This window comes from Rattus rattus, chromosome 7, assembly GCF_011064425.1.
Source record: "Rattus rattus isolate New Zealand chromosome 7, Rrattus_CSIRO_v1, whole genome shotgun sequence".
In the NCBI taxonomy this organism is placed as follows: Eukaryota; Metazoa; Chordata; class Mammalia; order Rodentia; family Muridae; genus Rattus; species Rattus rattus.
The window spans coordinates 104,923,155-104,995,243 of record NC_046160.1 but is presented as its reverse complement, the minus strand read 5'-3'; the positions used below and the strand labels follow the sequence as shown (position 1 = coordinate 104,995,243).

Genomic DNA, 72,089 nt, shown 5'->3' with positions numbered 1-72,089 from the left:
TTGGACATTGAACTGCCTGAGGATCCAGCTATCCCTCTCTTGGGCATATGCCCAAAAAGATGCCCCAACATATAAAAAAGACACGTGCTCCACTATGTTTCATAGCAGCCTTATTTATAATAGCCAGAAGCTGGAAAGAACCCAGATGCCCTTCAACAGAGGAATGGATACAGAAAATGTGGTACATCTACACAATGGAATATTACTCAGCTATCAAAAACAATGACTTTATGAAATTAAGTGAGGCAAATGGTCGAGCTGGAAAATATCATCCTGAGTGAGGTAACCCAATCACAGAAAAAAACACATGGTATGCACTCATTGATAAGTGGCTATTAGCCCAAATGCTTGAATTACCTAGATGCCTAGAACAAATGAAACTCAAGACGGATGATGAAAAATGTGAATGCTTCACTCCTTCTTTAAAAAGGGAACAAGAGTACCCTTGGGAGGGAATAGGGCGGCAAAGTTTAGAACAGAGGGTGAAGGAACGCCCATTCAGAGCCTGCCCCACATGTGGCCCATACATATACAGCCACCAAACTAGATAAGATGGGTGAAGCAAAGAAGGGCAGGCCGACAGGTGCCGGATGTAGATCTCTCCTGAGAGACACAGCCAGAATACAGCAAATACAGAGGCGAATGCCAGCAGCAAACCACTGAACTGAGAATAGGACCCCCGTTGAAGGAATCAGAGAAAGGACTGGAAGAGCTTGAAGGGGCTTGAGACCCCATATGAACAACAATGCCAACCACCCAGGGCTTCCAGGGACTAAGCCACTACCCAAAGACTATACATGGACTGACCCTGGGCTCCAACCTCATAGGTAGCAATGAATAGCCTAGTAAGAGCACAAGTGGAAGGGGAAGCCCTAGGTCCCTGCTAAGACTGAACCCCAGTGAACTAGACTGTTGGGGAGGGCGTGTGGGGGGAGGATGGGGAGGAACACCCATAAAAAAGGGGAGGGGGGAGGGATTAGGGATGTTTGCCGGAAACCGGGAAAAGGGAATAACACTTGAAATGTATATAAGAAATACTCAAGTTAATTAAAAAAAATCATTTCAAGCAACAATTATGAATGTGAAAGATAGAATAAAAGGAAGAATACTTATGGAGTATGATAGTACCCACTATGAACACATATTCATTATAAATATAGTAAAACCCAATACGCATTAGTTATTTTGTGTTGCTCAAGTACCTAAGAAAAGCAATTTTAAAACAGGAATTAAATATTTAGCCTCATCGTGATGATGTGAATGAAAATGACCTCCACAGGCTCATATATTTGAGTACGTGATGCTCAATTAGTAGAACTGTTTGGGAAGGATTAGGGGGCGTGGCTTTGCTCGAGGAGGTGTGTCACTGGGGTGGGACTTGAGGTTTTTGAAAGCCATTCTCAGTGTCTAACTCTGCCTCCTGCTTGGGATCAAGATGTGAGCTATTAATCTTCACTCTGCCATCATGGACTCTGAAACCATAAGCCCAATTAAACACTTTATCATTAATTAATTTTTTATCTCAAATTTTTCATACAATACGTTTTGACCATATTCTTTTATCTCTCCCGACTCCTCCCAGCCCCCACTCCCACCCCTTCATGTTCTCTCCCTCTCTCTCTCTTTCACAATAAAATGAATAAAACTAAAAATCAAAAAAAAATCAGCAAGACAAAAACAAAACAAAACGCACTCAAAAAAATTAAGTTTATTCTATGTTAATCAACTACTCCAAGATATGGAGGTCTGGCCCAGGTGTGGTTGATCTATCCACTGACACTCCACCGGGGAAAAAAACTGACTTTTCCCTTTCTTGGCAGGTAACAAATTGCAGAGAGCTTCTTGGTTAAGAGTGGGATTTTTTTGTCTTCCTCCCCTTCTCAGTGTTGAGATTTTTTTCTGTCTGGTTTAAACCAGACTCTGCGTACTGCCACAGTCTCTGTGAGTTCATAAATATGCCTGCCCTGTTATGTCTGGAAGACATTGTTTCCTTGGAGCCATATAGGGTCTCTGGCTCGTACAATCCTCCTACCTCCTCTTGTACATAAACTGTTGAGCCCTGAGTTGGAGATAGACATCCCACATAGGGATGAGTTCTCCAAAGTTTCTCACTCTGTATATGGTCTGGTTGTGGTTAATGTGTGTTAATTACCATCTACTGCAAGAAAAGGCATTTCTGATGATGGTTAAGTGAGTCATCGATCCACAGGTCTAGCAATGAGTCATTGGGACTTAATGTATTGCTATGTTCCTTTAGCAGAAAAATACTGGAAGGTTTGCCCCTAGGGCCTATGTAGCCTCAGATTCCTGGCTACTTTAGCACTCTCAGGTATGGATTTTATCTCATGAAATGGGCCTTAAATCCAATTGTTTAAAGGGTCACTGCCATAACTAACGTCTGTGCCACTGTTACACCAGTATATTTTGCAAGCAGGTTGCAGTTGTAGGTTGCAGGTTTTATAGCTGGGTGATATTGATGATTACTTTTCTCCCTCTCTGGTAGTATCAAGGTACCTTCCAGCATGGTGAACACTAGTCAGTAGGGGTGAAGCTTCTAGTCGGGCACCAGCTAGACGTCTCCAGGTTCGATGATATAAGAAAGTGGTGTCTTCAGCCAGAAGACCTTACTATCAGGTTTGTATGTAATAACCTTAGTGTTAACCTGTAATATTTGGGAAAGATCCATCGAAACCCTTTAGCCAACAAATCAACAAGATGCAACCCATTCCTGCACCGTTGACTTTATTTGGTGCCATAAATTGTCTCATGGGAGCATTGTTAAACAATTTTTTAAGTTTCCTTGATCATGATCATGATGTTTTATCATGGCAGTAGAAAAGTAATTGAGACCCTTGTGGTTCCAGAATTTCAGCCTATGATGGGCTGGCCACATCACTTTGATCTGCAGTAAGCCTGAACATCAAGATAGTAAGATCATGTAGAGTGAGAGACTCTCCAACTCATACCTCATAGGGAGCAGATAAACAGGAAGGGCCCAGTAATGGAGTGTAAATTTCAAAGCCATACCTCCAGCATCGAGTTTCCTCCAGACAGACCCTATCCCCTGAAGTTGGTACCACCATCTGGGGACCAACCATTCAATAGATGAGCACTGGAGGACAGTTCATATTAAAAGCATAGTACAGTACAAATGCTTCCTTAACCAAGTGATCGAAATTACCTTCGCCAGGACTAAAACTCACCAGCAACATCCCCCCACCATTTTGCTGCACTAAGAAAAATTCAGCTTCACTTCCATGGGTGTTCCTACCCAGCCTGCATAACCTAAATCTGGTGATATAAATTGAAATTAGAACACAGTTTACAAAGTAACTGGTTATGCCCTTCCTTAGAGGGCTCTACACTCATGTGCAATAGGCAGCATTATGTAGCCTCAGGGGGAGGGTCATGAAGTTGGGTGTTGGGGAAGTAATGGGAGGAATGGGGGAAGGATTGAAGGGGAGGATATAGCAGGTGGGTTTAACCAAAGCACATTATATGCATGTAAGAGATGACCAATTAAACTAATTTAAATAAATGAAGAAAATGTCAGTATTGTGAGACGAGGAAACACACGCATACCCTCCCTCCCTTCAAGATCTGCTTAGAGCGAAGGCAAATTCATAAGACAAAATAGACACACCTTATGATCTTGGATTTGCTACATTTAGAAAATAAATCATTGTATGAAACTGGTGCGATCTGGATAAAGGCTGTGGACTATATCATAGTATTAAGTCAGTATTGAGTATCTGCCTATGATAACAGTTCTCTGGTTATATAAGACCATTTCTTGTTTTCAGGGTATATATATTAACAGACTCATGGAAAAAAGCATCGTGTCTAAATTTTAGCTCTCGATTTTAAACTGTATAGTTTAGTTTTTATGTAATTGAAATATATATATACTTATTGCATAGTACATGCATTTCTTTCTGCTAATATAGCCCTTGTATTTGAGTTTACAGACAACTATGACAATGGTATGCATTTACAACACTATTATTTAACTTATTTGAAGATCTCTTTCTTAAAGACTAATTTACAACCATCCATGCATGAATGTCCCCTGAATCAAATTCTGAATAGAATCATTTTTAAGCATTCCCTTCAGCATTATGCACAAACAATAAACTAGCATAGGCAATAGAGTTGGTCATTCTCGTACAGAAGGGAAAAGATTCCTAGGACCAGCTACAGCTGATGATTGCTAGTCTCAAAGGTATCAGAAGTAGCATTCTGCCTGCTCCCTTAATATTGGATTAAAATCTCCAACACATCTAGCCCCAATCCCTTCCTTGACAGCATATCTTGCTATCCTCCATTATTTTCTGAAACCATAGGGGTGTTTTGATGATCTCAGAATGTCTCTCATTTTTCTGCAACCATAGGATGTCTTGATAACCACAGAACGCAGCAGACAGATTCTTGCCCGTTCACACATTATTCTCTGTATCTGGGAGACACCACACTCTCTTACATCTTTATGACTCATTCCTTCACCACCTCCACATCTTTTCTCAAACATGTGACCCTCATGGGTGTCCCTTGACCTCATCAATTCCATTCTAATGGTTTCTTTCTTTAGTATTCTTTTTCCTGAAGTGCTGGTTTTCCCACAGCATTCACCACCTTCTAACATGTTCTAACTTACTTATTTTCCTTATTTCTTGATTTCTCCCTCATTAGAATATAAAGCCCATGGATTCTGATCTATTTTATCCACTGCTGAATTCCCAGCAGATCTGTGTATACCATAAGGTAGGTGCCAAGGAAAAGGACAAAGATCAGTCCATAGCATTCAGAAGCTGGCCTGACAGTCACAAGAAGACTATGTCCTTCTTGAATTAGACATAAGCAATCTTACCAGACATAGACAGTTATTGTGAGGCAATTTCCTTGTAAATAAAATTTTCTATCAAGGAGGGAAGATCTTTAAGACCCAGGGTATTCTAAAGAGAGGTAAAACATTTCATTCTATCAAGAACTTCCTTAAAACAAAAAGTAAACAACTCAAGAAATCTCTAACCAGATTCACCAGGCCCCTTAATCCTCAAGTCTATGCATAAGCAGGAAGGGCTTGTGGGAGTCACTCCCAGACAAACATAGCAGCCTAGAAGAAGCTTAGACCAGCCAATCTGCCTGGAAGAAGCAAAAACCTGAGCTATCTGGAAGAGGTTCAGATCAGGTGAGTTACCTAGAAGAAATACTCTTCAACCCGTACAAGTGTCTGCAAGCTAAGCAGTTAGTTACAGATTAGTAGCTTCCATGAGCCAGGAGCCATGCTAGGGTAGGCTTTCATTGATGCACTTGTCTTTGTCACCTCTAATCTAACCCTAAAAGTAATCCAATAAATTAACTCATTAAGCTGGACTTTGTCCGTATCCTGACTTTGGTCAATTATTGATTCTTTATCTGGAGTGAGTAGATGTTTGTCAACATCTCCCCAGGAAAAGAGTCATATAACAACAGGTCACTCGGACACCAAAGGATGACTAGACAAAGCAAGACCATCTCATAATTCTAAGCTTAAACAAAGCAGACTGGTTGTCACCCACGATATACCAAATACCACCTCTTTTGAGCCAGAAAGATGGAGTGTTATCTTTTACAAATAACAGCTTTATCCCTTTATTCTGCTTCCCTGACTCATTTATACCAAACCATAGAAAGTAAAAGTACTTCTCACATTCAGCCTATAACAAGTCTGTCTCCCATAGACTTTCTACAAGTCACCAACCTTAACCCAAATTCGATAGCAGGATCCTAATGCCTTCTTATTGCGATACCTTATGTGATGATTTGAATGATAATGGGCTCCTGGGACCATATACTTAAATGTTCGGTCCAAAGTTGGAGGCACATTTTAGAAAGGATTAGGAGGTATAGTCTTGTTGAAAGATCTCTGTCACTGGGGGTTGGCTTTGAGATTTCAAAAGTCCATGACATTCCCCAATCTCTGTCTCTCTCTGTCTCTCTCTGTCTCTCTCTCTCTCTGTCTCTCTCTCTCTCTCTCTCTCTCTCTCTCTCTCTCTCTCTCTCTCTCTCTCTCTCTTTCTGCCTCATGCTTGTTGATCAGATGTAAGCTCACAGTTACTTCTCCAGCACCTTGCCTGTCTGTCAGCTGCCATGCTCCCATCATGACAGTCATGGAGTCAACCCCTGAAACTGTAAGAAATCCTCTAATTGTAAATGTTAATTTTAATATAAATGTATGCAGTAAAATAATACAGTGGCTGTTTTTCTTTATCCTAGCTAATGCCCAGTAATGGCACAGAGAGAACAAGATCTATGTAATCAAACTTTACAGCAATACCTAGGCAGCCATTTACTACATTTTAATCCTCTAAGCTCATCTGGCTACCTCCCAGCCAAAATCTCAATAATACTTGTATTTATGGCCTTCCATGTTCCAGCTGAACTCTCATGATGTCTGCGCTCCTCCTTCCTCATGGCTCAATCAGCTACTCTTCTCCCTCTCTTCCTCCCCTGGCTAGCGGAAGTCTCCTTCTATTCTCCCTTCTACCCAACCATTGAGTGATCAGTTTTTATTGCTGAGGATAATACAATGCCATTTTGGACTGAAACCAGATAATGATGGCAGAAAAATCAGCATTTGAATAGCACAAGGTTAAACTTTACACAGTGTACAATAACACTATTCCTACTACATCTAGTTAAATGCTTCTTTTGTAAGTTGCTTTAGTCACGATGTCTCTTCGCAACAATAGAAAAGTTTCAAAGATACCCTGAGTTGTATGTCATCCCACATTGCAATACATAATAAAGACTATTTGTTCAACTACAGGCATGTTCTTGGTGGCCTTTGGATAAAGAGCATTGACAAGGGGCATTATGGAAGTAAGAGGAGACCTTAGACTGAAAGACAGGACAGCTGTCTCCTAGGCACCATTTAGGACATATGACTACGAACATGCCTTTATTCTCTGATACAAGCAGCATGGTTGATAGTCAGTAGCTCCCTTTACATATCATATATGTAGTGGGTTGGCCTGATGGTGCTTATATTCTAATGCTAATATTGGGCTCCCAAGACCTGGTTGTACCAGAGTTGAGGGAATTTGCACATAGAACCAAGTGATACTGTGACTTTACCCCTAGGTTATTTCTTAGTGATAAATATAGATGCCAACAGCCAATAGTTGGGCAGAAGAGTCATAGGTGGGGTTTAGGTTTCCTGGGCTTGGGGTTGGAGGAGCACCACGAGGAGAAGGTTGCAAGAGGAGGAGGAAGAAGGTGCAGTGGATCCGAAGTCAAGAAAACACAGCCCTGAGAGCTAGCCAATATGAGTTATGAGCAGCCCAGATGAAATATAATAAGTAATTACATGGGGTTAATGATAAGAAAGCAGATTAGAATAGCCTAGAGGGTAGATATCTACCCAGTTTCTAATGCTGCTTAAGGCTTACTGTAAATATAAAAGTTGTGTGTATGTTTTTTATCCAGGAAATAAATGATCAAATGCAGGGTAGAAACCTTGTATTAGAATTAAAAAACTTGGGCTAGAGAGAGATGGCTCATGTTAAGAGCACCGACTGCTCTTCCAGAGGTCCTGAGTTCAAATCCCAGCAACCACATGGTGGCTCACAACTATCTGTAATGGGATCTTGTGCCCTCTTCTGGTGTGTCTGAAAACAGCTACAGTGTACTTATATATAATAAATAAATCTTAAAAAAAAAAAAAACTCCACAACAAATATAGTCCATAACACCGTTTTGGTGTAATTCAGACAAGATGAGGACCTCCTGCGTTGAGGCAGAAATCTTGTTATGTAACTTACAGAAAGCCACTCCATAGATGGAAGGTGAACTACAGTATACCTAAGGACAACATAAAGAAACAGGAGAAATAGATTTCCTCTTAATGAGAAATGCGTGTGCCTACATAAAATGGAAGCACCCACTCTGTGTTTGTGCACAGGCTGTCACTGCAGAGCCTGATGACTCTCTGGATTCCAGCTCAGAAAGCTTCTCTCTATCTCACTTCAACTGAAATCCCAAGTGCCCACTAGCCCCTAAGTCTAAGGTTCCCTTCTTCTTCTTCTTCTTCTTCTTCTTCTTCTTCTTCTTCTTCTTCTTCTTCTTCTTCTTCTTCTTCTTCTTCTTCTTCTTCTCTCTCTCTCTCTCTCTCTCTCCTCTCTCTCTCTCTCTCTCTCTCTCTCTCTCTCTCTCTCTCTCTCTCTCTCTCTCTCTCCTCTCTCTCCTTTCCTCCTTTTCTGAAACAAGCCCTACATGCCTGTTTGCATTACACATAGGGCAGCTGCTCACAGCTCTACTGTAAACCTGTCTATTCTGACTTCCAACTCAAAGAATCTCACTTTCCTTCTCACCCCTTTCCGTCTCCCATGACCCCACAGTTGCAGGCACTCTTAGCTTGCCTGCCCTGATGTTTTCTCTCCATAACTCCAATGTATCACCTTTGCACTCCCATCTGCACATATAGATGATTTCATCTACAAGTCCAAGAACCTGCAAAAATGAAGCCTGTGTATGACAGTGATGGAAGGGAAGCAAAGAGGGGAGGAGGGAGTAGAAAGGAAGCAGTTTTCATATGAATATAATGTTCCAGATGCAAAAATCAACTAATTAGACGTATTGCCATTTACTCCAACATTGTGAACTCTGAATTTAATGGGAACTCCAAGTGCTCTGTCTCCTCATAATATCAGCAGATCCATTCTTGCTGCAAGTTAGTTTTGACCCAAGCTCTCTCTTAAAACTAAGAGTTAACAAATCTACTCAAAGACTAAACCCAAAGATGCCTATCCAGTTATTCTGGATATAAAAGCATCCTGACTTCTCCTTTATCTGATATGATCGATAATGTCCAGTGAGAAAACATTCCACGAAGTAAATGCTACTTCAGGCCGGAGCTTGGTAAACAGTCTGAGGACTTGTCACCTTCTCACCTTCTGTCAGCTTCGAAGTCTGGTCAACCTACGTCTGCACAATGTATGATCTACACTTAGAACTGGTGATCTCAAATTGTAATGACAGAACTGGACAAGGACATCTGAAGGTGATTTATTTGGATTATTATGACGTACCTTCCAGATGCTGTCCCCACGCTATGAGGGATATGACAAGTTAAAAAAAAAAACCATTGTTCAAGTTAATAGCTCAGAATGTAAACGAAGACCATGGTATGCCCTCGGGTCTGCCTACCACTTATTGGATTTATACTTTATTTATGGATGGAAAACAAACATGTGAAAAATGACTTTAATTTGCCTCAGCTACATCAAAGAAAGTACTTTGTTTTCTAAGCTCTGAGAACATATCCTGTTTCTCTCTCCCTAATCCTTCCTTGGCAGATAGAGATGCTAGCAACCTGAGCACATTACCAGCTCAAATGGATCCCTTAGCATAGGCAAGGCTATAACCCTCTAAGAGCTGACGACAGCCACTCCACTCTCACGATAAATCTAGGAGCTGCTCCACCATACTTAAGGGAAAAGTAGGCTGGGTGGGTACACTGAAGCCCTTTCAGGAGATCACCCACAGGCTTATCGCCCTCTCTCGGGTTCTGTGTTGCATTGCCATAAAGAGCAAACAGGTTCTCTGTGACTTGGCAGTCTGCAACAGTGAGTTAGAACACCAGGAGGGGACAGACAGAATGGAGACAGCTGAGCAAATATGAAGGACTGACAGATAATAGCATTATCATCATGGGCAAGCACAGGAAGTACATAACATTAACTGGGGATGCTGGCTGGGAACCTGGAGGAACATGTGCTCAGACCAGATAAGGCCACTGAGAATTCACAGCCTTTCCCCTGCACCCCCTCGCAACTAAACATCATTCAAGGCAGCAGGCTGACCAAATAAATCTGATTTTCCCACAGTCCTGACCCTACTTTGAAAATGTCAAGTTAATCCAGGAAGTCAAGGTCCTGTAGCATTTTCAAAACAGGCCAGTTATTCATTGCTGGCTAATGATAAAAGCCCTACCAACTATAGATCTTTCCAAATCTAGAGGCTAAAGTGAATGTCCAACCCTTACAAACAATCTGCAAGAAATAGTAACATTAGTAAAACAGGACACAATATAGAAAGTGCTCTCTCTCTCTCTCTCTGATTTTGGGAACTGTACAACCAGACAAGTACATCTATTGGTCAACAATTATCTAGTGTTAGCTGAGAGCAATACCAATCCGAGGAGTCATACAAATGATGTCTGACCTTAGCAAGTTTAAATCCATTTAAAGGGCCAGACTGAAAACTTCTGAGGGATATTTAGAGAAATAACTAGGAACGAGGAAAGAGATAGTTGTAAAAGTCTCAGCAAAGAAGAGGTGTGTGTAAAACTGGAAGGATGCCAAGGTTGAGACAAAGAACAAGAAAAGGTCGTTGGGATGAAGCTAAAGGGACCAGAAAGCACAGAGGATTGTATTAACATAGAAACCTGAAAGGCAGATGAAAAGAAGCAGAACTCCATCTGTGTAGCAGCTAGCCAGGGCCCCAACAGCATAAAGCACTCCATAAAGCAGTAAGTGAGGGGCTGGAGAGATGGCTCAGTGGTTAAGAGTACTGGCTTCTCTTCCAGAGGTCCTGAGTTCAACTGCATCCAGGGAAGAGAAAATGAGGGCCAAAAGGGAGTTTCTAGAGGGCCAAAAATGGAGTTTCAGGGGAGAAAGAAAAACAATCCTGTGAGTAATACAATAATATGAAGTAATACCAAGTTGTAACACAACATAATATAAAAATAATTAAATGCAGAGGAAGCCTGCCGCTGGTAAATTAATTAAAAAGGAAGTACATCTTAAAAGTAATTACACGATTCAAAAGAACTAGACTTGATAATAGGCAAGATAAAAGGTAGGAAAATAAACAATATTTTATTCTCGGGTTTCAAAACAGTGGATGTTAGGGTTCCTATTGCTGCAGAGAATCACCATAACCAAAGGAAAGTTGAAGAGGAAAGGGTTTATTTGGCTTACACTTCCATATCACTGTTCAGCAGTGAAGGGGAGAAGTCTGGATAGGAACTCAAACAGGGCAGAAATCTGGAGGCAGGAACTGCTGCAGAGGAGTGCTGCTTACTGGCTTGCTCCTCCTGGCTTGCTTAGTCTGTTTCCCTATAGAACCAGTCCAAGGATAGCACTACCCACAATGGCCTGTCCTCTCCCCAATGAATTACTAATTAAGAAAATGCCTTACAGGCCTGCCTGCAGCCTTATTTTATGGAGACATTTTCTCTCCCCCCTTCATTAAACTTTTTACTGGTTCTTCAGGAATTTTACATCATGCACCCGAATCCCCTCATCTCCCACTACCCTCATACCTGCCCTCTACCCTTGCAACCTCCCCGCCCAACAGAGGAAAACAATTTTCATTGTGGTAGCTGTATTGTGTCTCAGTGTGTCCCACAGTATACCCTTCTGTCCACACTTCTTTGCTTGCAAATACTCACTGCAATGAGTCGTTGGACTGGTTTGAGGCCTCTGGCTTCTGTTACGCCATCATATTGGAACTTCACTGGGAATCCACTTGGACATAGTGTTGTTGCCCTGCTTCAGGGAGATCCTATAGTTTGGGATCAGCAAAACTGGCCCCTTCATGCACTCTAGCAGTTGACTGATAGGGTAGATATTGGGGTGGGCCAATTCAAAGCCCAAGATCTGGGCCTGAGAGAGTATCTAAGCTGGTCAGCCTGCCAGCCCTGCCCCACCCACACCACCCAGTTGAGCTCTCCTATCCTGCCCTGGCTGGTCCATCCAATGCTGTAGCCAGCAAAGGGCAAAACCAGGTCTCCTGCCCTCATGCCTTCGGGGCTGGTTCATCCACACCCATGTTGTCAGGGCCAGCTCTACTGTGCTGTCCATGTGAAGTGTGGAGCCTGCTTTTTGGAGTGTTGCAGCCTCAGGGACAGGGCCAGTTCTTTCACTCTTATGACTCCAGAGCCAGCTCTTCCAACTGCCCGAGGTATCAGTGAATGAGAGAGGGGAGGAGGGCATTTCTCCCTCATCCACATCACCACACAGCAGACAACAGCAAGAGACAAATCTCCCGCGTTCTCACCCTCACGCTGGCTCACCCGAAACCCCTGTCCAAGACCAGTTCTCCTATGCCGTCCAGGCAAAGTTCAGGGCCTGCTTAGAGATAATTAATTGAGGTTCATGTCTCTCAAATAATATGACTTTAGCTTATGTCAAATGGATATACACCTAACCAGGACAGTGGAAGTCTGGGGAAATATTGTTAATGGCAGAAATGAAGGTAAGAGTCAAGGAGGCAATAAAAATGACAACTTTATAGGATGAAATTTTAAATTAGCAGCTTTTTTTTTCCTAACCGGGCTAGCTCCTAAATAATTGAGTCTGGGGCCTACTGATTTATTCAACAAGCTTTTAAGCCTAATAACTGAGCAGATATTCCTAACCCTCTAACCTATCAAGCTACTTCCCAGCCACATGCCCCAAGTTACTTGCATTCAGTCTCTCCTTGGCTCGCTCTGCTGTAGCTGTCCTCATGCCCAACCTCATGGTGAGCTTCTTCTCCCTCCAACAGGATCATGGTTCTTCTCCTTCCCCTAGCTCTTCTCCCTGGGACCCCTGGCTGGGATAGGAAGTCCGGCCTTTCTATCTCCTTTCTTCTGCTCAGTCATTGGCTGTTCAGCTTTTCATTAACCAGCCAGAGATAATTGAGAGCCATTCTTTACACCACATTGGCGCAGGAGAGTCTTCGGTATTCGTGACGGCGCCTGCATCCAGACTGTAACTAGGTCTCAGGATGCAGAAATCAGCATCTGAATTGCACAGTGCAAGAGACCCTACTCTAAGAGACCTTGGAGCTAAACACGACAGGCAAAGCCTATATCACATGATCACAGCTTGGGAAGAGGACTGATACAAGTTCAAGGCCAGCCTAGGCTACATAGTGAATTCCTGTTTCCAGGAGAGTACAATCTAACAAGATGACTCAGACTGTGTCATACTTTGCTTTCCTTTAACTGTGATAAAAATCCATACCCCAAAGCACCTTGGGGGTAAAGAGTTCATTGGCTTGCTGGTAACAGTCTATCATGAGATAGGCAGGAACCTGGAGGCAGGAGCTGAAGTAGAGGCCGTGGAGGGTGCTGCTTACTGGCTTGCTCTCCATGCCTTTTCTTATACAAAGTGCCCAGGAGTGGCACTGCTCCCCAGTGGCTGGGGCCCTCTCATATCAGTCCTTAATCAAGAAAATGCCCCCAGAGACCCCTATGGGCCAATCTGAGAGTCATTTTTTCAACTGAAGTTCTCTCTTCCCAGATTACCTTGCTTGTATCAAGTTGAATATATGTATATGTATATATCAGGAGATATATATATATATATATATATATATATATATAATCCCTCTTGGTGGATAGAAATCAATTTCACAAGTTTCTGAAGAATGCGGGCTTTTTGCCAACCACCAGAAGTCCTCCTGTAGTCCAGCTTGCTCATTTCTGAATATCCGGACACTCTGAGATCTAATATGGAGGACCTTAGCTCCCTCGTTCAGAACCCAGCAAAAAAAAAGTAATCAGGGTAGCATTAACCTGGAATTCCATTGCTGTCGAAGAGCAGACAGGAGAATCCTTGGGACATCCTAGACAAACCAAACCACTCTAGGTTTGGCTAGATGAATCAACAAGGTTCATACTGAGACCCTGTCTCAAAAAATAAGGTGGATATCAATTGTGAAAGAACTCTGACATCAACCTCCATTCTATATACCTTTATGCGCGAGCCCACACACACACACACACACACACACACACACACACACACACACACGGTGGGGGTGGGGACATCCCCTCTGATGCAAACGTACAGCAGCTAATTTTTAACATCTTCCTAAAAATAAAGACTGCCAAAACAAATAATAATAAAATAGAAAACAAGTGTTCAGAGAAGTCAAGACATTGAGACAGGGAGGACTTACCCCCAAACCCCTGCAGAGTTAGCTTAGAACCATCTGTATGGCAGTGCTGGGAAGTAAATCTTAGCAGAAGGACACAGTTTGATTAAGAAGATTGAAAAGCATCAAGACGCTGCGCTACTACGGAAAGGGATTGTGTCAGCATCGGTACTTACTACATAACTATCACGATCCCTGAAATGCCTTGGCTCTCACCTCTACGGCCACACAAATGTTCTAATTCTCTTTCTGGTCAAGGAAAAAGAGAACATTGCAATATTTCACTAGAGAAGAATGAGGAAAGGTGTTTGAAGGGTTTGGGAGAGCTGTTGAAACATTTACTGGGCGGATAGTAGATGTGGAAGCCTTAGTGAAAATGATCACAGGAACTGAACATTTTAATCTTCCCTGGGAGAAATTCCTTTCCTTTTGTTTTATTAAGGAAATGACAAGTGGGCATTTTCTTGTACTCCAAGCTCTGCAAACTTCAGGTCTTGCTTTCCCTAAGCTTTTTTTAAAGACTTAAGTGTTTTTAACTAAATCTTTAAACTATTTAAAATTTTAGATTCAGCTATTGCTTATTTCTCAGTGTTCATGTCCAATTCAAATTCCCAAAAATAATTACAAAGACATACTTAGCAACCTTACAAGTTCTTAACCGTTTGATATCTGTTCCTTGATATTTGTTCTGGTTCAAACGCAAGAGTTCCATGAATCCATTCCCTTGAATATCTAGCCCAACTCCTGAAGTCCTCAGCCACCTGCGGCTTCTACTCTTACTCTAGCTAAACTGCAACTCCCAAGAGCATCGGCCCAGAAAAATCTAGTGCGGTGCATTGTGGGCGTTGCAGTCCTGGATGAGGGTTCCCCGCCTTCCAGCCCTTGACTCACGCGCTGATTCAGGCGCTACCAATTAGCTGGGGCCATGTCGGTGAGGCCGTGGTCCAACCGGGAAAGCTGGTATGAGAACTGTACACAATGATTGGCTAAAAGATGACATAGGGGGCGTGGCTATTTGTGGGGTGGGGCTATCACGGCCATTGGCCAAGGAGGCCGGAGCGGCGGGCGCGGATTGGCTGCGCTCTGGGCCAGGGAGGCCTGGGAAGGGGCGAAGAAGGAACCTGAGCAGGAAGAGCGGCTGCGAGGCGGCGGCGCAGAGGCAGCGGCTGAGTTGGTCGCGGCGACGGCGACGGCGAGGGCTCTCGACCTTCGAGAGCAGGATGCAGGTCCGCGTCAGACTGTTGTTGCTGCTCTGCGCGGTGCTCCTGGGCTCGGCCGCCGCGTCCTCAGGTCAGTATCAAGCCTTGGGCAGCAGGCCCCGAGCCACCGCCCCCCGACCGCGGTGGAGACAGGGCCACGGAGCTCAGCGGTCTCGGGCACTCCTCGCCCTGACTGTCACTCACTCTTGCCATGGGCATCGGTTAGCCTGGGCCAAAGAGAGTGCTTAGGAAGCTGGACGTAAGGAAGGGCTAGTCACCCTGTTCACACCTCTCCCACGCAGCAAACTTTAGGTGACTTCTGGCAAATTAGGAATTAACTGGTGGGGAGGGATACCTGACGGCTGGCATAGACCCTCCGGGATTCCTCTGCCTTCACGTAGGTAATGTGTGCACAGGCTTTGGGACACACTGGGGTTTGCAGTTGACATACCTGGAGCTGTCACTTTTGTGCAGAGCAGGGTTCATCGGAACTAGGATGTTGACAGTGGAGGGATTGCTCAATACCTGATCTGTTAGTCTGGTTTTTTAAAAGAAAAACCTCTGATATAATTGTAGTCACTTGTCCCCCATCCTGGGAAAATGTGACCTCTGCCACTGTGTCCACAGTGTTTGAGTTCGTAGATAGTGATTTTATGAGTTTTGAAAAAAGTCTTGATTCTTTCAAAACTAATAGAAAATAATGTTGCCCTTTTCTGTAACTACACAAAGCTGCACGCCTTTAAATTGATTTTTCGACTAGCTGACTTACATTACCTCTTTGTCAAGGATTTTCTTTTTTAATGTTTTGATCAGCCTATATCAGAAAACTTACTGTCTTAGAGAAGTTTATTTCAAACGTACTTAGAATGTTTAAGCTGTAAGACTTTGAGATTTTAATCAGTTTCAGTTAACAAGACAGCTGTTGGGTGGCTTTGCACTTTTTTTTTTCTGGAACACTGCAAAATATAAATGTCAACTTTTTTTTCTTTAACAACAAATCTTCCCAGATGGTTATTTGAATTCCCAGATCCTCCGTTCTAGCTGTAAATGAAAGCCATAATGTCATTCTGCTTCTAAAATAAAGAGAGTTAGACCAAGATCCTGTCTCCGGTATGTTTGGAGACACCCTTTCAAAAGGGGCAAGCATATGGTAATCATTTTACTGCCAGCATTACGCTTGAGGTCCATTCTGCTTCATTTGAAATGACAGTTTGCGTTGAAGAGCAGTTCTTTAAAGACTGTACAATACTTGACTCTCACAGAAATTCTAGCAGGTATTGTTCAAATGAAGTGGAACTGCCCGTGCCTTGGTAAAGGACCCGATAGACTGAGTTCCTCTTGGGAGTCTGCTAAGAATACAGTTTTAGATCTAGAATATACCACATACCCATACATGAAGGAGCTCTGTGAGTCTTCACACTGAAGCTGGAAGACTCCAGTGATTGAATTAGCCTAACATACATCCCCGTGAAATGTCCATTCGCAGAGTTTAAAGACCATCCAAACATAACAGTTCTTCCTGTGTCTTCAGTTGACCCTGTTGCCTGTACTTTGAGCTCTGGACAGTAGAGACAATCACCAGTTGAGAGTTACTCTAAATTACTTAGCACTCAAATGTTAAGTCTTAGGGTTATATTGATGTAAGTGGAGTACGGAGTTTAAGAAATGACTGCCCAGATTTCCGTCACAGTGACAACCATGCCAAAGGATTTCTCTGGTAGAGGCATAAATGTAGCCCAAACTACAACTGTAAAATGTAAAAAATGCATGATGTGAGAGAGCCAGGGCCAGTGGACCCTGCTCATCCCCAAGTTCCACATTATCAGATTCAGCCGTCCTTTAAGGGTTAAAGTGTTCTAGACATTTGTGGACTTTTATTTCCATTCTTACTTTCTAAACAATATAATAGCTGATTATCATTTGCCTTCTAGAGGGGACAGACAGTATCTGCAAATTGTGTTCTATTCTATATGAGGGACTTAGTAGTCCTTGGGTTTGGGTGCCTTAGGGTTAGGACATCATGAGCTGTCCTGGAACCCGGCATTTCTATATATCAAATAGCTCTACTCTGTTTACATGAAGTTCAAATGTCATATTTGATATAGAGCTTTATAAATGAAAGGCTTGAATTTTTCAGCTGTCCATGTCATGTATTTAGTTGCTTATTTGCATATGATTTTTACCTCATTTTTGAAACTTAGATTTGTCTTAATAAAAATTTTATGTTTAATATTCATCTTATTCAAGGCAGGTTGAACTTACCACCACACCGCTGTTGGTAAATATCATTTAATATGTTGACTTAGCAAATGTAAAAGCATAACACCTTGTTAAATTGCTTTCTTTTTCTTGTAATTGAGTAAATTGAGAGGCAGGCACACCACACACACACACACACACACACACACACACCTCTGTAATTTTCTCAAGATAACAGTGAAAGGGTGTTCATTTTTCTCACTTAGAAACATATGTCTTGTTGGAGCTGGGAGTGCCTCACTGGGGCAGCCTGGGTTCAATCCAGAGACAGGTTGGAGAGAGACTTAGAGCGATGAAGAAAATGAGTGTCACGGTCTTTACATTAGCTACACTGCCAGGTAGTTGAGGCAAGTTCAGAGAGCAGCTTCTGGATTTGCAGGGATGTTTCATTTCCCTGTTTTCCTTGTTCCTTATAAATAACATCATTGTGAATCAGCAGACACATGTCCGTATTCCCTTTTGACAGACTAAGACAATAGAGGCCAAGCGAGCTTTCCATACTGAACCATGCATCTCCACATAAGTATGTGAGAAAGCCAGGTCTTAGCTTTCCAAACATCAGATTTGGGGTGATTTAGGACCAGGGGTTTCCTAGGACTGTCCATGTCAAGTTAAGCTGGAGACAGGATGGCCATTCTTTTCACAAACCTCCCTGCTCTTACGTTTGGAGCCAGACTAGCCTGTTTAATAGACATGACACATAGCAAATGAATCTGTAACAACCACCTTTCCTTGACAGAATATCCGTGTCGTGTGCAGTTCTCTAAGGTACTTTTCAAAATTAAAGGATTCTTTTTTTTCAGGGAAAGGGGTACAGTTAGTTAAAGTAGTTTGAAAAGTAGTTATATTTTAGATATTAATACTGATGAGTAAGGAATTTGGAGCTCTTTATAGAATCTTTTTGCATTTTTTCCTTCTTGCTTTGTATCTGTAGTTGATTAAAAAAAATAATAATAATGCCTTATTCAGACCTTATATTGTGCCTTCAATTTATGCACAATTACAGTGTCTTCTCTTTCACTTGAAAACGACATTCAGAAGTAGTCACCTACCAGCCTCTCTTTTTAAAGGCGATATCCGTAAATATGAGCTGGAAAGAACATAGCTTCTCCAGAAAGCTACTGCTTGGAGTAGGTTTTCCAGTTTAGTAACTGAGAAAGAATTCCTTTGTTGACCAAGTCATCTTAGTCTAATGTGTGAAAGAAAAGCATGATGCAATGCATATGAAACCACCCCGTTGTCACAGGTCCTTTCTCCCGGAGTGCAACAACACATTTGCTCCTCCAGAGCCTCACCACCTTCCGTGAGGTCTCACTGTGATGTGTATCACATGTTTACATAGAGGTATCAGGATATCGTTTACTTGCCTGCTGTCTGCAGGACTGACTTAATGGCTGCACGTGCTGCTAGTGGAGAAGCCCACTGTACAGGGACACGTCCCGTGTGAATTTTCACAGTTGATGCCCACTCTTCCTATGCTGACTGGTTGGCATATGTACTGAGCAGAGTACGTTTGTACAGACAGCATTGGTACAGAACAGGGATGGACTGCCGGCCTTAGCAGTGATTTGCTGAGGACAGAATTTTAACCATTGAGATCTTCAGAAGGTTAGGAGGTAGGAGGGTGGCTGACGCAGGGACCACTACCAAAATGTCATGGGCACTGTGGATGCCACCTTCATCCCCAACCTGCAAAAGTAAACCATTGTGAAGGCCCTCCTAAAGCAAAAGAATCTAAATAGTAGCTATATTCTACTTTAAACAAAAGAAGCTGGAAGCACACATGTGACAGAGCATCACTGTGAGACTTATTTCTCAGAAACATGCAAAACAAGAACTGCAGTTAATGTATAGAGCTTAGTCCCTTACGTTACACCATCTGAAACAAAAATAATACCACATCTTCTGGTAAAAAAGTAGTTTTATAGAATTTCCTGGTAAATGTCTCATAGTTTAAGGACCAGGGACTACTAATGCCCCATCCAGGATGAAATCGGAGCATTTTTTTAAGAAGGAGGAAGGACCGTGTGATTATTTGTTTCTTTACGTTGGCAATGACACAAAGGTCAAGTGCCCGCACCTGGCCTGGGTTGTTGCCTGTTTCTGTCAAGAACAGGAAGAAGGGCAAGAACAGCCACTAAGACTAGTGGGGACAACCAAGAGCATGGAAAGGGTAAGAGAAAACCGTTTCCTGAGAAAGCTAAGCTTCCTGTGTGCATTCAGAAGCAAGCTGTGAGGAGTGACAGGGACTTTTGTTTTGTTTTGAAACAGGGTTTCCCTGTGTCCCAGTCCTAAAATTGCCTCTGCCTCCCAAGTGCTGGGATTAAAGGTGTGCGTGCCACCACCACCACCACCACCTGTTTGATTTTTTATTTTTAATATAAGCTATTGCTTTCTCCTTTTTCTAAGGTTTATAATTATTTTCTGTGTATGGGTATTTTGTTTGCATGTATGTCTTTGCAGCATGTGCATTCCTGGTGTCCAGGGAGGCCGGAAAAGGGTGTCAGATTCCCATGAACCGAAGTCACAAACTGCTGCGAGCTACTATGTGGTACTGGGATCCAAATAAACCTGAGACCTCTGTGTGGACAGCCAGTCCTCTTAACCACTGAATCATCTACACACACACACACACACACACACACACACACACACACACACCCCTGAGACCTCTGTGTGGACAGCCAGTTCTCTTAACCACTGAATCATCTACACACACACACACACACACACACACACACACACACACACACACCCCCTGAGACCTCTGTGTGGACAGCCAGTCCTCTTAACCACTCAATCATCTACACACACACACACACACACACACACACACACACACACCTTTTAAGAAGCTGTTGATTTCTTGGGGCTGAAGAGATGGCACAGCAATTAACAGTGCATGCTGTTCTTCAGAGGACCTGCGCTCAGTACCAGGTACCCTTGTTAGACAGCCCGTAGCTCTCTAAGCCTCAGCCCTCTTCTGACCTCCACTGCCACCCACATGCACAAGGCATACACTTACACAGACACAAAGAAACTGGTGCTTTAATAAATAACTCTCAGACAAGTAACACATGACAGCCCAGTGCTACATATGGCCTATGTCTGGTTATCCCTTTAGCAAAGGAGGACACAAATTTAAATGTATTTGTCCAAATCTCTTTTTAAGCTAAACAGTAACAGTGGTTATTATTTGCTCTCATCCTACTGTATTAGTGAGATGACAAAATTCTCAAATAGCCTACGGTAATCCAAGAGCCTCAGCAGAGAAACAGAAGAGCTGAAAACCTGGACTGGTACAAGAAAGCTTCACTTTTGTAAACTGATCTGAAGACAAGGCTGGTTTAGGAGAGTGAGATGGTTTTCCCCCTGGTTTTCCTATGTAGAAAAAGAAGGGGGACATTTTCCCCTTAATGTTTATTAAATTATTGAATATAATCAATGTTTAAATAACTCTAGGTTCATTTATTATCCAGTGTTATCATCTAATGTGTATTTGTTCTTCAAGTTTTTCACTTATAACTCCTGAAATACCTGGACTCCTGAGTAGGGACACATGGTGTCTTTTGTGTACTTTCTTAACATTTATAGTTCCCCACAAAAAAAGATAATTTTTTTAAAAATTTCTTTGCAGATGAGGAAACTAACCAGGATGAATCCTTAGATTCCAAGGTAAGTACTAAGACTTGTACTGAGCAAGTTAAAGTCAGCGTTCTGTACCTTAGCAAGGACATACTAATGAGTCCTTGAATAATAGAATTCAATTAAAAAGATAAAATGATACCAGTAGTCTAACTCTCTTGCCTTAAAAAAAAAATCACTGACCTATATAAAAGCAAGTAAGCTTTTCCCTAAGGAGTGCTGGCTGTTAGGGTCAGTTTCAACTTAAATTTGAATGTGTTGTGTGGATGGTGGACATTCACACAAAAGAGCTTTAAGACAGCATGCATGCTTAGTGTCTAAAAGAAGATTGGATTTATTACCTTTCCCCCCCAAAGTCTTATGTAGCTCAGGCTGGCCTCAAACTCACTGTGTAGCTCAGAGTTGCCTACAAGTTCTCGTTCTCCTGTGTCCCCCTAACTACCGGCATTTTAGGTGTGTATCACCTTGCCCCCCCCCTTTTTTTTTTAATTTTTGAGACAGGGTCTCACTGTGTAGTCTTGGCTGGCCTAGAACTCACTTTGTAGACCAGGTTGGCCTTGAACTTAGAGAGACTCATGTCTCTGCCTCCCAAATACTAGGATTAAGAGTAAGCATCACCATGCCCAGTTTTAAAGTTTCTAGTCTCCTTTCATTGTGAAGGCCTAACCTGTGCCAACTTATTTCAGCTTATTTCAACCTGTTTCAACTTATGTGATGTTTTTAATGCAATAAGGAAATGTGCATCCTTACGGGTTGCATTAATGTAGGTGATTCTCATATCCAAGGAGACCTGCTGGTTCTGAATACTGATCTCTAGATTAGATGGAGCAGAGATAAGAACAGGAAGTCCTAATGCAGAATTACCAAGGGCAAGTGTAAGGTCGGAGGAGCGCGTGTGGAGGAGGACGTAATCCAGACTGAGGGTTAAAGACGGCTTATGGGAAGGTAACATCTGAGCAGAAATGCAGAGCTAGTCAGGTGGGGAAGGCCTGACTGATAAGTGCATCAGTCTGTAGTCAGGAGCTGAAGGAAACACCTGTAGACACTTGGCAAAGCAGTGGTCAGATTGGACGGGAGGGAGCCTTGCGACAGCCGATGAGTGACAAACGCTTTTTATCTTCTCAGAGGTCTTTGCCCACAGATGAGTCGGTGAAGGACCACACCACTGGCAAAGTAGTTGCTGGCCAGATATTTGTTGATTCTGAGGACTCAGAGGTGGAATCCCTTCTTCAGGACGAGGAAGAGAGCTCCAAGAGCCAGGAGGAAGTCAGTGTCACGGAAGAGATCAGCTTTTTAGACTCTCCAAATCCAAGCAGCAAGACCTACGAAGAACTAAAGAGAGTGCGGAAGCCAGGTAGCCTGATGCATTGCTTGGTTTCTTCTCATGTAGCAGAGATAAGTGAGACTTTAAAACTCGGGAGCATAGGCGGATGGTAGCAAAAGCTGGTCTTGCTGATTACTAACCGCATAGAAAGAGCGGAGTGTAGTCTTACAGGATTTTCAAGGTTTTAGGAAATCAGATATTTGCTGTACAGATTTGGTGTTATGTGACCTGAATGCATAGATAAAATTGCATTTATTTTTATTAATATCGTAGCTTTTCTGCATACTAGCATATAAATTCCTTTAAGAAAAATTAAAATAATGTGTCAAGGTGAGACAAAAAGAAACACAGATGTCTCAGTGTGGTTGCAGAAGTGTTTTAGGAGTTGTATTATCCTTTCCATCACGCTGTAATTTTTCAGTCTTCCTAGATTTAGGTCTTACCCTTCTCCCGTTGAAACATTCCTGAACACCGTCTTCTAACCTGCGCCTGCTTCACAGCCTCACGCTGAAAGCTGCTCTTTCTTAATACGCAATGTGTTAAAGGTCCTTTCAGATTTGGTGACATATGCACTCTGCCTTCGCCTAGCATTTTACCATTTAATTTATAACTTCCTGGATGGGCACAGCAGCACTTACTGTATCACCAGCCACTGTCAGGAATCGGGCCCAGTTAAAATGATGCCATCCTTATCAATAGAATGATCGTTTCTTAAATAGTAAAAATTCTTTATTCCGTCAACTAAAAAGAATGCTTGACAGCATCCTGGAGAATATTCTGTCAGGCTTCTCACCAGGTGTGTGTACATGGGAAGTTCTTTGCTTTATTTTTTGAGAATTAATAAGAATATAGAGAAAAGAAACAAATACAGGTAATTGTCTTACACTCACCAGTTGGTGAGTATTTTCCCACATAGCAAGCAAGCAGTTCTGCAGTGGATTGTACACTTGATGCTGCCTGGTGTCCTCTTATTTACCTTGGTTCCCTCACACTACCTGGAGATAGCATCAGATTCCCCCAGGTCAAATGCTCAGTCCCACAGGACTGCCACCTGCCCCATTCACATGCCAGTTACAAGTCTCAATTCCCTGTGCTTCTGACAGTCTGTGTAAGCCAGGGTTCCCATAGCATCATCCCTGGGTTCAGTTAATTTGTTAGAGCAGCTCACAAAGTCAGGAATAAGCTCGTGTTTACCCATCTGTTATAGAGTGTGATACGGAAGGCAGGTGAACAATGAGATAGTAAATATGTGGAGAGGAAGCAGAGCCTCCACGCCTCTGGGTCCACCACCCTCTGGTGCCGTGGAGGGTCACTTCCATAGCTTCGACCCTTTAACCTGTAACATGTTTGATGCGGGTCTGTCACAAGCATTTTTTATAAGGGATATTTATCAAGTCATCTCTCTTTTTCTTAGACCAGCGAAAGGACACAACAAATTGGGATTTCTGATTTTTTGTTTCTGAGATGTATTTACTAGGGATTTGAAATAGTGTTTTAACTGTCTCTTACATAACTTTCTGTGGATAGTTATACCAACAACTTTATAAATATTTACATTTGTCTGTTCTACTTGTTTTAGTTTTCAGTAATGATTTGGATTGATTTTTCAATCATTCATAACACATGAAATATTATACACTTATGCATATGTAACATGTAATGTATATTGCATGGGATTGCATGGCTTTGTGTGTTCCATTCAGCTACATTAGAATGAGATTCTATGACAGTCCCTGCTAAATTACTCCGGTCAGCTTGGCTCCTGTTGCTGTTGTGTTAATCCTCCTAGAATTCACGTGTGACCCTGCTGCTTCCTTATTTATAGTTGCTGGCTTCCTTCTGCCTTCTGAAGCACACACTCTGCACATCTTAGCCTGATTCGGAGACTCTGGCGTCTCACTTCCTGCAGCCCTCCCTGGAACAGCCTTTCTCAGAAAGTCCCCCAAGTGTGCTGTTCAGTTTGTGTCAGGGCCTTCCACAGGTTATCCTCATGACTTAGTGCCCCGCCCACCAGCCCCTCAAACAAACCTGACTACCAGGGGTCTGCTCTTCTTTCTGCTACTCACGCACCATGCAGGGTAAGAGCCTCCTTCTAGCTCAGACTTCCACTCTTTCCTCTAAAGTCAGTCCCTGGTGGCAGGCGGGCAGGCAGGCAGAGCCAACCTTCCGCTCAGTCTTGCAGGTGCCTGTCATCTTCAGAACCCAAACGTGTCGCCTTTATTGCTAAGACCTCCCTCCTTCCAGCTTCCTCTTCTGCTGCTCCCCATTCCCACATGACCCCAGCCACACTTGCCTTCTCACTAGTCCTGTTTCATACCGTGTTAGGAAAACCACAGCCCAGGGTTAGCAATTCACCAGACAGAATCTAAAGACTTAGCACATAGTTGTATTCATAGCTGTTCTGCAATAGACTGACGTTTTAGGTACACATGCATGCACACATACACACAACACTCATAAACACTGTGGCATGCCCTTGCCTCTCCCCCAGTTAATTAATTTTACTCTTAAAATGCAAAGGAAGAAGTGCATAAAGTCAAGTCTAGGGGTCCTGTCCCAGGGATATCCCACCAGATGCACTTAACCAGATGCACAGCAGTAGGTAATAGTAACACATACCAAACATCAGAGTCCCAGTGCCTTAGGATGGAGCTGACAAAGTACCTGAAGTTGTATTGGGAGCTGGGCAAGGTGGCAGCCGTGTACCTAGCACATGCCAATGCACAGAGGGAATGCAAGTGTTCAGCATGAACTGTAGTATTTGTAAAACTTGAGGGAGCCACTCTGAAGAGGCAAGCTGGTGGGAGCTCATCAGAAGTCACATGCCAGCTAAGGGCATGTCAGCAGGATAACCCTTTTCAAGGTTAGAACTTAGGCCTGCTATGTTGGTTCCGCACAGCACCGTCTCTACCTCTGTGGCCATTGGCCCAAGGCATCTGTAGAGCCAAGATGTATCAGTAAGACCTGGGAATAGGAGGCCAGTCTGCTGCTTTGTCCTCCAGGAGGTCTGTTCTTAGTGAATTACATCAAATCCTATTAATTGTAATAGATCTATTAGAAGACCAGGTGGTTTCCTCCTTACGTTTCGATTTTAACATTTCTTTCTTATTTACCTGGCTCAAAGCATAAATTGACATGTAGCATTACTGGGTCTAGTAGGTTGAAGTAGACCTAACGGCCTTCCAGAGCTGAAGTAGGGTTATGAGAAGTTCCATCCCCCACGGCATACACGACAACCCTGGAAACCACGAGCTGACAGTTGTTGGTTAAGTGGTATATGTGCCCTTCCACCATGGTTTGTCTAAGCCTTCCTAGTCGGGTCCTTGGTTTCAGAGGACTTGCTAGTAGGTTTCATGTCCTTGTGCTGTCCATAACGTGGTCCATCCCCCCATGAGTCTGAAGCATCGGCAGGATTTCAGTGTAGAAACTGAAAGCTTGGGTCCTCTGCTGTCTTCCCTGGCTAGCCTGTCTTTAGGACACAGGAAGGTTCTAGAACCAGTTTCCAAATGTCAGGAATGCCCTGTGCTCTCTCCTGCCTCCTCCATGCATGAGTTTCAGCTTGTTATACTCAGTTGTTAGAAAATCAATAATTCTATCCAGAAATCATAAGTATACATTTTCAGCCATTCCCTAGTTTGATCTCTATCATTTGTCTAGAGGGGTTATATGGAAGAGGTGCAGCACAGTGTCACAGAAAAACACTTTTGTGTAACTTTATTTGTACACAGAAACTGGACACAACAAAATCCTGACTTTTCAAGTGGTTTGAAGATGAATTCATGTGCTCTCTTACACTTTCACTCTGCTCATTCCTCACGTACCCGTCAGTCCGAGGGGAGGTTGTGATGGCTCCGACTTCCCTGAGCCGTGCAGAACCGGAAGTGGGGGAAGGAAACCAGGCAGGTCATCAGTCCGTTGCTGTGCACTGCAGCTGATGGGGAAAGAAGCATAAGGCCAGCAGCAGTAAGTGAGCACCGCCCAGCGGGAATCAGGTTGCCTGCCCAGAGTGAGCAGAGGATCATGGTCTCTCACTGTGTCGTCACCAGACTTGCCAGTGTCACCGTGCTGGCTGTGTGAGACGTGGACAGCCAGTCAGCAGCCTGATCTCAGGGGGTCCCCACACAGAATGAGCCCATCTGCGGGCATGTGGATGTGGCTATCTAGGCCAGCTAACATCCAAAATTAGGGCCTTTCACCGCCGCAGGGGCCCTAAACAGTGTCCTACGTGTGTGAGGCTCTGGGAGCCTCGAGCTGTGCATGGAGCTCATTCCTGCCTCAGGAGGGGCACAGTTCCCACTGGACTGCAAGCCTGTCCTAGCAGTGTTGGCTCTTGGCTCAGAATCAAGTCCAGGCAATGAAGGTCTGTAAACTCGGGGCTGTAAGAAGGCCAGATATGAGCAATAAGAGAAGCAAGGTTGCTTCAGTGCCAGGGAGTTGGATAAGCCAGGCTTTCCTAAGTCCTTTTCGTCTATTCAGTCTTTAGTCTTAACTGACCTACTCAAAATACGTTCTAGTTGGAAGATCATCTGCCTTTAAGAAACCAGACTTTGGCTGGCTCTGGTGACACGCTTTTAATCCCAGCACTCTGGAGGCAGAGGCAGGACTGCTCTACATAGTGAGTTCCAGGCCAGCCAAGGTGATGTAGTGAGATCCTATCACCAAACAAGGGAGGGAGGGAGGGAGGGAGGGAGGGAGGAGGGGAGGAGGGAGGAGGGAGGGAGGGGAGGAAGGAAGGGAAGGAAGGGAAAGGAAAAGAGAAGAGAAGGAAGGAAGGAAGGAGTGAGTCGGACTTCAGCTTTCACAAGAGTAAATTAGCAACTAAAACCTGTTTTTAAACTCTAAAAAGAATACCTCTGTCTATAGACCACCTCCTTTTCTTCTTGATTCCTCTTAAGCAGACCAGTCCACATCTTCCGAAATAGAAAAGATCAGCTACTGAGATTATTGTGTTTCCAGTGCCTATGCTTAGAGAAGCCAAGGGAGCCATGTCTCAGTAACACAGTCTTCCTTTGGGTTCCCTTGACCCGGGTGCTACCGCTCACAAAATCATGTGTACTTAGTATTCTGTGTGCATTTTTACCACATAGCCAAGATGAACTAAGCACACAGTACAGATCACTTAAAACCCCCTTTCCACTTTTACCCCTCACTGCTGTTTGTTCAAATCCCAAGTCCTAAATTCAGCGTTTGCTGTGTTGCCTCAGAGCAGCCAGAGATGACCCAGCTGCATGAGTAGAGCAGGGAAGGCCGCTGCAGCCATGATGGCAGCCAGGCTGAAGACTGCCTGTACCCCTTTTGTCCTCTGCTTTATTGGCCATTTTTCTTCAGCTCTGGAACCTGATTTAATCATTAATCATACCCCCCATACATACACACACACACACACACACACACACACACACACACACACACACACACACACTTTTAGAGGAAAGAGTAATGAAAGGTTAACATCTTTGGTCTCATCTGGAGAGTGTTAAGGCTTCATGAGAGGACATGTAGATAAAAGCCAAAACTATCTGTATCAACTGAACTACTATCACTTCCCATTCCACAGACAGTAAGACCAAGAGCAGCCAGGGATCCAAGCCCATCTCCTAGAGTTAAACCCCTTAATTTTCAGTCCCCCCGGCAGTAACTTTCTCATGAACACAGATCCTCTTGTGGCTCTGTAACCACCTGTGCACCAAGCTTATCATGCCTTGCCCCTGTCTCTCCTCTTCCTTAGCAGTGGGAACAGTGAGTCCTGGTCATTCGAGGAAATCCCACTTGCAAGGCATCAGGGTACCCAAGGCCATCCCAGGCTTGGTGATTTGCTAGAAGGAATCACAGAGCTTGGCCATGACTATACAACGGAAGGATCCAGAGCCAAATCAGTGAAGGGAAAGATACCTATGGTAAATAGGGGAAGCAGGACTCAAGCTCCTAAGGTCCTCCCTCTCCTAGGAGTCGCATCGCTTACAGGCAACCCCAGCACCTTTGTCAGGCAGCTTATAACTGCCTGTAACTCCAGCTTTCTTCTAGCCTCAGTAGGCACTGCACTGGTGCACGTCACACACATGCACACACACATGTGCACACATACACCTAAAAATGAACTAGAAACACACAGGCAGACATCATGTATAAGCAAAGTTTTTAATTTATTTATTGTTTAGGCCAAAACTGAGAGGAAATTCTCACTCTCAACATCTAAACAATGTTACAAGTTATAGAAAAGGCAGGAAAAAATGCAGCCAGTGTACATATGTAGATTTAGTCAATGTGTCTCAGTTATTTGAACTGGAAGATAAGGCTTAGCTCCTGGGGCTGGGTGGGGGTTTGAGGGAACTAGTCATCTGTACTGCATACAGGGTCTGAGGGAACTAGTCATCTGTACTGCATACAGGGTCTGAGGGAACTAGTCATCTGTACTGCATACAGGGTCTGAGGGAACTAGTCATCCACACTGCATATAGGGTCTGAGGGAACTAGTCATCTATACTGCATACAGTACTTGCTGTGGGGAGTTGGAGCTGAAAAACACTTTTTGGCTAAATTTTCAAAGCCTCATTTCCGTACAGGATTCACTTGACACTTTATAGCTTCCATAACAGAGCACTTTGGGATGACATGTGAGATGCTGTCCACAGGGTAGCTCACGAGAGACCTAGTACCTGATGTTTTGACTGGGAACTAGCCTAGCATGTACCAAAACTATAGACTGCCCAGAGGAAAGTAGGTGTTGAGCATAAACCACATTAAACAAACAAATGAGTCACATGTATTAGGGTGTGGGCACCTTTTTTTCCTGTTTGCAAATGAAAAGGAAAAGCTCAAAATTTCTATAAAGCCTCCTTAGCTCTGGAGAAAAGGAGTTTGAAGCAATAGGCAAAGATGATTATTTTCTTCACATTTGCATACTGTCCAGTTGTTTTTATTGTGTCATATGTTCCTAACAGTAAAGTAAAAAATACAAAGAATACTAACTCAGTAGACTAACCAACACCTGATCTTTCACTGGCACAAACAGGTTCAGAGAAAGCAAGTTGCTGGGTGATACCAGCTGTTTGTGCTTCTTTGTTGCTCTGGGTGTGCAAGGGAAGAACCCTTCATCTAGTGGAGGATTGTGAAGTCATAGGCAATAGCTTCCAGTGGGCCCCAACTTTGGTGGAAAGGTCTTCATTGCTGTTGACTCAAAATATTGCTCTCCCTCCAAGAGAGTAAGAAGGTTGATTCTGAGCCAGGTCTGAGGGACCAGGACCTGGAAGCATTGCTTGTCCCAGTGTGTAAGCAGTTACATGAAGTTTTACAGTTACAGAAAAAAAGACAACTGCAAGTCTATGGGTTGTTTTTAACCAAATGCAATGATGGGGATGTCAAGTTAGAAGAGTTAAAATGAGGAAATATGTTATAGGTTCAGATGCTATCTGATGACATTTGTAGCCTTTGAGTTGGTAGAGGCTAATGGTCTGCTAAGTTTATGCATGCCAAAGGTTTTATCTAACAGTTGCAAGGATGTTATGTCACACACGAGTGAGTGATAAAGGACTATGTAGGGGAGGAACTAAGATTAACCCAGGACAACCTGACATTGGATCTGGAGTATCCAGGTCTCCTCAATCATAGAATTCCTTTATTCTAGAATCAAGGTATTGACTTTTATTATTCATTATTCATAGAAAAGAGAATTTGGTAAATAGGTTAGAGCAGTGGTTCCTAACCTTCCTAATGCTGTGACCCTTTAATACAGCTCCTCATGTTGTGGTGACCCCCAACCATAACATTATTTTTGTTGCTACTTCCTAACTAATTTTGCTACCATTATGAATCATAATATAAATATCTGATATGCTACCTCTGTGAAAGAATCATTTGATCCCCAAAGGGGTCACAACCACAAGTTGAGAACCACTTGGTTAGAACCATAGGAAAGAAAAAAATCTGGTTAAGTACATGCAGATCAAACATGGCGGCTGTACTTGTGTGACTCCCCTTTCCTCACACAGCCCCGGGCACACTTGGAGCCATTGTCTGTGCAGCAAGAGCAGCAGCTCCTACAGGAGGTGCACTTAGATGCCTTTCAGCTATGGGATAAGGGCATCTACCTGATGCAACCTTTGAAACATTTTGTCTCTCTGCGTAGTGAAAGTAATTTTACAATTAGTGTCTTAGGATGTAGCCTTTTTAAACTGGAAAGAAAGGAGGGAAAGGGTTTTAGCAATAATAGCAGCTGTCAGATCTTGAACTTATTATCTGACATGACAGGGGCTGTATTACATAGTCTAGCCAGAGCTATCTGTTGGGGGGGGGTAATAAAACCCTAAGTACATATGATAAGTACCCTAGTAAAATGTGCTTCACAGAGGAATCTGTAAATGATTAATTTTGCCTGGGGAAGCATTATCCCAGTAGATAATTGAAATTGATGTGCTTAATTCAGAAGAAAAGAACAGAGATGGTTGCCTTATATCTGCCTTAGTGTTTGTTCACCCCTTAGACAAGATTTGGGGAACCCTTCGTGTGCACTTGTTTTGCTTCACTTTGCTTTGCTTCCTGAGACTGTAGCCCAGTCTAGTCTCCAACTCATGACAGCCTTTACACTGTTCCACAGCAGACTTTGAACACCAGTGCTGCTTTATCTGAAGAACTCAAAGTCTAAGCTGGATGCTCGTGAGTAGTTAGCCAGGCTCATTGAGTGGACTTGACCTCAAGTCGTCTCCAGTCAATTACAGCTCTGTCCTCCAGTTCCCATTACAAATGATGCAGTGCGGTCTTTGCTTTCAGAATTTGATAGCTGAAGCTCAACACTGTTGAGTCTGTAAATTGCAGAGGTGTTCATATTTAGACTTTTGTGCTTTTTTCCAGTTTTGACTGCCATTGAAGGTACGGCGCACGGGGAGCCCTGCCACTTCCCTTTCCTTTTCCTGGATAAGGAATATGATGAGTGCACCTCAGACGGGAGGGAAGATGGCAGACTGTGGTGTGCCACAACCTATGACTACAAGACAGATGAGAAGTGGGGCTTCTGCGAAAGTGCGTATTGTTCAAGTGGGGACACGCCCTGGTGCTGTAGTCTAGGGCAGCATTTGGAAGGCATTTTCTAGCTGTCCTCTTCCGTATAAACCAGTGTTATTGACAGGCCTTAAAGAAGGGCTTGAGGACTGTGAGCGTGTGATGCATTTACTTCAGGCTGTCACTCAGCCTTCTCACTCATGTCTCATTGATTCCCAGGTAGTTCTATAAACCCTTGAGGCAAGCTGTTGAACTAAGTAATACAAAGACATTTCGTCAATAATGGAAGCTGACTATGATGGTGAAGGTTAATAGTAATTAAAAGAAAACCAAAAGCTACCCTAATTTAAACACTTAGAGTGAAATAAGCTATGCGTGTGTAACGTTTGACATATGTAGTATACTTAACCACCTGTGTATAAATGCTGCCCTCTGCTGGAAAGCCGTGGTTAGGGGCCATAGCAGTGTAATTAATACCAGATACCATTTCTAACATCACAGCCTCTCTAGAAGGCTGCATCAAATGTAGGCCATCTCCAGATAGGCCAGCATGACAGTTTAATGTGTCAGGTTTTTCTTTATTACATAAAGAAGTATCACTTCTATACGTAAATAAATACTGATTCTACTGTCTTATGATGAGTTCTGTATTGTTTAAAATCTTGCATTAAAGTAACAAAATAGCTCTTTAAAACTTCACAGCAGTTGTACAGGTTTTCAGTGTTACATTAATGAGTATGAAAAAGGAATGAGCTGGACCTGAACTACAGCTTGATTGCTAAAATGCTTGTCTATCATGCACAAAACCCTGGGACTGGTCCCCAGAACGGCATACACTGGGTGTGGTGGCACACGCCTTAATCATATACTCTGAACACAGGCGCAAAAGTTCAGTGGCATCCTTGGTTACATAGGGAATTTGAAGCCAGGCTGGGCTACATGAAACCCTATTTCAAAAAAAAAAAAAAAGAGAGAGAGAGAAAATTAATATACTTGAACATTGCACACTGAACTAGATCTGTGTTTAATAAAAGTCAGGTTTTAAGGTTTTAATTATATAATTAAATACTTTTCTAAATGTACAACATGTGACCTTTGAATATGGTAGTTTTATGTTTATTCTTCTCTAATTGTTTTTTGTTACTATTTTAGCTGAATTTAGCATTTAATTTGAAATCTTAGTTGAACTGTATTTTGAAAAGTCACCATTACTAACACAAAAATATCCTCAAAAGCAGCCTGATCTTGCTTTCTCTAAAAGGAAGTGACTTTGGTGGACTTTGTGCTTTTTAGAAGTCTTTTGTCAGTACAGGACACAGGTCAGCTGTTTTAGAGCCGTTTGGAAGTGTGACCGAGCCTTCTCTGTGTGTATTCCTGGGGCACACAGTGGGTGAGCTTGGTACAGAAAACTGAGGTTCATTCAGTGCATGTGTCATTTCATTGTCAGCCGAAGAAGATGCTGCCAGAAGGCGACAGATGCAGGAAGCAGAAGCCATCTATCAGAGCGGGATGAAGATCCTGAACGGCAGCACCAGGAAGAACCAAAAGAGAGAGTAGGTTCAGCCCCCGGCACACGCCCCTCTGACACAGCCTGTGTGAGGCAGCCGCTGAGCTTCCTCCTGAGACTGTGCTGCCGGACACACAGATGTCCTAGTGCTGGTGTAAGACACCGTCAAGTGTGTCTGGCACACTTAACTCAGTAGGATGAGAAGATTATACTTACTGACCATAAGGCTTATCAATGAGAAAAACGACAATAGTATATTGAACTTGCAGTCAGCTCTAAGACCTGAGAGTAAATACACTATTCAGATTCAAAAATAGCATAAAATACAAAAACAATTGTCACCAAGTATGTTGATTTGGGGTTTTGCTTTGAAACTTTTACCTAGAATGTAACACTCCAAAAGAGTTCTAATATTTTATGTCTCTCTGATTTCTGCTGGTTTTGTTAGTCTGTGTGTAGAATTAGAAAATTTTGAGTTATTGGAATACTTACCTTACATGATTATAATTTTCTACTGTAAATCTTGTTAACTTGCTCACTAGATTTCTTATTCATTGTTAGTGTAATTAGTTCATTTTAAAATATTAGACATAAGAGAAACTGGCCCCTTAGCTAAATCAAACTATCCAGCATGTTTCTACATACATAAATAACATGAGAGAATGGGAATAATAAATGGACATTTATTATTATACGATAAGAAAATTATGCTTCATTTAGTAATGAAAAATATTTTAATGGCTGTTCTAAAAGCACTACTGACTCTCTGTTTGATTGCTTCTGTTTAAAGAGCATATCGGTACCTTCAGAAGGCAGCAGGCATGAATCACACCAAAGCCCTGGAGAGAGTGTCCTATGCTCTCTTGTTTGGTGATTACCTCACACAGAATATCCAGGCAGCTAAAGAGATGTTTGAGAAACTGACTGAGGAAGGGTCTCCCAAAGGACAAACTGTAAGTGTGGCTTCGGTGGACAACCTCTGTACATGGCACTTTGTTGTTGTTGAGTTTTGGTTTGGGGTTGGTTGGGGTTGGGGCATTGTTTATGTGCATGACTGTTTTGCCTGCATGTGTGTCTGCACCACTTGTGTGCCTGGTACTCAAGGAGATCAGAAGGGGGTGTCCTGTCCCCTGGAACTAGAGTTATAGATGGTCGTGAGCCACCATGTGGGTGTGGGAATCACACAGTGTCTTAACTATAGAGCCATCTCTATAGAGCCAGCCCCTGCCCCTTTGTAATTTTTTTAATAAAGTGTGAACATCTATGTGTCTGTGTGCATGTGAGTGCAGGAGGCAAGTAGCATGAGTGCTGAGAACTGAACTGGGTCCTCTGGAAGAGCAGCACATCCCTTAACTGCGGAGCTCTCTCTCCAGGCTCTCTGCAGTACTCAGCGCTCATTGATTCTAAGAGCAGTTTGTTCTCTGAGCCCCGACTTCTTTCAATAACTAGAGGGGACTGAGTGACGACAGACTGTTTTACTTAATTTCTTGGATACTTGTTTCCCTTCATCTAAGAAGGTTTATGATCATGGAGATAGCTTTATAGCTACATTGTACCACAATTTCTTTTGTAGTTTTTTAGTATTAAATCTATAGAGAGTGAAATATGAAGAACAATTCTAAAGCAGCAATTTATCTGAAATCATTCAGCATAGTATTTCCGCTAAGCTTAACCTTAATATTTTAATGTGTATTTGTGTCTGTTAGTATATGAGTGTGTGTGTGTGTGTGTGTGTGTGTGTGTGTGTGTGTGTTATGGGTGTGCTGAGAGGCCAGGAAACAGTATCAGATCCCTGGGATCTGGGGTTACAGGTGTTGGTGAGCATCCTGACATGGGTACTGGGATCTGAACTCTGATCCCTGTGATAGAGCAACAAGCACACTTAACAGCTAAGCCATCCATCTCTCCAGCCAATATTGACATCTTTAAGAAATAAATAAATTAATAAAATGTTTTGGGACTGGGGATATAGTCAAGAAAAAGAACTTTTGCCTAGCATATGCAAGGCCCTGGTCCAATCTCTTAGTAGTGCCCACACACACACACACACACACACACACACACACACACACACCATCTCTCCAGTCTATATATCCATAATATATTCTTACAGCATTGAGCTTATCCCAATCTTTGTCCAGCCAAGTGCCCATCACAGCATTACAATGCTGTTATTTCTAACCCAGCCTTTGTCTGATTGGTTGGTTAGGTGCTTGATTTGTTTCTATGTTAGAAGTAGATGCGGTTTTTTTCTACAGAATGTCCTGCCTTCAATTGTCCTCATCACAGTATCCATTAGTTAGTTTTTCTATTACCTGTATTTCCTGTAAGCCAAATACCACAGCTAAATGCTGGCAAACCTAAGTAACTATTTTTAGCTATTCATTATAAGTGAATTGCAATACCACATTGCACAACATCCAGTTAGTAATACAGAGAATACAGAGGTTGATGCCTAGGTTTAAGAGGCCATCTTATTGGAGAAGGAAGAAATGGCACAGCTGTTAAGAGCACTGGCTGCTCGTCCAGAAATCCATGGTTCAATTCCCAGCACACACTGGGTGGCTCACAGCCGTAATTCCTCTTCCACTGGATCCAGCATCCTCTCCTGGCCTGCAAGAGTATTTTACTCACAGATTCAGGCAAAGCACCCATATACATAACATACATCTGTACATATGTCCATACATACACTTTTAGGTTGTGTTTATTATACTTTGTGTTTATTTAAACTGCCTCTGATAATTCAGGCTTAATCAAAATATGAGTTATACTTAAGAATAAATTGTTGGAATACATGCATATTTATGAAATTTTTTTATAAGATACATTTTCCTCTAAAGTTTTTCTGCCACCTAGAAAAATGCCTGTTTCCCCCTAACCATAATGGAATGAATTTGTGAGAAAGTCCTCTCGAGGTGTTATACTAGCAGGATCATACCCATTATTTTCTGGGAATACTTAATAAATCCACTGTTCTTTCTTCTCATTTTCAGTCTCATTTTTAATCGTTTTAACAGATGCTATCTTAACTGTTTTTCTTGTTTCTGAAATATTTTCCCTTCTTAATTAAACCAACTTAAGTAAACCTATGTACACATATATTATCCTCAGGGGCATTGATGTCTTTAAGGCAGTGTTGTTCCATTCAGAGCCCACCAAGCACTCTCTCTGTGGTAATTAGGTATAGCTGATGCAGCAGTCAGATCCCCAAGTCAGATACTTCTTGCTCTGCCAATGAGGTTGAGCCTTGTGTTGCTTCCTTGTAAATGGTGACTCCTGGGCAACAGCTGGCCTTCTTTGCAACCATATCTAGGATCATAGTCTTACCTAACTGCAAGGAAGGCTGAAATAGACTAATGACACTCCTCTTCTCTGTCACTCTGCCCTTATCACTTGGGTAATATGACTGACTGACTAGCAACCAGTTATACATGTTTCAAGAACAAAGGCAAACTAATGATAATCCAAGGAATACAGATTGTGTGTTCAATTTTTCATTACATGTCCCACATTACAAGTCTACTCACAATTAGAAGATACAGGCAGAACAGGTTTTATTACCAACCCTGTAACTCCAGTTTAGACAACCTAAAAAATGTCTCCTCCAAAGGAAACTCATTCATTATATGACAGCCTGCTTTTAGGTTGGCAGTGTGGGCAGTTTGAAAGCACCCCAGACAAACAGAAAAATATGAACAGGTCTTTTTACGACTAGCAAATACTAATACCTCACTTCTTTTACTGTACATTTCATCTTCTACACTATAAAGTAGGAAGAGCTTATTTTAGTCAATCTTATCTTACTTACTGCGTTGTTATTCCCCCAGGATGTACACTGTACCATCCCTATCTTTAACCTACACCTTCAGAGAGCTCTAAGGGTATTGTAGATGGAGGCTTGAATCTGTAACCATTCTCCTGGCCCGTCAGAGTTTGCTATTGTCTGTTTACCCTGCACCAATTATACTGTTAGAGCCTGCTCGGGGCAGAAACTACAAGACGATTCCTGGAGTAATGGCCTCAGCTAGCTGCGTGCTTCATAGTCTCCAGGGCGTAAAGAAAACCTCCAGATAGAGCCAGATAAAGTTAATTTTAGGATTATACCCAAAAAAAGGCTTAGACATAATTTTCCCAGGAAAAGACATAAAATGAATCAATGCAGAAAGTCCCCAGCAACATGGAGAGACCAAAACCCAGAAGTTAGAGACAGAAGGGCAGCGCGTGCCGCGATTGGCTCAGCTTCGCTGGAGCTGTGTCAGGCTTTGCTGGGTGACTTCATGACTCGCGGTTTCTTGTGGATACGGCCGCCACCTAGCCACCTGGTGTTTCTTCATTCCTGAGATTGCTTGGACACTATTGTCCTGGGATACTGTTATCCTATTCATTCCTCCCTGCAGAGGAAGAGATATGTTGATATAATGTCGTAAAAGGTGTCTTATCTTCATAATGGCTAAAGCAAATGAAGTCCAAACCGCGTTTAAGTGTGGTTGACTTTGTTTTTCTAGTTAATACCTTCTTAACTTCCCGTTCACCTTCCAACTGAACTCAGGTTGGTTAAAGTTGCACTTAACTGCGTGGTTTATAGAGGGCTGAATGTATTGCTCCAGCTCTCTAACTGAGCCATCTGCATAGTTGTCCTCAAATCTTCATAGTTAAGATCCTTGACTTTTCTCAGTGTCTAAAACTGTATGTCTTCACCAAAGTTAGAATACTGACTTTTCCTCCTTTCACCCCAGGGTCTTGGCTTTCTCTACGCTTCTGGACTTGGTGTTAATTCAAGTCAGGCGAAGGTAATGTTAGTGAAGTCTTACTGCACGTTAAATTTGGAATTGAATAAGCACTGGCCTGTGCCCATTTATGTATCTGATTTTCACAGGCTCTTGTGTATTATACTTTTGGAGCTCTTGGAGGCAACCTGATAGCGCATATGGTTTTGGTAAGTGTGAGCTTAAAGGCTACTTTCATTAGATGGTAAAATGTATGTCGTCAGTAGTTGTACTTCCTAACCTTGCTGTGAGATTCTCTTAATATCAAATACTCAGTTGAACATCCACCAGATTCTTGTTAATGGTTATGTAAATTAGAATTGTTAATTGGATCATCTTTGCATTTAAATTGATGTCCTACTATACAAAAAACTGTCCTATAATGGACACTTGCAAATATCTGTGTATAAACTGATAGCATTGACCTCTTATGATGCTTAGTGATACAGACCTTTCCACCAGAATCTTTTGGGGCTAAGTGGCCTAACTTTCTTGTGAATTCAGTTTGGGATAGGTCACATGACATGGTGTGTGATGGATGCAATGTTTTAAATGAATATAAGTCCCTTGTTGACAGGAGTGTCACGGTTGGACTGAGTGACATGAAACTAAAAGTAGGAAACCCATCCAGCAAGGAAGGGATCTCTACACTTGGTTACTGACAGCACAGACAAGGCTAGTCCAGCCAGATGCGTAAATCAAAGATCATTTCAAACATAATTACCGAGTGATCGTCAGGATCAGATCAGATACTGCAGTAGACAAAGATAGCCTAAAGAGTAGAATGCTGGGAGCTGATACACAGGGCAGATAGAAATCCAGCAAAATAACTGAGTGGTGCCCAGGAGCACAACTGGTTCCCACAGCTCCTTCCTGCTTCATGTTCCTGATAATCAGTCGTCCCTCCTGCATTACTCTGTGTCATTTGTTACTAGAGTAATTGTACCTGCGTCCTGGGCACGTTTCCTTCGTTTGCCAGTTTATGGTTTTATATCGGTACACTCACCTCATTCTCACTAATGTTAAGTCTGGTTCTGAGTGAAAACTATGTACGTGCCTTTTTGGGAAGCTCCTGGCACTTGTTTGGTTGCTCTAGGAGTGTTCTTTTCTCGTGCTTAGCTATAGACTTCTTGTTGGAGTGCGTGGGTCAAAGGACTGCAGAAGCAGATTCTGAGTGTGGCTGGCTCTACAGAAACCTGTGCTGGTGCTGCAGTCTCACTCCAAGGTGTCTTACAGGGTTACCGCTACTGGGCTGGCATCGGAGTCCTCCAGAGTTGCGAGTCGGCACTGACCCATTATCGTCTTGTTGCCAATCATGGTACCTGTTTTATTTTTTTCTCTTTCACCCTGTAGGGGAAAAAATGCAATTAATTTTAAATATATATGTTTTGGTTGTAGTAATTTAAATACTGAAAATGACTCTTTTGAGTGGGCTTATCTTTTAACTGTTTATCAAGAAACACATTTACATTTTATTCTTAAATGTTTCACAGTGGAAGTGTAATTTGTTAATGCATTATTATGCTGCTGCCTGTTGACTACTACAGAATTAGTACCATACATCCCATGTCTGTCGACGTCTGCCTGCTACAGCTGTGGGCCTGCTCCTCTGACTTCGTCTATTTGTCCCTTCTCCATCAGTCGCTAGTGATATCTCCCTAACTGGAGGCTCTGTAGTCCAGAGAATACGGCTGCCTGATGAAGTGGAAAACCCGGGGATGAACAGTGGGATGCTGGAAGAAGATCTGATTCAGTATTACCAGTTCCTAGCTGAGAAGGGCGACGTCCAAGCACAGGTGTGTGTGCTTCAGGGCACTTCTTACTGCACTGTCTACTTAATCCAGGAAGGGAGGGCAAGCACCCACATCTGTAAGTAATATTGTCTGTGCTCTGAGTAATTATCAGCTTTGTTTCCTTTAGAAGAAGAGTATCCTACACTCTCAGCACCTTTTTCCATTAAAATCGCAGCTGTTTGGGATCTATAGAAATAAGTAACAGTTACCAAGAATGGTTTTAAGGCTCACAGAAGGGAGTCTTAATTAAAACTGTAATGAATCTACAGTAGGATCTACTGTTACTCATGGAAGTTAGAATGCAACTGCCTTGTCTAGTTTTCAGGGGTGTATTTTGCTTTAAGTGTTCTCTTGTATCTGCTGTCTAATTACCTTCCTTTTCTACACTCCCTCTCCTCTGCTTCCTTGGACTTGTGTATGATGCCCGCCGCTGTTACCTCGCCTCTGTCCATGAACAAGTCAGGCCTTCCTTGTGTTCCCTAGAGATTGCCACTCAGTCTGCCTGCCAAGTCTAGTGTGTAACATGTTACTGTTCCCCATATGACACGGAGATTTTACAATATGCTTAGCGTGGTTTAACTCTACATGGTTTTGTGAATCTCTTATACAGCAAATACTAGTTTAAACTCATTCACAGATTGGTCTTTCCTTTTGTTTTCATTTCTTCTTTCTAAGCCTCTCAGATGACTGTGTCTGTTAGCCTAAGGGCATCCTTTACTATTTCCCTTAGAGCATGTTCACTGAAGCCAGCACCGTTTGTCTAAAGCTGTTTAGGGAAGCAGGCCGATGAGCCAGTACGTAAGGCACTTGCTGCACAAGTTTGAGGACCAGAGTTCATGTGCCCAGAACCCACATAAGCACTGAGTGTGGCTCCTGCCTGTAGTGCTAGCACTCAGAAGGTCCCTAGAGCAAGCTGGCTGCCTAGGGCAGCCTTACTGGGGATCTCTGGTGAGTTGAGAGATCCTGCCTCCATTAATAAGATGGAAATCAGCTGAGGGGGAACTCTGACAGCAACGTCAGCCTTCCACCTGCATGCATTTGCACCTGCACACATGTGTCCTTACACACACGTGAACATACATACACTCACAAACTCTGTATACATCCGCAAAAGAATGCTATTGATTCTAAAGCGTGCCTTCTTAGCTCTTGGCAGTTTTAAGATAATTGAAACAGAATTAACACGCAGGATGAAAGACTGGATTTCTAGTCTTCTGGCTAACGCTCAGAGCCTTCCTGCAGCCAGCTATGGGTCTGATTTTAGCTGCATGCCAGATGCTCACTCTCACGTTTGCATCGTTCTTACTGCTTTTCAGGTTGGTCTGGGACAGCTGCATCTGCATGGAGGGCGTGGAGTAGAACAGAATCACCAGGTATTTACCCTGTCATAGGGCTTTCTTCACATTGTAGCAAAACATGGTGCTGTGTGTGTGTGTTCTAAGCTACTCAGGCTCATTAACAACTGTCACAAGGGAACTCTCATGACCTACCTGATGGCTGATAAACACATGAATAGACCTCAGAAGGGCCAGAAAGGCCCTTTTCATTTACTTTTAGTGTGTGTGTCTGTGTGTGTGTGTCTGTGTGTGCCTGTTTCTGTATGCCATATATGAGCAGGTACCAGTACAGAGGCCAGAAAAGGATGTCAGACAGCTTGGAGCTTGAGTTACAGGTGGTTGTGAGCCGCCAGATGTGGGTGCTGGGAACTGTACTCAGGTCCTGTGGAAGAATGGAGCATGTGCTCTTAACTGCCAAGCCATCTCTGCAGCCCTAGGTTTATTACCCCAAACACACACACACACACACACATACACACACACACACCATACACACACACACACACACACACACACACACACACACACACACACACACACACACACACACACACACACACACACACACACACACACACACACACACACACACACACACACACACATACACACACACACACACACCACACACACACACACACACACACACACACACACACACACACACACACACACACACACACACACACACACACACACACACACACACACACACACACACACACACACACACACACACATATACACACACACACACACACACACACACACACACACACACACACACACCACACACACACACACACACACACACACACACACACACACACACACATGAACATACACAAACACATCTTGACTTTTTTGTTGTTTTAAATATAACAGTGGGTCTTTCGATCCCTTTGGATCTGGACAGATGGCTTAGCAGTTAGAAGTACTCGCTGCTCTTACAGGCATCCTGAGTTCTGTTCCCAGCACCATGTGAACAGTTTGGAGCTACTACTCCAGTTCCAGAGGATCTGACACTGTTTAGGGCCCTGCAGTTACCTACACTCAGGTATACATACTCACACCCAGACACACAAATACTCATAATTAAAAATTAATTTTTTTCAAAAAGCAAAGTGGAAGCCATAAAGAAGAGCGCCTTTTAAAGGATTCTGACGAGGGCCGAGGAAATGCTGTCAGGAGCGCACACTACTCCCATCTAATCTAGAGCTGCTCACCAAGCTGTGTCTGCTTTCCGTCCTAAATATGACTCCTCTCTTTCCTTCTCTCCAGTATTGTCACCTGTCACTTGTCTGAATTATCTGCCACCTGCAGGTTCTAGGTATCAATGTGTCTCTGTAAGCAGGTGAACTGTGGTTCACCTAAAACTCTCAGTGCTCTGTGGGTTCCAGTAGCTTAAAGATTTGCCCTCTGACTTGACCCCCAAGACCCAATCCCAGTGTCTGGACCTCTCCAGCCCCTTACTGTCTAAGGCATGAGCACACAGAAGTTTCTAAGGTTTTTCAGCCTACTGAGAGCCTCTTTCTCATGACTTCAAGCAATGTCCCCTTTTAAAAAGTCCCTGGTGGTGACCATCAGCACAGCCACTTAGCTTATGTGGTAATTCCTACCCAGCCTCCAGAACTCAACACCAACCTATAATGTCTCCCCATCAGCCCCATCCCCACTCCAGAGAAAGGTCTCATATGACAAAGGATACCTGAGAATATGTGCTCTTTGTGATTCTTGTCCAAGGTAGGTTAATTTGTTACGTAACTGAAATTGTTTCCTGGCTAGAGCCTAAGTTGAAGAGAGCATAGCCCTGTGTGCTTTGTTTACACTTTACCCAGACCCCAGCAGAACCCAGCACGGCGTGAGTTCTCAAAGAGTCGTCAAATCATAAAATTCTTATTTTGCTATCATACTAATTAACTATACCAAGTAATGTTATTTCATATAATGTACCCTCTCAATTTTAAGGACTAAATTGTCACAAAACTACACTTATGAGTTATGCCAAACACCTGTGGGTTTTATTTGTGCAACTTTTGACAGCTGCTGTTGTCTCTTGGTCACCAAAATGTATGCTAGATGATGCTACTGAACAAAAATAACAAGAGAGCAGGATTCTGCGAGGCTTTGCCCCAGAGCTCGTGCATGCAAGATCTGGGAATGTTCTCGTACCGTGCGCTGCGGAAACCTATAAAGTGACTGTGCAGTGAAAGACTAGGGTTTCCCAGCACACGGCTTTGTGACTCCAACAAACATTGTGGTTGCTATGTGCCGGTCACTGCCAGGTGTTCAGCATACAGCTCTGGTCATTGTCCTTACTGGAGTTTCAAGTTCAGTGGCATATTAGTTACTTTTTAAATAACTTACATCGTCAAATAGCAAGCATTTCAAGTTGTGGTTGCTGATTAAAAGCAGAATCAAGGGACATAATAAGTAAGGGAAGGAAGCTGACAGGAAAGACTTCTTTAGGGAGAAGAGGGTGGCATATTGACCCTGGAGGTAGGACTATTCCAAGGCAAAAGGAACAGAACACGCACAGGCCCCAGGGCAGAGAGGAGTGTGACTGGTATTCCCATAGTGCTGACATCATAGAACATAGTAATTCTAGACAGTCAGTGCTTGCTTGTGTCAGCTTAACCTCTGCACTTCAAGGGACTCTTAGAGCACAGATTTGAAAACATTGGCTTTTGCTAATACCATGGGGAAAATGAGTTAGTAGAATCCCAAAGTACAATCGGGGAAATCAAAGTGGAGAATATTTGAGAGGCTCATATGAGAGAAGATGTAACATGGAGTAGAAGCATGGACAGGCAGTGTAGGGATTCATTGGGTACTTTGCAAGCTCCATAACTAGGCTAGTTCAGAGCTCAGACATGCAGTGTAGACACTGCCATCGAGTAGATGATTTGTGAGCACAATGAGGCTGCTCAGAGAGCATAAAGTGAGAGAGAATGCGGGCGTCAGGAGAGCCCTGAAGAGCGTGACCGTAAAGAGGCAGAAGATAGAATAAGACTTAGCCAGGGTGGCTTCCAGAGGGCAGGACAGAAAAGGCTAAGGAAAGAGTGGTGTGTGGGGCCAAGTAAGGAGTGTCTCCAGGGGCGTGAGGTGGGCGCATCAGATACTGGAGAGGTAGAGTGAGAAGAGAGGCTTGCACTAGTGATGAGGAGGTTGTCTGTAGCTTCCTTTCTGAAGTAGTTGGCGGAAGCCAGTCATGCTTGTAGAAAGGAGAATCCTGTAGTGGTCCCATGGAAAAGAAGCTGAAACTCTGAAGAAAAAATGGTAAATCATGAGGACCAACAAGGGATGGGCAGTGGGGTAAGAGCCGTAACAGAAGTGAGCCATGGCAACGTTGAGCTGAGAGGGGGTGATGAGTGTCTTCCAACAGTGCTGTCATGGACTCCAGTACAGCCCCACATCTTTCTCTCACTATATTGAAGGAAGCTGTATCTCAGAATATATCATGCCTTGTGACTGCCTCTTAGTTCCTTTCCTTTCTCACGAGGACCAATAGTAAAGTAGACTAGTGAAGTAGGCTGCCTGAAGCCTGTTCACATCAGCTGTAAATAGACATCATCATCTGTGAAGTTTAGGGAACACCATTTCTTTGTGGTTATAAAACTTCGAGATATACACAATTCTATTTGAAATCCTGATGAATATTCTTATTTTTTAAGTTGCTTTAATATAGCAAAAAAAAAAAAAGTTTCTTGATACTCCTGAAATAAGTGTTTTTGTTGAAATGAATTCTGTTAAAAAATAATTATTCTTCTAATTCTTTCACAGAGAGCATTTGACTACTTCAACTTAGCAGCAAATGCTGGCAATTCACATGCTATGGCCTTCCTGGGAAAGGTACTGTATACCTACAGCTATTTCTATAACAGCAAAATAAAATTTCCAGCTCAAGGGTATTGTGTCCTGTCTTAAGGTAAATGCTCTGTGAATTACTTAGACAACTTAGACATAGTGTAGCATTTGCTCCTAATGTTGTATCTACAGTACACAGTGGTCAGGGTCGAACTGTATAACACACAGGGTTTAACTCGGAATCACAGTTGTGTTTCTTTTCATGGTGGAGTGAGAGAGTTTTTAGCATTTGTCTGCAGATCTTTTCATTGCCTTAAATATGACATCTGTGAGCACCACTAAGTATAGTCTTTTTGTGGAGCAAGGAAACATTTACATCTAAAAACTAACGAAGAGATTCTGTGTCAGGGAAGAGTTCCATTTTCAGTAATTTAACAGTAATACAGTGCAAACTGACAGTTGTTCATGTATAACCAAATCATAATGGAGGGAAATTCAGGGGGATTCCAAGGATTTTACATATAGGAAAATCTCATCCATACTCTCACCACATAATCTCAGCCAGCTAACTGGGAGCTGGAACATTCCAGATTTATAGCATGGAGTGTGTGGTACTGATGCTGTGGTAGTGAGCATCATGACATGGGGTCTTTTATCTGTTTTATTTATGTTTTATTCCCAACATTTATACTTAAATTTTCTTAAATTACTAATTAATCCTATGTCTAAAAGCAACTTTAGTGCTGTTTCCTTAGTATATTATGTGTAAAGCGCTGCTGGCCACGTGTTTTCCTTTCTTCTTAGGCCTTACTGGTCCTATAAGTCAGTATTGCATATACCTTGTTAAATAACTTTAGTTACTTGTTGTCTTGTGTATTTGCACACAGGTCCGATGTGTATGTAGGTGTGCATGCACATGTGTGTGCCTAGAGAGAGACCAGAAAACAGCCCTGGGTGTCATCCACCTTATTTTTGAGACAGGGTCTCTCATTGGCCTGTAACTTAACAAGTAACCAGGTTAGCTGTCCAGCAGTCCTCTGGAATCTGCCTGTCTGTCTGTGCCTCCCAGGCTGAGACTGCGAGTGCATGCCATCATGCCCAGCTTCTTTAGACTTGGCCTCTGTGGTTCTAGCTTAGGTCTACATGCTTACATCTGGTATTTTACCCAGAGCCATCTCCCCAACATCTGTTAACCCCAGATGCACCATTTACCCTGTTCTGGGGCAGCTTGGTAGAGGAAATGGCAAAGTAGACTTTGTGACTCTTGAAAGTCTGCCTGTACTGATGGGATCAGTCATCTGGTCTCAACCAAATTATTAGCCACCTCACCGCCCTGGGTTAAAGACAATCCCTAGGACCCAGACTGTTGATGGAGAGGAGCAGGTGGTCCTCTGACCGCCACACATGTACCATGTTACCTGCATACCTACCCATAAGCACAGATACATAAGCAAATGTAATTTTCAAAAATGGTTTAGGATTTCTTGAGGCAGCCAGTAACCTGCTTTATATATTCAAATCTATACCTAAACCATATATTTAATAGAATACCAAATACTTAAAAATATGTATATATTTACCAATAAAATTTGCTTTCAATTTTACACTTTCCTATGAAGAATCGTAAACTCTGTGGGGTAATGTCAGGAAAGCTAATAACAATGAAAATGAGATGAGAAGGGAAAAGTGTGGAGACCAGAGACAACTCCACATGGAATCGGGGGTGTTTTCCAGATGTATTCTGAGGGAAGTGACATCGTGCCCCAGAGTAACGAGACGGCACTTCACTACTTCAAGAAAGCTGCTGACATGGTAAGGCTTTCCGACCTGCATGCTGCTACTAGTGTTCAATAGATGTACGTGTGGAAGGATTAATCATAACCAACTGGTAAATGTTAGCTTAGTGTTTCCTAATCAGGAGAGTACTAGTTCTTAGCCGTGAAATTGGGAGTTACATAACCTACCTCAGCTGTAGTATAGAGTTTAAAAGCATCCATGATCTAGTTCCATTGATAACCATGATACACAACTTGGACTTTCTTTGGCCCAGAAAAAAAAAAATGCATATAGGATACTTAAAACCCTGTATGCTTCCTGAGCATTTACCAACCTCTTTCCAACGATAGATCACCATGCATCAGAATGTTACTTGAGTGTTTTCCTGAGAAATGCCATGACCCATCTCTTTAAGATGTCATCTATCCCTCTGAGTTTGAAGGAATTCTAGAATTTTCTGTTCTGCATCTGGAAATACTTTGTCACTGCATTAATGCCTCCAGGTAGCATTGTTCCTGTTAACATATGACTGCTAACTGATCCCAACGGCATTGTCTTCCTCCTTCCATAGGCAGGAGATCACCAAAGCTCAAACACCCCACATGGGACTGGCTTTTAATTTTGGTGAAATAATGTTGGTCACATTTGTGTCATAAATTCATGGTACCGGTGGTCATAAGTCAAGTCACAAGAATTGATCTTAAAGGCAGTTAATGTTTAATCTTTGAAAACAAATTACTGACAGCCCACTGGTGTCTAAAACTCGTGTTTAACATGACTAGAAAGAAAAAGGTGTCTTATTTGGAAACTAATTAAGATATATTTCAATATCTTTCAGATTATTTCTTTTGCAGTCATTTATCCTCCCCCTGTTTTAATTACGCCTTATCACTTTGTCTCATTTCTCTGGTTTACAGGGCAACCCGGTGGGACAGAGTGGACTTGGAATGGCCTACCTCTATGGAAGAGGAGTTCAAGTTGTAAGTGTGCGGGTGGCATGCTGACTTTAGGAAGCAGTCAGCCAGTGCTGGTGGGAGGTAGTCTTTGACTAGCTCCACATCCAACCTGGTGGAACCAAGCCATTGCAGCAAGCCCGAGCCCTTCCCTGCTGTCTCTTGAGTTGACTTGTTCCTCACACCTCACCTAACTGTCTCCTTAGGCCAACTCCTGCCCTTCGCTCCTCCTAGCTTCTGCCTCTCTTCTCCCCAGTCCTTCGCTGAAAGCCCAGTGCCTCCAAAGAATGAGCCTTAACAAGCTGCCTTAGCTCTTAGCTGTCAGGGTTCCGCCTCATAGCCAGTCACCGGTAACCTCCTAAATGCTGACATTGTGTCTGCAGGCACTTGCTGGTCCTTGGCCCTCGACTCAGGGTAGATGCCACTGAATCGTGATGTTATTCCAAGCAACGTATATCGTTGTGTCTGAAACTAAGGACTGAGTCTTAAAATCTTATCTGTAGTTATTTTCTAACACAGAAGACAGTGATACCCGACTCCTGGAAATTAGGATACCAAAATCAGAGTCATGTATTTTAATTTTTTTCTACAATGACACAGACCTTTGGGATTGAAAAACATAGCATCTTGTAATGTACACAGGACGGGAACAAATAAGGAGAAAATAGTATTACTTAATATTAGATAAATTAAGGTTTGAAGGTGGATAGTAAAACAAGTTGTCTTAACTCGTGCTCTCGTGTTCTATGTGCGTTTGTGCCTTCTGAAAGCAAATTGTTTCATAAAACTCTTATTTGCATTTTAGTTTTCAGCTCTTATTTGGGTTTTTTATTTTTAGAATATGTATACTTTGTTATACAGAGAATGTCTCTGTGCTCATGTGTATCAGTCTTGGTGTTTTCTTACCGTTTGGCATCTCCTTCTACAGAATTATGACCTGGCACTCAAGTATTTCCAGAAAGCTGCTGAGCAAGGCTGGGTGGACGGGCAGCTGCAGCTTGGCTCTATGTACTACAGTAGGTATCATCAGAGTGGGTCACAGATGAACAGGCTCGACCGGCTTCCACTAGATGGCGCCAAGATAAAAACCGGGTGGGGAGGGGTCGATTCTGGGTAATTCATGCTCTACCAATTCAATACTTCTGCATCTCGCTTCTCATTGCCATCCATATTACTCTGCATTGGTGAGGTTGACATGTTTTGCTGAGTAAGAACTCTGACTTCCACTAGTTTCATTCCCCTTCTAGTTTCTCTGTGCTTAACTAAATCCTGTTTAAGACTGCTCACCTTTCATTTGTCTGTTTTGTTTTGCTTGCAGATGGCATTGGAGTCAAGAGAGATTATAAACAGGCCTTGAAGTATTTTAATTTAGCTTCTCAGGGAGGCCATATCTTGGCTTTCTATAACCTAGCGCAGATGCACGCCAGCGGCACAGGGGTGATGAGATCCTGCCACACTGCAGTGGAGGTGAGGGCTGTTCTGTCTGTAGGGATGGGTTTACTGCTGGCCAGGCCGGCCCTTTGCTCTCCCGTTCTCCTGACCTGACTCCTTCCATGGTACAAGCTGACTCCGCTCACTGATCCTGTAAGAAGCAGTGTTTGCAAGGGTCAGTAGATGATGCATAGGATCAAAAAGTACATTGACGGACACATGAAAAGGGCAAGGCCAGCATCTCCTAACTGGGCCTGCTTCCCCTTAGCTCTCACGCCTGTCACTGAAGGACACTGATAAGTCCTCCCTTGTCAGCTGGGATTTTTAATAGACTTCACCTCATGAGCAGCACCCCAGGTAGGAGAATGTGCTGATACCTGTAATGCACAGATGTCACTAGAACAGCCCTGGCACAGTGGACAGACGTAGGTTGTTGTTGTTTCTACTGTGTGGTCGCTTCTGAAGGGTAAGGAAAGCCAGCAGCCAGCAGCTCATGGAGCAGACTTAATAATCACCATAGCCAAGATGCAAAGTTGTTTTCTAGCACACACATGTAGTTGTTTTCTAGCACATACATGTAGTTGTTTTCTAGCACATACATGTAGTTGTTTTCTAGCACACACATGTAGTTGTTTTCCAGCACATACATGTAGTTCTCCTCTTTGCACAGTTGTTTAAGAACGTGTGTGAGCGCGGTCGCTGGTCAGAGAGGCTGATGACTGCCTACAACAGCTATAAAGACGAGGACTACAATGCCGCCGTGGTCCAGTACCTCCTGCTGGCGGAGCAGGGCTACGAGGTGGCGCAGAGCAACGCAGCCTTCATCCTCGACCAGAGTAAGCTCCACGGTCGCCCTGTCGAAGCTTTAAACCACACTGAGCAGTAGATTTTCAAACTGAAGTGAATACAACTGCCCTTCCGCCCATCTCCCTAGACTAGTGTCAACCTCGGCGGGCAAAAACCTGCTGCAGGAGGTAGTGTGGTCCGACCCACGGCCCCTCTGAACCTGGCACCTTCTACCACCTGTTTACCGCCTTCATTAGTATTTGCTGTGCTCCACCCTGACTTACAATTGAAAACACTTGGCTTCTGTTTCATGTCTCCCCTGTAGGAGAAGCAACCATTGTAGGTGAGAATGAAACTTACCCCAGAGCTTTGCTGCATTGGAATAGGGCCGCCTCCCAAGGTGAGTGACTGGCTAATGGTCAGAAAGAGCCTTTCCCAGGATCCTCACTGTGCTGGTTTTCGTCTCTCATGGATGTCATCAGACACTGCTCCTTACCCTGTGATCAGTCTTCATTCCTAGGTCAGTGGTCGGAGTGCCAGTCCTCGATGGGCATTTTTAATACCATTTGAATTTTACCAGGCCAGTTGACTGTATTCATTGATAACTGAAGACTGTGTAGAATACCATCCTGAAATAGAAAAGAACTCAACTTTCCCTACTCTTTCTCCTTAGTGTATTTTTCTCACAGACTCCTCTCCACGTTAGGCCTCTCCTTCTCCAGTTGTGCGCAGTGCTCAGACTGAATAGTGTTTTCCATGCAGTGACAGGTGGAGCATGATCCTTTGCAGGGTGGCCTAACGTCTCTATGCTGCTAACATGCTTTCTGAGAAGAGATGATGTCTACTCTAAATGTTTACTGACCTTAGAACGTGGTTCAGGGATCCTTTTAAAGTTTTTCTACATCATGAAAATTCTGTTTTATATACGCATGTTTTAAAAAATAACTTTTAATTTCTTTTAAGCATACTTTCTCAGCAGTTTATTTTTTATTTTTATTTCAGGTTATACTGTGGCTAGAATTAAACTTGGAGACTACCATTTCTATGGCTTTGGCACTGACGTGGATTACGAGACTGCGTTTATTCATTACCGCCTGGCCTCAGAGCAACAGCACAGTGCCCAAGCTATGTTTAACCTGGGGTACATGCATGAGAAGGGCCTAGGCATTAAACAGGTGAGTGTGACATCAAAGCTGGCACTTGAGTAGCATGGCTAAGACGGGGGCATTGCCTGCACTGGAACGAGACAGTGCTTTTGGAATTCTGTCAGACTTGGAGCTACAGGAGGAGAAGCGGGTCTCCAGTGTGTCATTTCCAGTACACACATACACGGTGTGAGCTCTGCTGTGTCTTAGGTAGCACTGCCCTTGGAAAGCTCCCTTTGTCAGGAACTACATGCACATTTAGTCAACACAGTTGCCTCTGAATCATGTTGAAATGGATTAAAATCTTTTCTACTGATGAACTTTTCCTGACCTTCATCTTCCTAATGAAACCTACTTTTCTTTAGAATGGTTCCAAGTTTTTACCTATCTACCCCAACAGGATTCACAGAAAGTATTACTATTTGACACTTTGAAATAAAGACTATGATAAAAGAGTACTCCAGAAGGGAAGTGGGGTTCAGCTGTTGAAAATAAGTGATTAGATACAAAGCTCACAGTGAGTCCATAGCATGGCATGCCTTACAGAGCACGACTTTGTAAATGAAGTCAGCATTCTTACGACTACAAGCTACTCAGGGCCACTGGGCATGGGGCACACCCTGCAATGCCAGCCAGGGTGGAGGCAGGGGGATCAGATCAGGGTCTTCCTCAACACCCAGCTGCTCCTAGGCCTGTCTCAAAACAACAGCAGCAACAAAATTCAGTTCAACACCAAAGTGTGAAGATTAGTAATGATTAGAAAATGTGATTCCGGGTGTGGTTTGATATGGCTTAATTACCATTCACAGCACTAAGTCCATGGTAGCACAGTAAGTTGGATCCACAGTCTCAAAAGATTCCATTTGTAAAAAATGTTTAACTTACATATTTGTAATCGGGTACTAACCGAAGTCTTACTATTATGAAAGCGCTTTTCTCTTTCACAAATGACACATGTGAAGGCTGGGAATAGGACTACCTGAAAGTAACAGCTTCATTTGATCTGTGAATGGAGGAGGGAGACGGGTGTTCCTCTTCCTTTGCCTTCTGTCCTACAAGTTTGGTTTTCTTCAGAGCTCCCAGCATCCTGTCCTCCATTCTGAATTCTAAACCTGCCGTCCTAAGACTGAATTGACCATGGCTTGGGTCACGCTTTTCAGAATTATGTAAGCAGGACTGTGGCAGTTTGTATCAGTCAACACAGGGGCCTGCTCCTAAAACAGCATCGCAAGATGCCTGCCTCGACAGAGTGATGGCTGAGGTTTTTCCCACCCCACACAGTAAAGCAGCAGCACTCCTTTGCAGACACGGGTTACCATGAACCCAGGCTTGGCCCCTGCACTTCTGTCTTAGAAAACACACAGTAGAGGCTGAGAGATTCCCATACTTCTCTAGAGCAGGACCAACTGCAGATTCTTGGCTGTCCTACCCCAGTGTGGGACCAGAGCTGCTTACACTGACTAAAATTAACTTGAAACTTAGAGATTTTCATGGAAATTGCTAGATCAGTAATATGTGTCAGCTGTGTGGCTGAATCCAGCGTGTCCACACGCAAAATCTTAAATTTTATCTTAAAGTTATCTTAAATTTTCAAAATCATTTGATTAGATAATTAAAGGAGTTTTACCTGGGTAAAGCTTGTGGTTTTCCTTTGGGTACCGGACGTTAATTTTAGATAGAATCTCCTTCTCTTTCTGTCCTCTAGGATATCCACCTGGCAAAACGCTTTTATGACATGGCAGCCGAAGCCAGCCCAGATGCACAAGTACCTGTGTTCCTCGCACTCTGCAAATTAGGTGTCGTCTATTTCTTACAGTACATACGGGAAGCAAACGTGAGTGAGCAGCGTCCCTTAGTTAACAAATACAAATTACGTCGCTTTCTCAGGCCTGGAGATTAAAAGCTGGAGTCCCAGGGTCTCTCTCTCCAGGTAAAGGGCAAGGGAGCTCCTCAGGTGGGTAAGCTGCAGAGCTGCAGGAGCGCAGATGCAGGTGGCATTTCTCAGCGCTCTTGACAGGACAGCACATGGCATTGGTGTTCAGGGAAACAGAGACCTGACTCGGGACACTCTGAAACAGTAATGAACATCAAGTCAGACCAGTACCTTAGGCAAAGAAAGCTGGAGGGGAAGCCTGAGAGCTGCTTCCCTTACATCTGATTGCTCTAACAGGGGCAGAACCCACTTAGATTCTGCTCCTGGATGGTGGGTTAGCGGTGCAGCCCTTTGCTCCATAAACACTACGATGCTTGGAGCCTTCGTTGGAGCCTTTAACCTTTAGTTTATCCCACACCGCGAAACCCATTGTCAGAGTCAGGTTCTCCTTATACAGAATTAAAAGTAAGCAATGCCTGTTCTACGCTGACAGAAACTATGGACTTCTCCCCTTTGCTACCTTAACCTCACTGTTGAGATCCTCCACAAAGATTCTCAGAACCCAGGATACCTTAGACTCCGCCCACCCAGCTACTTACATATGTATAATGTCAGTCGTTGCAGTCCTTGGCAGCATGAGCCAGTGTGCTGTACTTCCTGCCAAAACGCACTGGCCAGCCGACAGTGAGGACCAGGCTGAGGTGTGGGGACAGAGTAGCCGTCTAGCCTGTGCTAGATTTCATACCCAGCCAACAGGAGGTGGCTCTCGGACTCTGCAGGGCTGTCCTATACTGCTGTTCCCCACACTTCTCTTCAGTGAGTCAGTCTACGTGCAGGATGGCAGCGTACCGTGGAGAAGGTGCTTTCGCTGTTTTCTTATGCAGATCTACAAAGAGGGCAGTAAGATTCTCCAACTGGAACAAAAAGGAGCAAAGTAATCTCAGCCCATTAAACACTGCAACAGAAATAAGTATTGATGGGAAGGAAGTCAAGCTGGATAAAAAGACACAAAATTCCCTGGGAACACAATAGTTTCCTGGAATTTTTTTTTTCCTACACCTGTGCCTACAAATATGTATTATGGGAGCTTTTGGGGCATAATTTTGCAAAATCTCATGGACTAAGAAAGTTCAAGTTTCTGTGTAAAACAGTGTGCATTTTAGTTAAAACAACCAAAAAGAGGTGTTTGCTCATCAAGTGGACACCTAGTCCTGTAGTGGTCAGTTACATGGGAGCACAGCTGGCTGTGAGGAGAGCAGGCCTCATCTGGCCTCACTGTCACTGTGTGAGGTTAGAGGTGTACAGGATTCAGATTGAGAGGGGGGGTGCCTTTATTGTCCTGTGATCCTTTAAATACCTACTAGAGAAATAACTGGAAACTGCCCCGTTAGATTTCTGATGGAAAGAGCGGTTGGACATCTGCTGCTGTGAGCTGTTAGGAAACCAAAGCTTAGGTCCTGAGACATGCCTTTTAAGAAGAGCTTAAAAACCATTGCAGTGGGGTTGGGGATTTAGCTCAGTGGTAGAGCGCTTGCCTAGCAAGCACAAGGCCCTGGGTTCGGTCCCCAGCTCCGAAAAAAAGAAAAAAAAAAAAAAAGAAAAGAAAGAAAACCATTGCAGTGTCCCAGAATCCAGTTCTTCAAAGTCTCGTGCTTCTCTCTACTGTTAAGTAACTACTTTCAAAGTTCTTTTACTGACATTGAAGTGATAATGCTTTTTGTGTTGTTCTCATTAAGATTCGAGATCTATTCACACAACTGGATATGGACCAGCTCTTGGGACCTGAGTGGGATCTTTACCTCATGACCATCATTGCTCTGCTGTTGGGTACAGTCATAGCCTACAGGCAGCGACAGCACCAGGACATACCAGTTCCCAGGCCCCCAGGGCCACGGCCAGCTCCTCCCCAGCAGGAAGGACCCCCAGAGCAGCAGCCACCACAGTAGCAGCCACCCTCGCCTGGGTCCGTGACCACTAAGGAGCTGCTCGCTGAGAACACTCGCATTTGATGTAGGGCTCTGGATGGTGGCCACCACCTGGAAGAGGCGTGAGGAAGTGTTGAATCCCAGAAGCTGCTTAAAACCTGCTGCCTTCCTTTTCAGGGACGAGTAGCTCTCACCAGAGCTACAGCGAATGTCTGTCTCAGTGCCATATGGAATGACATCTCTCAGTGGCTTTCCTTTCCCTTCTTTTTCTCTCTTCGTTCTGCAAACATACACAAGACACTCAAGTCATGTCTACTGTGCCCACTGTCTTTCCTGAGAGACCTTTGGTCATCCTGTTGATGTGCATAACTTCTTACATCCATGTCTTTTAAGGTCCTGTGCATTGACAACCTGGGAAAACCCAGTTAGTTGCAAGTTTAACCCTAAAAACATGCTTAAGTCTGAGAATAGAACTTGCCTTTAAGTCAAAAGCAAAACAAGCCAAGCAGGATGTCTTCAGGGTGTTTGGGAAATCCTACCAGTCTACATGCGCATTCCTATATTTGGCACTCTTGTTCTAAAAGGGATTATCGATTCCTGCACTGTGGCTGTGACAGGTCATGGCAGACTTCTCTTCCTCGAAGACTGAAAGGCTTTACTAAAGAAGTCTTTGTGGCCATCACTTCCTTGCAGTGGAACAGAAGTAAAACTCAATGAACTGACTCCTTACTCTTACGTTGGACTTTACCCCAAGTACTCGTGTGATTTGCTTGTTGGTTTGAGTGTACAGAGCCCTAGTCCAGACACCAGAGGATGGACTAACTGGAGAAATCAGAAAACAGCCTTAACCGACTTGAGGTGGGATCTGAGACGCGCCCTCCCTCGGGTTGATGCGATGCTTCCCAGGTTTCGTTGTACTTTGCATTTCTTATGGCACAGGAACAGACAGCCCTCCGAAATCTTCAAATACGAAATTCTGTTGTCGGGATATGGGAGGAGGTGACTTCCTTTGTAATTCTAAAACTCAGATGATTGAGGATGGCTTAGACCCAGTGCATGGCAAAAACAAAGGCCTGGGTGTACCGCTGTGTGTGCTGTGGTAGCTTTTCGTTTCTGACGTTTCCTGTGGCTGTAGAACGTCAGCCACTGCTCAGCGGTCATGCTGCCGCCCTTCTGTTGTAAACGCTAGGAAACTGACGCTGTTACAGTGAGCGAGCAGCCAACATTGAGAGCTTCACACGCTCACCCGTGTGAAAGGACTGACCCAAGCCCAGCCCCCCACGGGGCTCAGGCCGGCCTGCTCACTGTCACCTTGACCTTGTTTTCCGTAATCCCTGTCTGCAGCGCAACTGGAGTTTATCACTTGTGGACTTTGGAAAGCTTTGAGTTTGAATGTTGGGGTTGTAATCAGAATTCAATCTAGTTCCTCTATAACGAACATGAAGGCTTTAAATGTGAAGTTGTGTACGTTCGTGTGTGCTCACAGTATTATAGGAAACCCAGTAAGCAAATTTTCCTCGAAGATATTTGCCTCCAAATTTGAAGACGTGGCCACAGAGGGGCCATGTACACAAAAGCAGATCTTTGAGAGGCAGCCACCATTTCTCTCTTTGGGCAGCACTGGTAAATAGTGAGGCTCGTTTGGTGTCCTGTGCTTGGAGATTAGATTGTGAGTGGTACAGTAAGCAGGGTCCTTTACTGCTGCTCCTCTCCCAGCCCCACCCTCAGCCCAGCAAGTGAACTCTATGGTCCCAGCGCTGTTTAGAAGGCAGGTCTTACATTATTACAGGAACTGGGCGCAGTGGTCTGTCCCTGTAGTCCCCTGTCACTGGGGGACTGAGGGACGAAGAGCACATTAGGCTGGGAGTTCAAGACCAACCTAGGCAACACAAGACCCAGTCTCTAAAAATAAACTCGAAGATGCCAGTGGCTTCTATGGTTTTCCCGTGCCATTCCACCTCAAGCCTCCTTGGACAGCAGCATTTTTGCGTCCGTCTTTACTTCGCACAGAGAGTACTTGGAGAGAACATTTCTTAAAATAGCATACACTACCTAAGGCTGCACACAGTCTAGGTTTGCTCTTCATGTAGCAGACTTGCCCCTTGCTATCCTCTTTATGGTCACTGCTGCAGATGCCCTTCCCTCGGCTTATTACCCTGTCTCCAGCCTGGGCCATCTGCTACCGGAAGTCTGAATGGCGGGTTTAAAATAATTCAGTCCTTACCACTTCTTTCACACATGGTCTCAAGCTGCTTTGCTCCTGGTCTCTTAACAGTTCACGGGACATGGTACCTTAGCAAATAGGATTGGGTTCGGTGTTTCTCTTAAAACTAATGCACAGTACTTACTAATGGCATCCATTTGAATAAAGTGGCAATAAAGCTAGTTAATGTCAGTGACATTAAGCCAACTCCAGGATTCGGGAGTTCTAGCGTTAGGATTTAGATTTACCAGATAGAGCGTGACTTCCTTCCTCCCTGTAGCCCATCCCTGCTGCTGCCTTTCGTGGTCTGTCTTGCAGCCTACGAAGGCTCTGTCCAGCCTCTGTTCTCCTGTGCACCTGCCCCACCGGGCCACCAACTGTTTCAGAGTCTAGAGACCACGAGTTTTACTTCTGTGGTGTTGTACAAAGGTGGAGTTTTTGTTCTTGAATTTTTTGTTTCTGATTTCCGGGTTTTCTTAGTTACTAGCCAATAATACAGAAAAAGGTTGGACAGGGGCTTTTTCCCCCCCGAAATTCATTAATACCTAAACTAGATTAATGTAAAAATGCAAGTCCTAAATCTTGATATTCCTGAAGGTTTGTAATTCTACTGAAAATATATATAGATTAATTTCTGAACATTTTTATCACTCACCATCTCTACCATGGAGAAGCATTAAAAACTACCAGGGATCTGGTAAGGAGCTGGTGGCTGGGTGTTCTATATACAGAATTTGGTTTTGTTTGGCTGCTTGGTTGGGTTTTCTCTCTCTCTTCACTGCTCCTCATGCTTGTCCTCTAGTGCTTGGAGCAGGCCTGTAGGCCTCCAAATGCAGACCTCAACTCCTCGTGTGTGTGTGTGTGTGTGTGTGTGTGTGTGTGTGTGTGTGTGTGTGTGTGTGTGTGTGTGTGGCATTTGCACCAATGTCTAATTACATCTGCAAAATTTTCCTCTCCAGGGGTTTGGACTAACACCTCACATGTATATTTCAAAACAAGATGCTTCTAGTGATCCCCCTCCCTGCCAACAAGAGCAGGCTTATATTTACTTCAGGAACAGCTGGTATTTGAAGTGATTCTAAAGTATGGTATACAATATTACGGCCCTGAGAGATCCAAGAAATAACCAGAGCAAAAAAAAAAAACTATTTTATGCAAAAAAAAATTTTGCTCAGATACGAGAGAAACTATTTCTGGATGCTATATTGTCAGGTTTTTAAATGAGTAGTGTTCTTTGAAAAAGGACCTAAGTGTCTTCACCCACTAGGGGTTTCAAGAAAATACCCCTAGTGAAATAGCCCCATATACCAATGATTTGTATCTTAAAGAGACTGTTTACACATTAAAAGCCGATTTTGTATGCAGATGAAGGGCCCCTTTGGTTATGTTCAAGGAGCCATTCAGAAGTTCTTCCTTTACTATTTATTGGTGAACGATCTGACACTATTTCTCTTTTATTTAAAAACAATGTTGATATGATCAAAATATGACCACTATAAACGCTGAGGGGCGTGTTTAAAGAGCATAAGCTGACATTGTGAAGGAACACCATACTAGACTTTTTGTAAATTTATTTTATATTTAATGGAATGCAGTATAACGGCTGGTGAAGTGTATTATAATTGTGTAAACAAATCCTGTTAATAGAGAGATGTACAGACTCATTTTGTACTGTATCTTGAAACTTGTGAAATAAAGATCCCATCTCTGGCTACCTGTTTGTGGTAGTACTCCACACCCAGAGGCCTTCGCATTCAGACTTGGCTTTTAACCAGAAGATCCAACATTTTAGTGAGTCTTTTCTGAAATACAGAAATGAAATTCTAGAATGCACTCATCTGGGGAAATTTGAATCTGTCTTTCGTCTTTACTATCTGTCAATCAGATTCCCATGAATTAATTGAACATTGTCCTGGGGAGGATATAAATTTACCAGGAAGTGGTAACTTTGTGGAATCTGGTGTTTGACCTCAGGCTGCCTGAGAGTAAGGACACCTCTGTATACACTGGTTATAGTATAAACTGACCAGGGCTTGCAGAGACAGATACAGCACAATAAAGCCTATTTAAAATAAGATTAAATAAAAGACACAGGAACAACATAAGCTGAGTGCACGTTGTGCACACAGTTCTAGCTCAAGGTAGGGCGTGTGGCAGTGGGAGAGGGCTTACTGATGAAGTATGAGAGGCTTTGGGTTCCATCCTTAAGGAAAAAAAGCAAGCCAGAAGAGAGTCCTAGGTTTGTCCTAGCAGACAACTTGGACGTGATAAAAGCAAAGTGGTCCAGCTTAGCAACATCAGATCCATCAGTCTGCCTAAAACAGACTGCCACAAATAAAAGTTTGGGTCTCAACTGTTACTTCAAGGAACACAGCTACCCAAGATGGCCTCAGCTAAAGTAGAAGTGAAGATAGAAACACCCAAGTGACAATGTTCAAAGTCTGCCTGGAGTGAGGCATGGTGGCCGTGTACTGCTGACAGCATTTCTGTCTGGGCAGGCACTACAGTGAAGACTTCAGTCTCTGCTGGCGGTTACAGCTCCTGCCCTTCAACTCCCTTGAGGGCAATAACATTGGCTCTACCTCCTTGGGACTGGCTGACGCTGAGCTGTGGAGATGAGAGTTTATCCCAGACTCTTAAACCGTGGCCTTGCGCACTGTGTCGTCTGTGTGTTTTGGGTACACGAACTACATACAACTTAGAGAATGGGAACCATTTCTGTAGTACAAACTGAAAAACATGCAGAAGGAAGCATTTTCTATTCCCCAGGAGTATAAGAATTAAAAAACAAAACAACAAAAAACACTTTAGAACCCAGTAGTCCAAGAGGACGTGTTCCTGGCCCAGCTACAGCTTAGAAAGCAGATTGAACATTTGTGGGCCCCGAGAATGCTACCAAACTGGTAATATGTGGATAATGTCCCATTATGGACAAAGCCAACTTTCCTAAGGCCAAGTTGTTGTTCTCTGGATTAATTTCATTGAAATGCAATAGTATCAAAAGGTTGAGTGTGGTAGTGCACACCTTTATTCCCTGCCCTCAGAGACAGGAGAACCGCTGTGAGTTCAAGGCCAGCCTGGTCTACATAGCAAGTTCCAAGACAGCCAGGGCTTCAAAGAGAAGCCCTGTCTCAAGGATAAATGAAGAAAGAAAAGGAAGGAAAAGAAAAACGTAACCTGACAAACTTGCCGTTTGAACGATGTTGCTTGGTAATATCTTACACACTGCATGCAAATGAACTTCTTACAGAGAGGATTGAAAATAGCATGCTATTTCCCTATAACCTGATTTCGACCTGATCTGAACTAAGTAGAACTGTCCACAGTACTGGCGTTGCAAACAGCTGCCTCTGTTCATTTGAGGAAACCCTACCCCCTTTGTTTCATTAGTATCTATTTTGTCCCATATTTGAGACTTAAAGTAATGGCGTTACTTTTGGTGCTGATGCCCAAGAGTGGATTAAGTTCTATTTTTAAAAAGGCATGCTTGCAGGTGAAGGCAGGTACAAGATAGAACGAGGCCTGTCATTGGATGAGAAGGAAGGATGGGTGGGAGGAAAGGGAAGAGGAGACTGAAACAGGGGACAGAGAAGCCGTGGAGAGAACATGGAGGCTGACGTTAAGATTCCACTCTGTGTATTTACAGGTTATTGTGAATATTCTTAAGGGATGTATGTGTGAAGGGCTTTGTATGTTTAGGTGGGCAATTATATCTTATCAATTGGATCAGAAAAAAAAAAAAAGGCATGCTTGCTTACATGAATTAGTGGCTTGCGGTCTGCCAGCTACCCACCTTTGAACATCCATGTTGCTCACGGTAATACTTCTCCTGGTTCAACCCAGTTTCCTTTTGCCTTCTCGGCCTCTCCCAATAGAACCAGCCTCCCATTGAGAAGGACTCCCAAGTCTTATACTTACTGGAGGACCATGTGGCCCGAGTAAGGACTCTGAACTTGGAAAATGAGGTTGTCACTGTTTTACATGATTCAAGATTTCAGTGAGTCATGAAATCGGTGAATAGAAACCATTCTAGGAAGCTGGCCTATTTTGAGCTGTGCAAATGCAGCTGTGAGTTTCAGAATTTACCCATCTGGGTTTCCCTGCTCCCCTCCCCGCCACCCCCATGGTCTTGATCATTCTATGCTTTTCCTAACAAAATTGTATGCAATGAACATTTTTGTTCTAAATGAGATGTATTCTGACTAATGCTGGCTCTCTGTATGTGGCCAGTGTGGGAGCACAGGGAGTCTTTGAACTGGAACTCGGTCTTCATCTCTGAGAATGGTTGCTCTGGCGTCCTGCACACATGCTATTTTCTTTCACTCGCTATTCGAACAGCGTTGTTTGGTAACATCTTACACACTGCATGCAAATGTATTTCTTACAGAGAGGATTGAAAATAGTGTACTATTTCCCTATAACCCCATTCTGACATGAACTGAAATAGTCCACAGTGGCAAACAGCTGCCTCTGTTCATTTGAAGGGCCCCCTCCCCCTTTGTTCCATTGGTATCTATTTCATCCCTCATTTGAGACTTAAAAGTAATTAAATCATCATAAAAAACTGATATTTTCTATATACTTAGGTTGGTGAAACCAAAGAAAAATCTAGAAGTCAGTGTCCCCAGATACAGCTTGATAAGTTCCAGTGAAGACGTACAGGCCTTAAAATACTAACATAGAGGAAATGCCATGAGCAGGAAGAAGACCCCAGAATTAACTGAAGAAAACCTGGTTGCCTCCCTCTGGTTTGTTAGCTTCATTAAACAGCCTTTTCATTGTCACCATTCTGGACCATGAGACAGAGGTGTGAGGGAAGGGTCAGACACACCCCCCATGGCCTGCAGCTGAGTTCCCATCCTCTCCTTCCACCATCCTTGAATGGCTTAACACAGGGGTCAAACAACCCTTTCACAGGTCACCTAAGACCATCAGAAAACACGTATTTGCATATTTGCATTCATAACAGCGATATTATAAGTCTTCGGTTTTGTCCTTCATTCAACAGCCTTTATTATGTTCAAGTCACTGAAATAAATCTGAAAATGAGTGTGTATGAGAGAATGAATTGAGAATGGCTCTTGTCCTCCAAGAGACATCTCCGCCACCGACTGAACACAGAGGTGCCTTGCAGGCGTTACTGAACTGGACTGTAATTTCTCCATGATGTCACTCCCATTCCCGAATTTCTCCTGACTGCCGAAGAAGCAAACTTCTGAAAAGCTGAGCAACTGGAGATTGCTCAGCTGGTGCGAGTCATAAAAACTCAAATGCAAATGAAGATGTCCCTCGCTCTGAAACCCGAGTGAGCTGCTGTGATGTGCTATGCCCTCGATGCAGCGTGGTAAGGGAGATGTGGACCATCCTGTGGTGAACAGGAAAGAGTAATGAGAGAAAATGCAATATCCGTCCCCTTCCGTGTCAACCTGCCCATACTGACAGGCTGTTCTACTTTTAGCATGTGCTGCTAAAACTGTTTACAGGTATCTGGTACCATGCTGTGACCATAAGCATGACAGGCATTTGGAGTGTTTTGAGGGTCAAAGGTCTCTGCTCCACCATGTCTAGGACAAGGTGAAATGACTTAAACAGGAGCCTCGTGACCAGGACCTGAACCTTTTCCCCGATGGCTGACATCTCTACCCGAGGGCAGAATAACCAACCTCCGTCTGTCCTGCACTCATAAGCTTGGCTCCTGGGCTAGCCTGCCCAAAACATCTGGGAGCTGGCCAGTACCTCTCTCAGCGAGGAGGAAGAATAGTCTCAAAGCGAACGTCCGAAGAGCTCAGGTAGAGCTGCTTTAGAATGCCACAGGAGAAGCTACGCACTTGCGTTTCAGAAATTAGCATGGAAATCAGCAACGTCTCGCTCCTAGATAGCTTCTCTACAAGTAGCCTGTGCTCTTCAGGGTGGGAAGGCAAGGGTAACACCAGGAATCAAACAGCAGCCCATCCTCGGGGACTTCAACTGTCTTCAGCAACTTCTCATGCCCACGCTGTTTCCGTGGTACCAAGTTTGGAGGGGAGGGGGGTTCTGATGTAACTGTCATCTGCTCAGTTTGTCTATAGCTTTTTGGATCACGGGATCCATTATGACATATCTGGGCTATTGAAAAAGATTAGTGGAGCCAATAAGGGCCTGCGTGTGTGCACACTCAGTGCCAACTGTGGCTGCTTCAGTTCTCCTGGCTTCTCTTTTCCTAAAGCTCCATGAGGCCTCTCTGCCCCCCTGATCAGGCCCATGCTCCTCCCCAAGTCTCTGCTTCGACTCCACTGGGTCGACATTAAGTCAGGCCCATTTGCTATGTGCCCCTGTGTGTTTCTTTGATAGCTCTCCTTATCATTGGTCACAGTACTTGCCTGCTACACGCTCCCAGCTTGTAAATCCCAAGACAGGAACCAGTCTGTCTCGTTCGCCAGCAGGGGTCCAGCGCTTGGCATGACGCCCAACATCCAAAGTAATTTGTTTCATTTTTGAATTAGCAGATGGAGTTTCTAGTAGCAAGAATGTGGGAAAGGGGGGGTTGATATCCAGAGTCTGTTCTTGGGGGAAAGTTCGAACATGCAAATGGACATTTAATGGTTTGAGTGGTGCCCCGTGGCTTAGCCACTTTATATGAGACTTCCCTGGACTCTCTCGAATCCCAAGAAGGATGGAGATATCCCTTCTGAGAAACCGGCTTAGGAGAGGGACAAGTACCCCGAATCCCCTGGAGGGAGGGACTGCTCAGGAAGCTCACATACATACACACAGGCTGTGATCGAGAAATAGGAACAGAGAGGGCTGGAGAGATGGCTCAGCAGTTAAGAGCACTGACTGCTCTTCAAGAGGTCCCAAGTTCAATTTCCAGCAACCACGTGGCTCACAACCATCTGTAATGGGGTCCAATGCCCATTTTGGGTAGGTCTCTTAAAAAGAGAGAGAAATAGGAACAGAAAGTTTCACATTGAATTCGCCTCACTGAAGTAACAAATCCCTTTCCAAAGTAAGAAGGGGGAAGCAGGGAGTACTTAGAGCATCACTGAAAAGAAACCCAAACTACCTCTGCCCTCTTTAGCTCTGCTGTGCCAGTCCCATCCAATGCAGCCTGGGTGCTTACTGCCCCCAAGCCTGGACCAGACAGGAGAAGAAAGGCAGTGTAGCTAAGGCGCTGTGAGTGCCACCAGGGGTTGCCAGCTTCGCACTGTGTCTACTAACTCACACTAACTCACACGGGACACGGGGCCTTTCCATGCTCATCTTTCTTCACTGAGAAAAATCTGACTATCACAAAGATGAGAAACTTGCCTGGAATATAGTTAACCCCAAAAGTCTTAAGTCAAAAGTCTTATCAAGGTGGTAAAATACCATTAAAACTATCGAGTATTCAGTAACTACCGATCACTTAAAAATGTCTAGTTTCTCTTTAGGATTCTGTGGCTACAGTCGTTACACGGCCATCTTTGTCCTGCCGGATGTGGCTGTGTAGAAAGAATGGCAGAGTCCACAATGCAGACAGACTCCTCTTACTCTCCCAGAGTTGCCTCTATCTAAGCTAAATAGCAAGTCAGGCTAAACTACCATGAACATGTCTACCAGGCAAGTCCAACCTACACCCCATTGCCACATGCACCCATGTGCAGCCATGATTGCAGCCTAGCACAAAACTTAAACTCCATCATAACAACACCAATAATAATAACATAATGATTTTGTCACTCAATGGCGCAGTCCTCAGGTGGGAACTCGTAGATGATAACACCGTGTTGCCATCTACGTCAAATGATTGAACGTGACAGTTCAGAGTCTAAGCTCTTGTGTGCTCAGGTCTTCAACTGTGTATCTCACATTGTTTTAAATCTGGACCTATCAGTTCCTCTTGAGGTAAAGAAAACAAAACCATGAGGCTATCTGGACACAAGAATGAAACGACCCAGGGTGGGGATGGGGGTCAAGGAGCATGGAGTCAGGGACAATGTGGAAGGGAATGAATGAGGATGACGTACAATGAGACACGTATATGAAAGTATCACAATGAAATCAATTACTTTATAATTACCCTCTGAAAAACTTGGGTGTAGTTTTCAAAATATGCTCTAGAGGGCACCAGAGTGTCACACCTGAAAATTTTTGTGCGTGGGTTGTTTTGGTTTGGTTTTGCTGTGCTTTGCTCTAAAAAACAAGTTTCCCAGTTGTTCTTGTTTTTTTGTTTCTTGTTTCCAGTCCACTTTTCTGAGAAAAGATGAAGTCTGAGGTCAGGTGCTCCTCACAAGAATATAACTGTAACTTCTAGAAGCATCCTGGGGGGCTCTTGGCATCAACAGCACTTTCCCATTGTGCCATCATGAGTCTGTCTTTTTGTGCACAATATAGAAGTTGCAGAGAACACATGTAACCTGACGTCAACCCAAGGAGCCATCTGGTCTACCCAGTTCTTAGGTGTAGTGCCGTAAGAAGCAAAGAGGCTTTGCACCTTCTCCCATGGGTCTCCGCCGGCAGTGTCCTCCTTTGACATCTACCAAGTTGTTCCTTCCACAACAATGTGTAACAGGGTTAGTAGCAAGCAATTGGTGTGGGAAACTCACAGGAATTACCTCCAGTTGTAGATAATTCAGAGATGGGCCCAGGGGAAGGGGGGTATCTTCTAGGGACTCAGTTTCCCTAGAGAGCCTCTCAAAAGTGTTCTGGCTCCATTTTTGCATTTTCTGGTGTGAGGTTTACCATCCACTAGCAGTGACCCACTTCCCTCTGTGGATTTAATCACGCTGCTTCCCTTCCCTCTCAGGTTACTGATCCTTACTGATTTCTATTCCCTTCTGGGCTGCTGTCAGGAAATCAGTCTCTTGCTGATAAAGGAGCTGCAGCATGTCACAAATCTGCGTGCGCTTTGTCTCTTGGTCCTGGTGAGTTGTGTCACCTTGACTACTTTGTTCTTTCTGTTTGTTTGCTTGTCTATTTGTTTGTTTTTCAAGACAGGAGTTCTCTGTGTAGCCCTGACTGTCCTGGAACTTGCTCTATATGTGGACCAGGCTGGCCTCGAATGCACAGAGATCCACCTGCCTCTGCCTCCCAAGTGCTGGAATTAAAGGATTAACACCACCACCACCCAGCATTTCTTTGTTCTACCATCCAAGCTCTCAATGCTTTGCTATATAATTTCCAAGGACCTCTGACTTTTAAAATGCAGGTTTCTAAAAGAGAAAGATGACCTTGGAAAATGAGGAAAGTGATCAGGGCTAGTCATAATGCCTAAGCAGGCAGATAAGAATCATTCCAAACATATTCTTTAAGCATATCTAGCAGTTGGGAAAGAAGAGGATTAGCGAGATGTTTCATTGAGTAAAGTGTTCTCGACCCAAGCACAAAAATAAGTGATCCTAGACCCTCAGAAATCATAAAAAGTTCATGGTGGCATAATGGTGACAACCAGCACTGTGGGGGCAGAGACAAAAGAACCACTGACTAGTCAGATGATCTTGTGGAATCAGTGAGCTACAGGGTCAAAGAAAGACCCTACTTCAAACCGTAAGGTGGAGAGGAACAGAGAACAGGTGATATCAACTTATTGTTTCTACACTTTGCACACACACCTGCACCCCCCACACACACACACAGAACATAATATCAAAATACATAGGGGAATTCTGGGAGCATTCCAGACTCACCTTCCTTAAAGTCAGCTGGCAACCAGCCAGCACTTCCTGGGCAGACAGACCCCTTGGATATGAATAGAGACCACTCCCCACCCAACCTACCACAAACACACCTTCCAATCCTATGCCAGACACTCCCTGAGAAAAACTCTTGTTCATGTAGCTTTTCCCGCTCTGTTATACTGACATATGAGTGGGCCTTTTTCCTAACCAAACCTAGGGTCCTACGCATGCTAGGTCGAACAGCTATACTCCTGAGTAGCCCTCCTGCCTCTCCTTGTGATCTCACCAGACCAACTCTCCTCCTGATGAACGGCATGAATAGAAACTGACCTTTCCTGTCAGAGGCAGGAAGCTTGGGAGGAAGAAAACAGGCTTGATGGATTACAAAGGGAAGCAGGTGGGTGTGGTGAAGAAAAGCTTCCCTCTTTCTGTGTGGGAGCTCAAGGGTTCTCCCAGAGACACAGGGTCATGTGGGACCTCTACTTCTCTTCAGTAGATAATATGTTCAGGGTTCACTGCCTGCCCAAGAGACCTACCATTTATTTTTGCTACATTTTAAAAATAATTTGTATTGGTGGGTGAAGTTATGTGGGTACTCACTTATGTGTGGGGGTCAGAGGACAACTCTTGGGAGTTCCTCAACCACCAGTGAGTTGTAATGACAGCAAGCTCGACAGCAGTGCCTTTCTTGGTTGAACCATCTCACCAGTCCAGTGACCTAGAATAATTTTTTTTAATGTGTAGGGGTATTTTGCCCACACGCATGCCTATGTACCATTTGCATGACTTGTACCCTCAGAGGGAGGGCATCAGAGCCCCTGAAACAGGAATTTCAGATGGTTATGGGTGTTGAGAATAGTACCAGGCTCCTCTAGAGTAGCAGCCAGTGGCTCTTAACCACTGAACCATCTCTCCAGTCCTATCTACAATAATGTTTTTAAGGGACGTGTCTTTGTCGTTTATTATCCCTTCATTTCTCTTTTAGATGCTACTGAATGCAGTCCTATAGGTAGGAGTTATTTCAAACCATTATTGAAGCTGTCATGGTGACAAAGACATAGACTTTTGTGAAATGCATCATTTGTGAAAACTCTTTTTTTCTCCTTCAGATTTTTGAGACAAGGTCTCTCTGTGTAGCCCTGGCTACATCTGAACTCACTCCGTAGCCCAGGCTGGCTTCAAATTCACAGAGACTTGCCTGGGGAGGAGGAGGAGGAAAGAGAGAGGGGGAGGGAGAGAGGAAGGAAAGAAAGAGAGAGAGCAAGAGAACAAGAGGGAGAGAGAGAGAAGAGAGAGAGAGAGAGAGAGAGAGAGAGAGAGAGAGAGAGAGAGAGAGAGAGAGCCCACATGAGGGTATGCACCAAATGTGCCCTTGGTGATGCCTTTGGAGCCAGAAGAGGATGTCAGATCCCTGGGACCTGTAGCCACCGGCTGCCATGGGGTTGGTTCCGGCTGCCATGGGGCTGGTTCCGGCTGCCATGGGGTTGGTTCCGGCTGCCATGGGGTTGGTTCCGGCTGCCATGGGGCTGGTTCCGGCTGCCATGGGGTTGGTTCCGGCTGCCATGGGGTTGCTGAGAACCAATCCAGGTTGTCTGAGAGAATACCACAGGACCTTATCATCCCTCCAGATCCCATCCCTGGGAATTCCAACAGCACAGATGTTGTGCGTATTTGCTTCTTACTGTGTGTATATTTCTACAATATGTCGACTGGAAGATGATTTCTGCTGGAGGCCTGCTCCGGCTGGGGCTGAAGTGGGACACAGCATTGGATGAAGGTCGAAGACTGATGATCCCTAGCCTTACAACCTCTCTATTTGTTCTTTGATGCTGTTTGCCTTCCTCTTACTACTTCACGCTTTAACAAGTTCTGGTTTCTTTTCTCTATTTCATGATATTATAAGTACTGGTTTCTCATTATTCTATGGAAGTAATAAACTCCTTCTGTTTGTAACAGTAGATTAGAAGGGGAAAAAAATGCTTAATTACCAGGTCTTTTCTATCTGGCTCAAATACCCCTCACTAGCCAGGCAAGAGACTTGGAACTCATTAACTCTTTGTGAACCAGAGAGAAGAGAAAAAAATATTTTAAACAGGTAACTTGCACACACACACACACACACACACACACACACACACACACACTCTGGTCGGTCCCCACCACCAGTTTTGTCAACTCCACGTGTCCATGCATACTTACATACATGCACCTATGCTTACATATGCATAAATACATTTGGTGGAAGGAGTGAAAACTCTTATCAAGCAAGTGCCAACACAAAATATGGATAGAAAAGAAGCTCCAACTTGTATTGTTCAGAGAAAGAAAAGGCTTCTACCGTTTTATTGCTGAAAGTAAGAGAAAGCTTCTCCCTTATTGTCATTCTTAGTCCCTACACTCTCTCAGGAAAATTGATCACGTGATTCTCCAAGCATCCTTACAGTCCATAAGTTCACAGCAAATTTAATACAATAATTCAAGTCATAAAGTGATGAAGGGTCACAGTGGAAGTGTTTACGCGTGTTTCCATTAAGACTAGTACCTCACTAACCATTCATTATCTGTTACTAGCCCCCCATAAGTTCATTAAAAGTTTAAAACAATGATTCTTATGTTATAAGTTAGCATAGTTCTGCCAAGAGACACATCATCTGCCTTGTGCCTCATTACTTTTGAAGTTTTGTATAGATAAACCAGTCGACATTTTATTTTCTGTCCTTGCACCTACAACGAGTTGTCCATTCCCAGTTGATGACCTTGAGTTATCAGATAATGATCTCATAGCTAACCCAGAAGGAATGTTTTCCTTGACATTAATTTGCTTTGAGCCTGCTTTCCTAGCCTAGTGCAATCAGCCTGTGACACACGAAGGTTTGCACAGCCATATTTGTAGCATTTCAAAGAGCTGGAAACTACTCGTACAAATTTAGGAATTCTATAAAATCGTTATCAGAAATTACAAAATCACCAATCTGTCTACACAGCATTATTACATGATAGTACATCTTCATTGATCTGCAGAAAACCTGCCCAATAGGGCAGGCTGATGCCCGGAGATCATTAGGCTATGCAATAGTGGCAGGAATGGCAGATCAGCAGCGAGAAGTGATCCTGAAATAAAAATCTCAGAGCTTTGCAATCTAGAGCTCACCCATCACAGCCATGCAGAGCGATGAGCCATCTCCGGAAAACTGACTCGCATGCCTTTAGCCTTTCCTGGATGTCTCCTGACAGATTTCTTTACCCCTATATCTAGTTTTACCCGTTTTGCCCACTACGACTCTGCCTTCGTTAGGGTTTCTGTTGCTGCGATGTAAAAAAAAAAAAAAAAAAAAAAAAAAAAAAAAAAAAGTGACCAAAAACAACTTGGGGAGAAAAGGATTTATTTCAGCTTACACTTCCACATCATACTCCGATCTCCAAGGGCACCAGGACAGGAACTCACCCGGAACCTGGAAGCAGGGACTGAAGCAGAAGCAAGCTGTAGAAGAACGGTCCATACTGGCTTGCTCATTCAGTGCTTGCTCAGCCCCCTTTCTTAGATGAGGACCACATGACCCAGGGATGGCACCACCCACACTGAGCTGGGCCCGCCCACATCAGTCATCAGTCAAAAGGATGCTCTACGGACTAGCCTATAGGACAATCTCACGGCGGCATTTTCTCAATCAAGATTTCTTCTTCCCTCGTGGCCCTAGCTTGTATAGAGTTGAAATAAATCCCAGCCAGTACAGGCCCCCGCTGTGCTAGGTGTAAGGACATAACAGAACTCTTTGTAATGACAAAAATAATAGTCAAAGAGACAAAGGAAATAAACATCCGTTACAAGACCTGGAGACTTAGAAAATACTACATTCAAGAAATGCATGACCACAGAAAAGAATGAGGCTTTCCTTATGCGGTGATGGCGCTTATAAAATGGCGCCCTTTTGAAACGTGGAGCGCGGGTGGTGGCTTATGCATTTTTGCAAATTATGATAGAAAGTAGGTGCCTGGGACACACGGGACGAAAAAGAAATGAGAGCTAAGTTTGTCAGCGTGTACCCTTGGGATTGTGTTAAAAGTTCAAACTCTGGATTTAAAGTCAGTTTTGATGCTTCACGGTACGTCTTAGAAGGACGTCAGTGTAGCGTTTCTACGGTCTCACTGGGAAACACTAACTGAAGGACTCTGTCCTGTGCTGAACCTAAGGACCTGCCAGCCAAGTCTCCTGGCCTCCATCGATAGGTCTATAATCTTGCGGGTAAAGGCTCACCTCAGGGTTTCCCACAGCAGGAAGTCCTCAGCTAAGCCTGAAGACGGACTTTCCTGATTCTCCATTCATCATCTCTGGGATAACACACATCGTTAATTCCCATCTCACTACCTGATTTCCACACTGAGGTTTACTCGGTGGCTTTGACCGCCTGTCACTGTAACTTTATCCTTAGACAGCCATTGCCTGATTGCCTCCAAGTCTCTCAGCCTTTAATGACTCATGTTCCTGATAGGCAGAATGGTAGCCACTGGGGCACCCTCTAAACACTCAATTTTCTGGGTCCTTCTTCCCTTTTCTGGCGTTTAGGTTTTCAGTCCCTCAAATGGTGCTTTCTCTACATCGCAGTCTCCTGAGACTTCAGGAAAGCTCTTGCTTGACTTTAGTTACTTGCCAGGCTACCATCCGCCAGCTTATTATTGCATTGCTGGCTACGGTCTTGTGATGCTGTTCTGGAAGTGATGATGGTTTTAAGGATTAGTCTAGAAGCTTTTGTTAGAGCTTTTGTTAGGGTTTTAGGGATGGACCCAAGCTTCCCGACAGGCTGTGGGAACCAGTCCAAAATAGAAAGGCGATCTGAGCATCTGTGAATAAGGAGCGGATGTGGCCTTTCCTGGTATGTGTCAAGGTTTGTGGGGCCTTAAGATAGACTAGGAGCACGGGGCTGGTAAGAACAGAGGGTCACAAGAGACAGAAGGAGACAGGAAATGAAAGTACGGCTGACTCTCTAAGAGGGTTCCTGGGTGGGGCTCCCAGCCCCTTAAAGCGAGCTTGTTGCAGATTCTGTTAATGGCCTGCAATACAGGATCCAGTACCAGGAAGCCGAAGTTCCAGAGTTCCAGTTTCAACAAGTACGCATTTAAAGCTGTTTTACCCTCTTTTTTTCCCTTGTGCTTGTGCCTGAACTCTTATTAGACCTGATTAAATTGTAGTCTATGGTTTTGTTTTGTTTTGTCTGGAGAGCCCACCTTGCTCCGGGAGTATGTGAGTAATGCCCTGGGGTATGATGTCACAACAGCCGAACATCCATAGACAACAGGAATTATTTGCTTCCAGAATAAGCTTTTGAAAAATCATTTATTTTTTTATTTATATGTGTGCATGTTGCACCTGCTTGTCTGTGTGGGCACGATGCTTGTGCAGATGCTGGCGGAGGTCAGAAGAGGGCATCAATCCCCTGGAGCTGGAGTTTCAGATGGTTGTGCTATTTGTACTACCCACCTAATGTAGGTGCTGGGAATCAAACCTGGACCATGTGCAAAAGCACCAAGTTCTCTTAACCGCTGAGCCATCTCAGTCCATAACATTCTATTGTAATAAATGCGGAACTACCACCATACCAGTACATGCTGTTAACTGGAAACATCATGTAACACCTGACTGTACCTGTGGGTTGGACTTCAGAGCACATAGTCAATCTAACACATCCCCATTGGAGGAAGAGTCATCGCACACTGAGCACCTGGAATTCTCCCATTCCTCTGAAATGGATGAAAATGTGCTCACGGTTCCAAGTAGAAGCTGAATTAAGTGAGATGCGATCTTCTAGATTCGTTCTGGTCATA

General features: G+C 43.7%; 1 protein-coding gene across 1 annotated transcript; it reads left to right on the top strand.

Moving 5' to 3' along the window:
• Positions 1–15,003: 15,003 nt before the first annotated feature.
• Positions 15,004–58,348, top strand: Sel1l (SEL1L adaptor subunit of ERAD E3 ubiquitin ligase). Its single transcript, XM_032908232.1, has 21 exons — positions 15,004–15,198; positions 21,004–21,041; positions 22,137–22,365; positions 31,183–31,350; positions 32,777–32,882; positions 33,627–33,789; positions 37,576–37,629; positions 37,716–37,775; positions 38,842–38,923; positions 39,247–39,401; positions 40,715–40,771; positions 44,519–44,587; positions 46,277–46,354; positions 47,236–47,298; positions 48,200–48,287; positions 48,590–48,738; positions 49,373–49,538; positions 49,814–49,888; positions 50,491–50,663; positions 52,339–52,467; positions 54,243–58,348. Exons 1-21 carry the CDS (start codon positions 15,129–15,131, stop codon positions 54,450–54,452), a joined length of 2,382 nt encoding a protein of 793 aa, XP_032764123.1. The 5' UTR covers positions 15,004–15,128; the 3' UTR covers positions 54,453–58,348.
• Positions 58,349–72,089: the final 13,741 nt, after the last annotated feature.

What these genes read in the sequence shown, in the direction of transcription:
- Sel1l (XM_032908232.1), top strand. Translation starts at nt 15,129, where the DNA reads ATGCAGGTCCGCGTCAGACTGTTGTTGCTGCTCTGCGCGGTGCTCCTG. An exon ending in TCGTCTTGTTGCCAATCATG is followed by an intron (nt 38,924 to 39,246) that starts GTACCTGTTTTA and finishes CTTCTCCATCAG; the next exon opens with TCGCTAGTGATATCTCCCTA. An exon ending in AGCCTTCATCCTCGACCAGA is followed by an intron (nt 49,539 to 49,813) that starts GTAAGCTCCACG and finishes TCTCCCCTGTAG; the next exon opens with GAGAAGCAACCATTGTAGGT.